The sequence below is a fragment of the Vigna unguiculata genome, chromosome 1 (assembly GCF_037176805.1).
Source record: "Vigna unguiculata cultivar grain cowpea cultivar isolate G323 ecotype 2 chromosome 1, ASM3717680v1, whole genome shotgun sequence".
NCBI classification, from domain to species: Eukaryota; Viridiplantae; Streptophyta; class Magnoliopsida; order Fabales; family Fabaceae; genus Vigna; species Vigna unguiculata.
In genome coordinates, this window is record NC_140792.1 from 31,186,127 (window position 1) to 31,258,215 (window position 72,089).

At 31.8% G+C, this 72,089-nt stretch overlaps 5 protein-coding genes and 1 long non-coding RNA gene across 9 annotated transcripts; 5 read left to right on the forward strand and 1 right to left on the reverse strand.

Moving 5' to 3' along the window:
• Positions 1–20,086: 20,086 nt before the first annotated feature.
• Positions 20,087–24,355, forward strand: LOC114190462 (alpha-L-arabinofuranosidase 1-like). The gene is made up of 17 exons (XM_028079359.2): positions 20,087–20,269; positions 20,603–20,657; positions 20,771–20,970; positions 21,158–21,282; positions 21,461–21,611; positions 21,686–21,755; positions 21,871–22,016; positions 22,280–22,325; positions 22,431–22,483; positions 22,577–22,721; positions 22,814–22,932; positions 23,027–23,098; positions 23,188–23,291; positions 23,380–23,436; positions 23,539–23,737; positions 23,831–23,971; positions 24,094–24,355. Exons 1-17 carry the CDS (start codon positions 20,087–20,089, stop codon positions 24,190–24,192), a joined length of 1,965 nt encoding a protein of 654 aa, XP_027935160.1. The 3' UTR covers positions 24,193–24,355.
• A 4,297-nt stretch (positions 24,356–28,652) lies between these two features.
• Positions 28,653–29,109, forward strand: LOC146888864 (uncharacterized). The gene is made up of 3 exons (XR_014993284.1): positions 28,653–28,779; positions 28,854–28,958; positions 29,034–29,109. It is a non-coding gene; the product is annotated as an uncharacterized LOC146888864 (long non-coding RNA).
• A 9,530-nt stretch (positions 29,110–38,639) lies between these two features.
• On the forward strand, positions 38,640–44,524 carry LOC114187996 (alpha-L-arabinofuranosidase 1-like). Of its 4 annotated transcripts, XM_028076577.2 has the most exons (18): positions 38,640–38,919; positions 39,512–39,668; positions 40,136–40,190; positions 40,265–40,470; positions 40,645–40,760; positions 40,873–41,023; positions 41,256–41,325; positions 41,703–41,848; positions 41,936–41,981; positions 42,093–42,145; positions 42,241–42,385; positions 42,563–42,681; positions 42,807–42,878; positions 42,987–43,090; positions 43,195–43,251; positions 43,384–43,582; positions 43,783–43,926; positions 44,031–44,524. In XM_028076577.2, exons 1-18 carry the CDS (start codon positions 38,909–38,911, stop codon positions 44,124–44,126), a joined length of 1,947 nt encoding a protein of 648 aa, XP_027932378.1. In that variant the 5' UTR covers positions 38,640–38,908; the 3' UTR covers positions 44,127–44,524. The 4 variants fall into 4 exon arrangements, with proteins under 4 accessions (XP_027932378.1, XP_027932455.1, XP_027932300.1 ...); XM_028076654.2 differs by lacking the exon at positions 39,512–39,668; XM_028076499.2 differs by lacking the exon at positions 38,640–38,919 and having other exon boundaries at positions 39,126–39,668.
• A 733-nt stretch (positions 44,525–45,257) lies between these two features.
• LOC114195067 (alpha-L-arabinofuranosidase 1-like) lies at positions 45,258–52,049 on the forward strand. Its single transcript, XM_028085464.2, has 17 exons — positions 45,258–45,502; positions 45,645–45,699; positions 45,857–46,047; positions 46,215–46,336; positions 46,437–46,590; positions 46,925–46,994; positions 47,146–47,291; positions 47,439–47,484; positions 47,583–47,635; positions 47,730–47,874; positions 49,651–49,769; positions 49,864–49,938; positions 50,034–50,137; positions 50,306–50,362; positions 50,462–50,660; positions 51,560–51,700; positions 51,792–52,049. The coding sequence occupies exons 1-17, from the start codon at positions 45,308–45,310 to the stop codon at positions 51,894–51,896; spliced, it is 1,977 nt and encodes a 658-aa protein (XP_027941265.2). The 5' UTR covers positions 45,258–45,307; the 3' UTR covers positions 51,897–52,049.
• Positions 52,050–58,507: 6,458 nt separating this feature from the next.
• On the forward strand, positions 58,508–62,960 carry LOC114195046 (E3 ubiquitin protein ligase RIE1-like). The gene is made up of 4 exons (XM_028085443.2): positions 58,508–59,102; positions 59,797–59,916; positions 61,495–61,786; positions 62,490–62,960. The coding sequence occupies exons 1-4, from the start codon at positions 58,711–58,713 to the stop codon at positions 62,649–62,651; spliced, it is 966 nt and encodes a 321-aa protein (XP_027941244.1). The 5' UTR covers positions 58,508–58,710; the 3' UTR covers positions 62,652–62,960.
• A 464-nt stretch (positions 62,961–63,424) lies between these two features.
• Positions 63,425–64,253, reverse strand: PSRP5 (plastid-specific 50S ribosomal protein 5). Its single transcript, XM_028085458.2, has 2 exons — positions 64,035–64,253; positions 63,425–63,921 (listed from the first exon to the last, which is right to left on the reverse strand). Exons 1-2 carry the CDS (start codon positions 64,126–64,128, stop codon positions 63,584–63,586), a joined length of 432 nt encoding a protein of 143 aa, XP_027941259.1. The 5' UTR covers positions 64,129–64,253; the 3' UTR covers positions 63,425–63,583.
• Positions 64,254–72,089: the final 7,836 nt, after the last annotated feature.

Below are 72,089 nucleotides of genomic sequence, written 5' to 3' on the forward strand. Positions count from 1 at the left end.
TTTTAAAAAGAGACTGATTTAAGTTTTTATTGAAAATTAAAAAAATTTAAATATATTTAATTCTTTAAATAATTATTAACTAGAAAACAAAAGTCCGTAAAAGTGTACGTTATATTTTTATATCTTTAATGAAAGTCAAATCTTTTTAAAATATAGAGTATTTCGAATTTGATTGGAACAATAATATTTTGACTCATTTTTAACCTTCTCACTCCAATTATCTTTAAATTATCACATCATATTACTAAACAAAGTTTAAAATAAATAATTAAAAAATGATTGAAGTAGTAAGTTAAAAATAGATAAAAGAAAAAGTGAGTTAAATAATTATTATCCATTTGATTATTGCATGTACTTGCAACAGTGAAAGAAACTCCCAAAATATAACGAGAGATTTTATTGTATTAAAAAGAGTTTCTATCTTGTAGGTAGATACACTTGCACCTAATAGAAATAGAAATTAAGGAAAAGAACAGCAATCCCTTATTCTGCAGCATATAACCTGAAATGACAGAAGCATGATTTAGAAAAGACAAAGTAGAAGAATTTTGGAAAAACCAGAAGAGAGAAGAGAGAATTTCAGAAGGAAATCACATATACCTCGCTCTAACCTCCTTCCAGTACAAAATCTTTGAATATAAAATTCTTTTTTCTTTGTCTAACACTTTTCCTACTGCCCTCATTATTCCTTTCACCTTCACCTTCCACGGCTTTTTTTGAGTCTTTTTATTATTACTGTTACATTCAAATAAATTAAAAATCTAAGTATGACTAGTTTAAATTAAAAATTATTATTTGTTCTCTGTTATAGACACTTTAATTTGGTGGGACTTGTGTTTATAATGTTTTATAGACACTTTAATCTTGTGTTTGGATTGAGATATGAATTTGAAAGAATGAATTTGTATTGATTTGAGTTGATCTATAGATAAAAATAAGATTGTTTAGATTAAGGAAAATATGGTATAAATTGAATGAATATCATTAGAAAAATTATCAAGATTTGTGTATAATGTGATTGATAAAATTTAATAAATTATAATTTTAAATAGAGAAAATTGTATAATTACCATTTTGCACTTCAATGTAAATAGAAAAAATGATATTAAAAATAATTAAAAATGTTATTTAAAATTGGAAAAATTATATTAATAACTTCAAATAAATTATTATTATTCTCAATTATAACTTAAAATAATTTATAATATAGATTATTTAATTTATATCTTCACATTTATTTAAATTTATTTTATTTTATATAATTACAAAAGATATTATATATATATATATAAATTATAATAATTATATATATATATATATATATATATATATAATAATTATTATGATATAATACTAGTTATTATAATAATAATTATTATTAAAATTTTTTAAAATAGTAATTAAATATATATGTATAATTATTATAATATATATATATATATATATATATATATATATATATATAAAAGAAAATAATAAATATAAGTAAATTAAATTGTTAAATATAAGGACAATAAAATAATTTTAATGTGATGAATTATCTTTTTCTTTATTTTAAAAAAGTACTAAAATCTATAACTGATGTACAAATCACTCCTCTTGAATAAACGCAAATTAGTATAAACAAAGACATTCATAACTCACTTATAAAAAAAATAAGATATTAGCTTTGTTTGAAAGCATACAAAATAAAATAGAAGTGATAGAATTATAATGTCTACGGCTGATCAAACAATGAACATATTGAACATTAATCCCAACGTGCAGGCAACAAAATAACAATAAGAAAATAATATTTTAACTCATTTTCTGATCCACTTTTAACCTACCACTCTCATCATTTTTAGATAATCTATTTTAATTTTTTGTAGTGATGTGATGTGATGATTTAAGGATAATGAGAATAATAAATTAAAAGTGGATAAAAAAAGTGAGATAAAGTATCATTATCCATAAGAATAATATAACTCTGCAACAAATTCTAAATGCTGGAGTAATCCAATTTTATTATTTCACAAACCCTGGGTGTCCCAATAACTTTTGAACTCTTCTCACTCACCTAGAGATGTCAAAATGAGTTTCAACCCGTGAGCCAATCCGGCTCACCACAGGTTCGAACCGGGTTAGGTTGAGAAAAATTCAACTTTTTCGAAAGTGGGTTGAACTCAATTCGGCTTATTTAACCCACGGGTTAAACGGGTTCAAACCGGGTTGAAGGTGGGTTGGCCCACTTAACCCACCAACATTTTTTTACAATTTTTTTTTTAATTTTTTAAAATTTTCTTTTACTTTTTATAATAATTATTTACTACTCCTATTATATTTGTTCACAATTTCATATTTTTAAATGCTACAATGTTGCTTAATTATATTTGAATAGTTTGAATGTTTAATTAATTTGATTGTCAAGTTATATATGTTGATATTTTAATCTTTAACTATAATCTTTATAGTAAATTACTCAAGTAACTGTCTTATAAACAAATTTTTCTAAATTAGCATGTAAAAACTGTATAGTTTTTTTATTTATATTTTGTTGAATAGCATGACAAAAAATTTGTAATATTAGGGATGCTTTCTTAGACTATATGGGACCAAATTGAGACTAAGGAAATGACACGTGGCGTAATACTGTCACTGCCACGTCACTCTGTCACTGCCATGTGGTATGATGACAGCTTGACATGTGGCAATTTTTTTATTTTTTTAAATAAAAATAAAAAATAAAAAATTTAAAAAAAAATAATAAAAAAATTTAAAAATCGAGGAACTGACACGTGGCACTCCCTCTAACGGCGTTATCCTTGACTTAACGGAAAGGGCAAACATGAGACGTTTTAACAAAAAAATGGACCAATTTGAGACTTTTAAAAATTTGGGTACCATTTTGAGATTTTGACTCCAAAATGGGGACCAAAGGCATAATTAAACCAATAAATAAATATTTTTTTTAGGTGAGTTGGTAAGCCAACCCACTTAACCCACCAACCCGTGGTGGGTTGAGCTTGGTTACAAAATTTATGGCTCATAAAGTGAGCTGGGTTGGGTTCACTCATATTCAACCCGATTCGTGGTGAGTCAACCCCAGGTTGGCTCACTTTGACATGTCTACACTCACCTTTAGATAATTGCCATGCCATGTGTCCATTTTGACACGCCAACAATGTATATTTATTTTATTTTATTTTATTTTATTTTGTTGTCCATATTGTATATTATAAATTATAAATTTTATAATTTTAAAGTAAAAAATATTGATGTTTAACGTTATAAATTATATAATTTAAAACATCTCGGGATAATACAATCCATAACTAAAATTAAAAAGTTATAAATTGAAAAATAAATTTAGAAATTTTAGATATATGCAGGCACAAGATGAATTATAGGGTGCAAAAAGAATTTGTCTCATAACAGGCCAAAGATCTCTTTTTAAGGCCCAAGGAAGCATGGAAGGCAGTACATAGCAAAGAAAGCAAGTTAATTTTAGTTGGGGGGACTTTTCCTGCACCCCTCGTATTTTCTAATATTTCAATTATACCCATGATGAAACTAATAGAAAATGATGATGTAAGATTTTTATCATGTTTTAATTATAGTAGATATTTTGAAAATATTTCAAAATATTAATTTTACACATTTTAGATCATATAAAATAGAAATTTTAATTTACATCTCAAATTATATAATTTATAATGTAAATTTATGTCTCAAATTATATTATCTGTAATATAAATTTACATGACAATCCAAAATATAAATTATATTTTGAATTGTACAATTTAAGTTCAAATTATATTATCTGTAATAAAAAATTTATAAATTAAATTATACAATTGGTAATATAAATTTAAAAGATGCAAATTATATTTCAGATTATACTATCATAATGTAAATGTACATTCCAGATTCTAAGTAAATTTTACGTTTCATTATGTATATTCGTAGAATCCACCATAGTGTTTTATTTTAATGCATCCTCCTCTTCTGACGTCTTCATCTCTTCTCTGTCTCTTCCAATCCCTATTTCCATGGCTCTCATGGAGGAGAGCCACACTCACATGGCGCAAAGGTAGAAGAAGAACTAAAATTGGTATTTACTTGGTATCTACTGTAGTGGTTATTTTTCTATTCTTTTGACATTGTCTGGATTCCTATTGAGAGACCTAGAAGAAGTGGCACGCGTGTCATGCACACGTGAGTGAAGGTTAGTGGCGACACCATGAATGGTTTTTTGCCGCGCATCTTGGAATAAGGAAAGTAAGTGAAGCATGGAGTATTGGGGTGAAGCTCGTACAAGAAGAAGATGAAAGGCTTTTTTCTTTTTTTATTTTTTTTTATTTCAAGGTTCCTTTGATCAGAAATTGGTAAAAAAGGATCTGTTAAGTTTTATTTTTTTTTTAAGTTGGTCGTCAAGTCTTTGTTGGGAAAGACGACTTTCATGCTGAGGTCGTCCTCTGTCCTCTCCCAGACTGTTTTGCTTTTTTTTTTTTTTTAAAGTAATGTTATTGGTTTTAAGAACGACCTATGTTTGATTGAAAAGTAAAGTTCTTGTAATATGATGACTTTATTTTTTATTTTTTTTTAACTTTTCGGTTTTAATCATTTTTAATTTTTTTTAAAAATTTTTATTTTTCATTATTATTTTTTAAATATTTCAGATTATTTTTTCCTTTTTTTTAAGTTAACCGTTTTGATTTTTTGTTTTGTTTTTTGTTTTGAACTTTTTTTTAATTTTTCAGTTTTCGTTATTTGTCTTTTTTTTAATTTATCGGTTATCAATGTGTTTTTGAATTTATAATTATTTTTTTTACAAATTTTTTAGTTATAAAAATTATATTGATTGTATTTGTAATTATTTTTATTCGTACAATAAATTAACTTAATAAAATAGATTAGATAATATAAAATTATATAATAAAATAAATTAAAATTGGATAAAGCAATAAATTACTGACGATAAGGACAATTTCCCTTATCATGTCCTTTATTTCTACAATATGAACATTTACTTCGTCTGTTGGAATTTGATTGATCCATTTCATTATGGATTCTATTAGTTGGTGGTCTTTCCCGTACCCTACGATGCATGTTTGGATCTGGAATGAAATTTGGTCCGATGTATGTGGACTAATATTCTTTATTCTTAACCGGATGAAATTGTACTTCATATGCTTTGTTGATGTTGTAGAGGCTATAAACTGGATGAATGTATGAGGTTAGATCTACATGGGAGAAAGAGCACACAACTATTACGTGATGACAAGGCAGTCGAAGAGCTTGAAAGTGACCACAATCACACCACCAATCATTTAATTTAACCGTAATAGACATTTGTAGGCAGTGATCATGTGGAGAAAACATCTCTTGAACTTCAAATTCATTATTTTCTCTTGAATATCGACGGGCTTGACACATTCCAACTTGTTGATTTTTTCTAATAATATCATTAATTTCCTCAGGATACTGGTGGCCTGCTCGTAACATGGAGTCTACCTTAACCCCTCTCTCAACAAACCATGTTGCGGTCCTTTCAAATGTTACTTTAATTAAAACACAAATTGGTAATGAACGAGCTTTTTTTAAAACAGAATTCATACATTCTGCTAGATTTGTTGTCATGTGTCCGAATCTACTACCCCCATCGTAGGCCTGAGTCCACTTTTGTAGTAATATTCTATCAATCTAAGCTGCCACTTCGGGTGAATGGGATTTCAATGCCGCCAATTTTGCATCCAATAAGGATTGTTTAACTTCGTAAGCTATCAGCAATTATATTAGTTAGTTTAATTTATGAATACCATTTTCGATAAAGAGATAATATGGTGAATGAAAAAAAAAATTATTACCCATATTCTTTAACCGGCTTTTCAACTCGTGATTCTTGAACTTTTTATTGAAGTTTGAAGCAATATGGTGTATGCAGTATACTGATTGCAGACCATTTGCTTTCCATTCCACTTCTTCAGATTATAGTGCTGCCAATATGCCTTTCCCCCTGTCCGTTATCAAATAGAGATTTGATTGTGGTGTCACGTACTCCCTTAAGAGTTGAAAAAACCAGATTAAGGCCTCCTTTGTTTCTCCTTCCACTATCGCGAAGGTCAAAGGGAATATATTACATGACCCATCTTGAGCGAGCGCTGTTAACAATGTTCCTTGATATCTACCTGTGAGAAATGTCCTATCTACTTGGAGAACAGGCTTGCAATAATTAAACCATTGGATGCATGGTCCAAAAGACCAAAATACTCGTTCCATAATATAGTAAGAACGATCAGGTTGACCATTGACAACTATAGGAGGTCCTGTGCATTGAATTATTGTGACGAGGTTACTTTCTTGTACAACTTGATACCATCGTGGAAGTTCATTGTAAGACTCTTCCCAATCTCCAAACTCCTTAGCAAGTGCCTTTTGCTTACCATTCCAAGCTTTGTCGTATGAAATTGAATATCCTAAATGATTTTTTATTTCGGTTATCAAACTTTTGATAGGTATGGAAGGGTTTTCCTTTACGGAGTTCATGACAATATAACCAATTTGGTTGGAATCAAGATAGACATGATCTGCAGGTTGCATGGTTGACAAACATGTGTGTGAAACGTCAATCTTCCTTATTTCCCATTTGAAACTACGCTTGCTATAAGAAGCTCGTAAACGCCATGGACAACCTTTTTTGTAGTTGATACATTGACATATATATATATATATATATATATATATATATATATATATATATATATATATATATATATATATATATATATATATATATATATATATATTTATCAGATTTGCTCTCAAGAACCACAAATCTAAAACCATTATCAATATGGTATTGCTTTATATATGACACTGTCGACTCCTTTGTGTCGAAACACATGTCGATACTTAGTTGTTGTTCACTCACTAGAATTGAAGTTTGAAAGGAAGTGTGACTTGAGGAGCCACTTTGACTTGATGACCCCAAGCCATTGTAGGGACTGTGTACTGGTTGGGTAGTTGGGCCCAAGAACTAGGTTGTGAATATTGCTGAGATTGATCCCACTGTGAGTATTGACAATTATTTGGAGCTGGTTCACCTATGGTATCCATCTCATCTTCACTAAACTTAGAAAGAATATCAAAATATTGACTAGAGGGATCAACCATTGTATTAAAGTTTCACCAAAGGAGAAAGAATAAAAATTATGGCTGAAAAAGTGTTGTGTACGAATGGATTTTCTCACATAAGTAGGTTATTTGGAATGGGTGTGCATCACAAATGTTTGGCACTTCAGCCATGACACCACCGTCTGCCTATTATCCAGGATCTTCATCATCAATGTCATTCTATCCTCCGCCAATTGTTAGGTTTATAAGGAGGGGGTATCACTGGGGAGATACAACACCAATGAGATCTGAGCCTAACCACATAACGTCTGCCTATTATCCAGGATCTTCATCATCAATGTCATTCTATCCTCCGCCAATTGTTAGGTTTATAAGGAGGGGGTATCACTGGGGAGATACAACACCAATGAGATCTGAGCCTAACCACATAAGACACTGACACCACTCTCAACCCAAAACCTTAAGGCAATGGGTTTATGGATCTTTATTCTTATATAGTGCTCTACTTTCTCATTTCTGGTCAATGTGGGACTTAGACTCACACTTGAATTTCTAACAATCTCCCCCTCAAGGGTGAGTCCCTTCAACCACATTGGTACACACGAGTACTCCTTTTCTGCCCTTTTCTGTACCGCCGTTATTCTTAACGGGACACGCTTTACCTAGAACCCTTACTTGGGACCTTTGCTAGGAAGACTTTCGATACTAGGACCATACTGCACTCGTCTGAGCCGGTTTTAACCATCGACTCTGATACCACTTGTCAGGTTTTATAGAGGGGGTATCACTGGGGAGATACAACACCAATGAGACCTGAGCCCAACCACATAAGACACTGACACCACTCTCAACCCAAAACCTTAAGGCAATAGGTTTATGGGTCTTTATTCTTATATAGTGCTCTACTTTCTCATTTCTGGTCAATGTGGGACTTAGACTCACACTTGGATTCCTAACACCAATGCCTTCTCAAACTCCCCAAACAACGGTTCACCATCCCTAATTTTCTCAAAGTCATCAACATGAAGATGATGATCATGATGAACCACACCAAGAACAACCACCAACACGACCAACCAGACCTAGAAGATGACCTCCATGTGGAACTAGAGGACACATATGATTTTCTACTAACTTAATTGTTATATTTTAATTATTAATCAATGTTAAAATATATTAATTTATGTTTATTTTTATTCTATTATTTTTTTACTCTTTATTCTTCCAATAAGTTTAAACTAAAAAATAATCAAAATTCATTTATTACGAAAAAAAAGTGAAGTCGTCATGTATGAGGACAACTTCACTTTTTCCTAATAGAGAAAACGTTCTTCCAGAGGACGACATCACCTTTTAAAAAATAAAAAAAAATAAAGAAACTGGTTGGGGGAAGGACGACTTCACCTTCAATGTCGTCCTCCTCCCTGACTTGACCCATTTTTGAAAAAAAAAAACAAATAACGAACCCATTTATACAAATTCGACTTCCCATGGACTCCAAAATACAAAAAAAGTCGATGAAAGGTGAAGCATGGAGCATTGGGGTAAGGATGGTGTAGGAGAAAGGAGATGAAGGGAAGGGGATAAATGCTCAAACGGTAATTTCAGGAAGCCTATGAAGGTGCATTAAGAAAACATGGGGTGCAGCAAGCAATCACTTTGAAGTTATGTTTACAAATCTTTTTATCTCCCAAAGATCACCGTAGAAGAACACTTTCCCTTGAACTTCTTATACAAGGAAACATCCTTAGGATTTGGAAGTCTAGCTTCTCTCATAAGCTTTGGAGAAATTGAAAACCTCTCCTTTATTATCTCCAACATAGTTCTTCTGTGTTCTTGAGTCATCATGTTTTTGTGTTGCTTTGATTACCTTGATTTTTGTCTTAGTGTCTTTTACACTCTTATGAGAAATTTTACATTTTGATTTTTGAATCTTCAAAGTTTGATTCCTTTTGTATGTTCAACATTCTTTTAGTTGTTATATTTTTTATTTTTAATTCAACGAAAATATCAAAACTGTGAGCTTTTCCTTTTGTTTCATGTGTTTTAGTTCATATTTTCTACTAGATCATTAACAAATTCTTAGTTAAGATGCTAATTGTTTGAATTTAATTGTTTTACAACAATGAAAAACACAATTGCTTATTGAACTTTAAAATTGAATTAGTAAAACAATTGAGTTGTTTTCTTGAACTACAAGCCAAAGACAAAGTCTATAAACAAAAGAAATCAAGCAAAAGAAAAGAAAAACAAATCAATTAATCAATGCTATTTTGCAAATATAAACATAAAACAATCATATGCTCTTTAATGAGAACTTTTTAGATTAAATTCGTGTTCAGTGACACATTTATTTAGTTTCAAATTAAATTTGTAATTTTATGTTGTGTTTGTGTTTCATTTTGTTTTGTTTTGTTACTCAATTCTAAAACCTTTCTTTGGGGATTTTCTTTTGAGTGTTGTCTTTCAAATCGCCTTTAATTTTAGTTTGTCATTTCTTTGAAAATCTTTGAAGCATTGTAATCTATATTTGCTCTGAGCTTACCAATTCTAATTGATCTATTGTTGACTTTATTTTTTCAAAAACTTTTATTGGAGTTGTTTTAGTTAACTATTATTTCTTTAATCACCTAAGTCAGAAAGTAACATATCGGGTGTTTGGAGCATCTCATTCAGTGACATGAGAATATATCAAAAGATAACATAAATTGTTGAGAAATTATAAAAAGAGTTGGTTGTTTGGATTTTTCTTGAAAATTGAAAAAACTAATTGGTTGTCGAAGTTCTAACAATTGTCGGAAAATAAATATGCACCAAATTTATTTTGTAATTTTTGTTTATAATTGTTTTCAATGGATTTGTTTCTATCACAACATTTTATTTTTCTAATATTTGTTCTAATTAGTTAGATGTTGAGAAATATTTGACATTACCCGATCTATCGAAGTGAATTTCCATAATAATCTATCACCTCGTATTGAGAGACATGCACATGCATAAATATGACAATAATAATCTTCTATCCATACAAAGTTCTCACACAACCCAATTAAAACATGTAGATTATAACCATAAGATAATATTCCATATATGCATATCAAAGAAAATTTTTTCACCAAATTTTGTTATATCTTCACAAATAAGATACAAAACATCTTTAAACAAGTTAAAAAATGTTGAAACCATTAAAACAGTTCAAACAACTAAAATAGTTAGGTCTCCTCATCCAGATACCATAGAGTTTAATCTAACTCCTTTTAATTTTCATCTGAACTCATGTCCCCCCCTTCAAATAACTCCTAAAGTTTCACTCTCTAACTCACTTGAAAATTATAGACTTGAATACCAAATTATTCAAATGCTTCAACTTACACCCAATTCGCTCTACTTATGAACAACGTTTAACCTAAAAAATCACTTTTATCTCCTATAAAATTTAAGATACAAAATAGTATGATAAATTGATTAAGATTTTAATAACAAATACCACCTCATATCTTACCCAAATAACTTATAAAAATATTAGTTATATATATATATATATATATATATATATATATATATATATATATTACACTTACATATAATATTTTATATTTTAAAATATACTATATATTGTATTGTGTATACATATCATTAAAATATTATTTTAACTATACATATTATTAAAATATGTCTTTATCTCTTATCATATTCTAATAAAATTAATCTTTTAAATTATTACTAACGAACATATTTTTTAGTTAAAATATTTAATTTTAGTCATATGTTTTTTTAATTGTTATAATTTTTAAAATCTCACGTTATAAAAGACTAAGATAAGGCAAAGGATTTGAGAAAAATATAAATAAGTACTTTAAGCAACACTTTTAAAAAGTACTCTTAGAATAGTTTATGATTATAAAAAACTAGTTTTATCTAAACTTTTCGGTTTTAAAAAATTAATAAACTTAATAGGGTGTTTTAACTATTGGTAAGATCATAACACTCCTTATAGAAAACATTGAACTCATTATTTTAAAAATAGTGAAACATTTTAACCTTCACCGATTTGTTGACATATTGTACACCATGAAGCTAAAGTTATCAATCATGAAATTATGGTAATTAAATCATGATAGTTTGATGAGAACCAATTTGTCCATCGTCTACTGAAATTATTTCAAATAATAGTACTTAGTTTTGAAAGTATTGAAACCCTAAAACCCCTTAGGGTTTCTCGTTTTCCCTTTCTATAGCTGATTACTGATTTAATCAGGCCACAAATCATGTGACCCATGACATAAGTCAATTTTCTAGTTTTTACAAAATTAAACCTATTACTGTAAAACTGCCTAACAATTCTACTGTTATTGCTGAATTTGCTGGAACTAAAATTTTTTCAGAATCTTTCATCATTTTCAATGTGCTATACATTCCTGAATTTTCTTTCAATATAATATCTATTCAAACTCTCATAAAGGACTCAAATTGTAAACTAATTTTCTCTTGTGAGCAATGTCAGATACAGGACAATCATTCATACAAGATGATTGGGCATGCTAGCATGATAAGGGGGCTGTACTACCTTGATGAAAACACCTCTACTTCACGAGATCATGTTTTTGTTAATACTACTATGAATTACTCTAAGAAAGACATAAATGTATGGCATTACAGACTTGGACACCCATGTAATAATGCTCTAAGACAAATTTGTAGAGCTTTTCCTTATGTTCATGATTCTTGTAAAAACATATGTGACATATGCCATTATTCAAAGCAACATAGATTGCCTTTTCCTCACAATACTACTACTTCTGATAATTGTTTTGACTTGATTCATGTTGATATATGGGGTCCTATCTCTATTCCTTCCATACATGGGCATAAATGTTTTCTTACTGTTGTAGATGACTTATCTAGACATACTTAGGTTTTTCTCATGCATTCTAAGGGAGAAACCAGAAACCTTCTGTTAAATTTTGTCATCTACATTAAAAACCAGTTTAAGAAGGATATTAAGACTATCAGATCTGACAATGGTCCTGAATTTGAGTATGATGATCTTTATAATAAATATGGTATTATTCACCAAAGGAGTTGTGTTCATACTCCTCAGCAGAACTCTGTTGTTGAAAGAAAATATCAACATATTTTAAATGTTACTAGAAGCTTGCTTTTCCAGTCTAATATACCTAAATGTTATTGGTCTTATGCTGTTAATCATGTTGTTCATATAATAAATAGAATACCATCTACTGTTTTGAAAAATAAATCCCCCTATGAAATGCTTTATTCAAAATCTCCTACTTATCTTGATTTGAAAACCTTTGGATGTTTAAGTTTTGCCTCTACCCCTGATATAAATAGAAATAAACTTGATCCTAGGGCAAGAAAATGTGTTTTATTGGGTTTAAAAATGGAATAAAGGGATACATCCTGCTTGACTTAAAATCTAGAGAGATTTTTATAAGTAGAAATGCTTTGTTCTAAGAAACCATTTTTCCCTGCAGCTCTACGGAAACCACCATTGTTGAGAAAAATAATCACATGAATCAGGATTTTAGTTTCTTGAATGACTCCTATATCAATATCAGGTAGGACCATATTGCTCTTGATAATTCTGCAGGAGAAATTCAAGAAAATGACAGCATTACTGATGATGAAGAAGACATGACAACTGACAACTCCAATCTACAGCAGACTGAACCTGAACAGATTATGAACCAACCTGCCCAAGCTCAGGACAACCAAGACAATGCGACATATGAACAGAGTGACACAGAAGACAGCATTCAGGATTTGAGAAGATCCAGAAGAGACAGAAAGCTTCCTCACTATCTAAAGGACTACCAGGTTAATGGTTCCTTAACTATCAATAACTCCTGTCAGCTTAAGCCTACTAATCAAATTAAGGGCAACTACAAAACTGCTTATCCTATTGATTCTGTTGTTTCTTATGATGGTTTATCAAAGGAGCATCTTCACTACACTTTCACCATCACTGCCAACCATGAACCACAATCATATACTGAAGCTAGCAAAACTAAGGAATGGAGGGATGCTATGAACAGGGAAATACAAGCTCTAGAAAACAACAAAACCTGGTATCTCACCAATCTCCCAAATGGAAAGAAGCCCATAGGTTGCAAATGGGTTTTCAAAACCAAGTATAATTCTGATGGGAGTATTGAGAGGCATAAACCTAGATTGGTTGCGAAGGGATATTCCCAACAAGAGGGAATAGACTACTTTGATACTTTCTCTCCTGTGGCTAAACTCACAACTGTAAGGATTATTCTAGCCTTAGCAGCTGCTAAGGACTGGTGCATATATCAACTTGATGTTGATAACGCCTTTTTACATGGAGATTTGAATGAAGAAGTCTACATGACACCTCCACGAGGGCTGAACTTCCCAAACAAGGACAAGTTTGTCGACTAACTAAGTCCCTATATGGCCTCAAACAGGCCAGCCGTCAGTGGTTTGCTAAACTCTCCTCTTTCCTCTTAAACCTTGGTTTTGCTCAATCTAATTCTGACTACACTCTTTTTATACATAAAACTTCTAGCACTTTCACTACTTTGCTTGTGTATGTAGATGACATTATTCTAACAGGGAATTCTATGGAGATTATCAATAAGACCAAAAGTACCCTGCATCAGACCTTCAGAATCAAGGACTTGGGGAAACTAAAATATTTTTTGGGTTTTGAAATTTCAAGGACCAAGAAAGGGATCCATATGTGCCAAAGAAAGTATGCCCTGGACATACTAAATGAAACTGGAATGACTAACAGCAAACCCTGCCAAACCCCCCTCATGAGTGACACTAAACCTCTTTTTGCCACCAATAATACATCCTACAATGTTGATTCCTACAGGCGATTGATAGGGAAACTACTCTATCTCACAAACTCTAGACCTGACATCAACTACTTTGTCCATCTTCTCAGTCAATTTGTGCAAGCACCTACTGCTTACCACCACCAAGCTGCCCAGCATATCCTAAGATACATCAAGGCCGATCTTGGTCGAGGGTTGTTTTTCCCTAGAGACACTAGTCTACAAATTAAAGGCTTCAGTGATCCTGATTGGGCCACATGCCCTGAAACGAGACGCAGTATCACTGGTTACTGTGTATTCCTTGGAGAGTCCCTCATCTCATGGAAGTCCAAGAAACAGAGCACTGTTTCTCGATCATCTTCTGAAGTTGAGTACAGGGCTCTCGCAACTACCTCTTGTGAGATTCAGTGGATTAGCTATATTCTTCATGACCTCTGCATTCAACTTGATCCGCCTCCAGTGCTCTACTGTGATAATCAGGCCGCCAGACATATTGCTCAGAATCCCTCATTCCACGAACGAACGAAACACATTGACATTGACTATCATGTGATTCGCGAGCGCCTTCAGAACAACCTCTTCCGCCTTCTTCCTATCAGCTCTAGTGACCAGCTCGCCGATATTTTTACGAAAGCATTTCACCGTACCAACTTCAAACTCAACGTTCACAAGCTTGCACTAATGCAGTAAGGGCTTTTTGCCCCGATTATTTTCCTCATTTTGCCTCGGGTTCCTCGGGTCTGGAACCGAGGCATATTGGGACGAGACCTAAAGGCACCCCTTTTGGCCTCGGTCGTTACCCGAAGCCATAAAGTTCCTTTTATATGCCTTGGTTCTAAATGAACCGGAGCCATAGTGTTCCGTAACGCGTCGCTGACGAAACGCAGCAGCCACCACCATCTTCCTCACCATGACGTAACCGCGCCACCTGCAACGAACCATAACCACGGCCAACCTCCATGGAAGCCACCGCATCACGCTCAGCAGCACCACCGTGACCGCGAGTTTCGGCACCGCAATAGCAGCCTGCGTTCTGCAACAGCAACAACACTGTCTGGACCTGCAACCACCAAGGCAACACCTACAACGTTCACCATCAACACAGATCCACTGCCTGCACGCGAGCCAGATTCGAACGATCCTCAATGCTGCGCAGATCTACAACTGCGACCAACACCTCCATTGCAGCAGCGAGAGCAAGATGCATTCTCCGCAACGCTCCAACACTGATTTGCACCATTAACGCTCACGCATAACTTCATTGCGTCGCGACACACAACCTGCAACAACAACGTCAACGAGCCATGGAACAACCATGCCAGAGGGAGAAGAGAAAGGGTACTGTTGCAGATAAGGGGCACGGGGAAGAAGAAGAGAAAGGGGGCTCACGAATTTGGTGCCCTAATTAAACCATATGGCCTTGGTTATTAATTGAACCGAGTCATATAGCCCTATTTGGCACTGATAAAGACCCACCCGAGGCCAAAGAGGTAACAGCTAGTGGATTTTTGGCTTCGGGTCTGCGTAACCGAAGCATATGAGGCTCCTTTGGCACCGATTTTTGGCGAACCGAAGCATATATCTCTCTTTTGCTTCGGGTTAGGCTGAACCGAGGCATAAAAGTTGTCTGAAATTGCAAAAAATGCCACCGCGCCATTATATGCTTCGGTTCCTAGACAACCGAGGCATATAAGGCGAGGTAAAAATCAATTTCTGCACTAGTGTTGGGATGTTGAGCATCCACCATCCAGCTTGAGGGGAGGATATTGAAACCCTAAAACCCCTTAGGGTTTCTCGTTTTCCCTTTCTATAGTTGATTACTGATTTAATCAGTAATCTAGGGTTTCCTTTGTAAAAAACCCCATTTTCCCCTTTTCTATAAAAATCCGCTTGGATTTTTCCCTTCAATGTAACAATAAACAAAAACAGTAATAGAAAGCTTTGCTTACCTTCTCTTGCTCCTCTCACGAGCACTAGATCTGCCCCTCGCTGCAGATCCACTTTCTCTTTCGTCATCCACCATCTTCTCTTCCATTCCTTCCCCTCTCGCGCTCTCAACCATGGCCACTATCTTCTCTCTCACGGATATAATAAAAGGAATGGTTGTGGTACTTCAATAGAAAGTATGTTGATAGAACTTTAATTTTATCTTTGGAATAACCGTTTTGGGTTCTGTTTGAAGGGGTATTTTAGTAATCACAAAATCTATGTAGTCATGGTGTTATAGAGTCACCAAAATGAGATAATAATTTTCTATTTCTAGAACAGATTAGGAAAAAAATTGAAATTATCCAAACCAATATTCCAAAATTAATGCTAAATAATAAATAAAACAACTGGTTCTTGTTGAGAGTTGAACATAAGATCTTTCATTTACCAAGTGCTTTAACAAATTAAATTATATAGTTATTTGTTTATTTTTCTATCTTTAACTCATTTTAACACTACAAGAATGCGCGGTTTTAGCGTCGAAATTATGGCGTCGGATCAGTGTAGGACGCAAAATACGACGGCCAGACCCACGCAAAATCGACGGTAACCAAAAAGTTATTTAGAAACAAAAATTATCTCTTCGTAGAAATGAAAAAAATATTAATTTTAGATTCTCGTCGGTTTGGCCGACGCAAATCAACCAATAAGTTGCGTCGGATGGCCCACGCATAACAAATTAAATTGTTTGCGTCGGCTGGCCCACGCATATACTACTGAGATAAAAAAAAATAAACTTTAAGTTAAAGTATAGGGGGAAAACATCAGATTTCACTTTTCCCCCTTCCGCTTTCCCCTTCCCTCGAGTCAGCCTCGACATTTCCCTTTTTCTCTCTGGCGTGCGTTTTCTTCCATGAGTGACGAAACTCCATCGAGGCAAGTGGGCGACAAGAACAATACTCCAATGAGGCTAGCTTCTTCAAAGACGCCACCTACTGCGAGGAGGCGAGGTTCTGTTACGATGCGAGCTGCTCTCACAAGACGAATGTTGTGACGAGCGTGGAGGTTTGGGCGAGAAAGGGTGCGCCGACGAGCTTCGTCGCAGATTTAGGGATTTTCGTAAGCACGGTTTACGGATTTTTGTTCGAACCCAACAGATTTTTGAAGCATCCAGGTTAGTTATTGTATTCTTGTTGATTGAACTTCACTACATTGTTGATTGAATCCCTATTGATTGAGTAATTTTTTGGTTATGAGATCCAAATTAGGTTTTTAGAATAAGCTTTTTAGGTGGACTTGTCTTCTGTGGATTTTAGACTTGTAGATTTTTGTGGGACTGTAATTTGATCTAATTAAAGTCACAATTTACTTAATTTTGTGTTTGCAATTTCGCTTCTAAATGATTCAAATGATACCCTGAATTATTGTTTGAAATGTGTCTGGATGCAGGTTTTGGTATTGTTGGATGCAGATTTTGCGATGTGCCTGGAAATAAACATTTGCGTGGGCTAAGCCCACGCCAACAATTATAAGGGAAATTGTTTGCGTCGGCTAAACCCACGCAAAGCCCTCTATTTTAGATATTTTATTTAAATCATTCGTGGGCTTGACCTACGCATAGGGAATCATTCGTGGGCTTAGCCCACGCAAAATTTTGAAAAATTTTCAGGTGTTCGTGGGCTTGACCCACGCATACGAACTTATTATTTTATTTTTTATATGTTTTCGTCGGTTGAGCCGACGATAAACAAGCAGCAAATGTTCGTCCCTATTTGGCCGACGCAAACGAGTTTTGCATCCAGGAGATGGGCGTGGTCCATGTTACCGTCGCTGGACCGACGAGATCATGCTCTTTTCGTCGGTTTTACACTAGTAAAGTCCGATTTTGGCCGACGAAAAAAACTTACATTCTTGAAGTGTAATTTATTCTACTAAAGTAAATTTCCTATAAAAAAAACTTGAGTAGATAACTAATAAACCAAAAAGGCAATGTATCTTTTTTTCCTAATGTTTGAAAGGAATATATGGGTGATTTTTCTTCATTTCCTATACTTACCATTAAAAACAAGTATTTTTTAATTCTATTCTTTTTTTTAGTGCCTTTGGAACCTCTATGTTTAGAGGGTTGTATATATTGTCCAACTTTTATATGACTGTTACTTATTTTGGTTCATTTGTTAAGTATTCTACTAAATGCCAATGAGACTTGGGATAAAATCTTGTTTTTTCTTTTTTTAATCAACAATATTATATTTATATATATTTATGCGAGACACTTGAGTTGAGATACCTCAACCTTAATGATCTTTAAAAATTAATAAAATGGCTAAAAAGAATGGTTGAGAGTGAGAATAATTTCTTTGACTTAGGGCTCATGTTCTTTATTTTTATGAGGTTTTATATTTCTCTTAAATTTCATTGTCTTTTTAGAATATAGCAACGAGAAACACTTAAATTATTTTTTGAATTAATTATTATTTTATTAGTTTAGTGTCACAATTTTATTTTTTAGATTCTAATGTATGAGCATTTTAGTTTGTGAATATGTTTCTGTCGGTAGTAGGTTTTAAAAGGTATTTTTTATTTAACATAAATTTTACAAGGAGTAGATGACCAGTCAAATAAATAAAAATAAATTTTTATTTTACGTGTATATTCATACTTAAGATTTTTAGAATATAACTAGTACAATATCAACAGTTTGTCCTACTTAATTAATGTTACATCAAATTTAACATTTTTATTTAAACATAAGATGACATATAAAATATTACAGGTGCAATATTTGAAATTTAATTTTTCCAGAGTTATTTATAAATTTTGACATTTTGTAGGTTTTTGTTACAGAATAAAATTTTCACTAACCTATAACAAAGGTGTTTAAATTTGTCTGGATATTTCTGAAAGAATTACAACTAAAATATTATTTTTATAGGAATTATGTTTATTACGAGTAAAAATATCATTTGAAAAAGCTTTTATATATATATATATATATATATCCAAAGGTTTTGTATATCTTTGGAATAAATATTATTTATTCATTTATAAAATAAAAGTAACTATTTCAAGTCTTGAAAAACAAAGAAAAAGTATTTTAAAGTATCAAAACAAAAATCAACAAATTTTATTAAGATAAAAACAAAAATGAATTTTTTTAAGAAGAAAAATATATTTTTTTATCGAGACTAAAATTATAAAAACTATTTTACAGATATAAAAAACATATCTGAACAAGAAATGGTATCCTTGTGTCATTAATAGGTTGGATGAAAAAAAAAAACTTTTTGAGAAAAAAAAAAGGAACTACACATACTTTAAAACAATATTATCTTTCATGATGATTTTCCTAATTATTTAGAACAGATCTTTAAAAGTTGTAAACATATTTGCTGAGTTCTAATTATCTGCCTTTTAAGATTTTATATACAAATAAGAAACGACAAACTTTCTTTATCCTAACTTGGTAAACAAACTGCACAAGTACAAATAAATAAATAAATAAATTAATTAATTAATAAAAAATAATGATATAATTAATTAAAGAATATTAATTATAGATTTTTTTTACAAACTTAATAATTAAAAAAATGAGGGATTAATTTATATTATTTATTAAAACTTAGTCAAAATAATAAAAGTTGTAGATATTAATACATAATTTAGTGGGTTTTAGTTATGATTTTATAATTTTCAGAAGATGTGTTAAAAGGAATGTTTCAAATAATGCACAAATCTGTAACCAGCTCTTCATACATTAATTAATTCCTTATTCTTGATAATAATACTTTATATTTTTTTATATATCAATATAAGACATTTTTATATTTTATACTATTCATTCTGTTGTCCATTCAAAATTGCCAACAACAGAATGTTTCTATATTATCAATAAATTAAACCTTTGTATATTGGGATTAAAGTTTACTTTGTAGTACTTATGCAATAAAGTTATTAGTTTGATATGTTACTTTGATGAGAAGGTGACAATAAATATATAATAATAAGAGATTTGTTACTGATAGTTGTATATTTTGTTAAAGTGTTATAAGTATTATAATTTTCTTAAACTATTTAAAGGATTTAAAGTTTTTCCTTCCTGGCATAATAGATAAGCATGATAATTTATTTTTCCTTTTATAGGTTTTTTTCTTGCTTATAAATATGGTCTATTTGTTAGACAATAATGTATCATCATATAATATTTGTTAAGAATGGCGTCTTGTTCTTCAAAAGCTTCATTACATGTCATGTTCTATTTCTTATTCGCCATTTATTTTCTTAGTTTTGAGCATTGCTGTGTTGATGCAAACTCAACCCTAATTGTTCATAATGCTACTACTGTTTCGTCAAAAACAATTCCAATTCCTGACACTTTCCTTGGAGTATTCGTTGAGGTACTTTTATATATATATAAAGATGGTCATGATTACACTTTCCTTGCATCTCTATGTTTTATTTTGTGAATTATGTCAACTACCTCTGTTTGATTTTTAGTTATATAATTACTTATGTAATCGCATACGAATTAAATTTTCTGTATAAGTTAATTATTATGTTTATTAACTTATATATAAACATATACAATTTTTAGTTTAAAACTGAATTTTTAACTATCAAGAAACTTTTAAATAAAAGATTAGTTATAACAAATCTAATACATACAAGAAAAAACCAATTGCATTTGAATTTCCTAAAAGTAACCAATTTCATTGAAATTATTTTTGCAGGAGATTAATCATGCTTGTGCCGGAGGACTGTGGGCAGAACTTGTTCGCAATAAAGGTTATTTCCTTAATTCTAAGTTTTCTTAATCTTGTTTTTTCATTCCATATCGAAGTAAATTAGATTTCAGTATATTTTAACCGATTTTTGAATTTTTCTGCTAATAATATTAGGATTTGAAGTTAGAGGCCCGAACAATACCTTGAATGTTTGGTCAATTATAGGAAATGAATCATTCATTTCTGTATCAATTAATGATAGCTCATGTTTTGAGCGTAATAAAGCTGCATTACAAATGGAGGTGCATTGTAATGATAAGAACCCTTGTCCAAGTGGTGGCGTTGGTATTTCTAACCCTGGTTACTGGGGCATGGTAAGCAAAATTATAATATATATTTCATATTCACACATGCACGTATTTTTCTTAAAAAATAAAAAATGATATATTAACAAACTCACATAACATTGTGCTTTTATTTCCATAAGAAATTGAGAAAATGTTAATAGTTTATTGTATGAATGAATTTTTGTCGTTCTAAAACTGCTCCTTTCGTGATCAGAATATCGAGCAAGGAAAAAGGTATAAGGTGGTGTATCATATTAAATCAGAAGGAGAGGAAGGAGACTTTAATTTTCAACTTTCATTCACAGGTGTTGGTGTTATAGAGGTCTCATCAAATATAACGTAAGTTGATATTTTCACATAATTAAAAGACATTGTTGAAATTATTGTCGGAGATCACACTTAAAATCAGTGGTACAAAAGATAATTCCAATCTTATTTTACAAAACTTATCGTATCATTCGTGATTGAATCGTTGAAAATAAAAGTGAAGTTAAAAATATTTGTTGTGATGGTTCAGGCAAGTTCCTGAAGATGGAAAATGGAGAAAGGTGGAGACAGAGGTGGAAGCAAAGGCTACGAATCACTATTCAAGTCTTCAAATAACGACAAGCAAGGGAGGGAGTTACCTGTTTGACCAAATCTCAGTCATGCCATTGGACACTTACATGGTTAGTAATTATTAATCTATTTTGTTTTATTCTTCTTTTTCTTCACATGAATTAAATATCTTCTCTTCAAACAGGGTCATGGCTTCCGAAAGGATCTTTTTCAAATGGTGGCAGATTTGAAACCAAAGTTTATGAGATTTCCTGGTATGTTCAGATTCTATGTGATTTAGATATATATCGAGGTAGCAATATATAAGATTCACTTAATAATTATAAAATGTAATTAACTCTGTTTATCCTTGTCCATTGCATTAATTAGGTGGCACCTACGTTGAAGGATATCATCTGCAAAACAAATATCAGTGGAAAGATACAATTGGAGCATGGGAAGAGAGACCAGGTCACAACAATGATATTTGGAACTATTGGAGTGACGATGGAATTGGTTATTTGGAATATCTCCAAGTGAGTATTTATTATTCTTGGAAAATAACATTTTGATAATTAAATTTTGAAAATTTTCTTCTACAACTTAATATCTTTTAAATAGTTTTGAAATATAAAAAAAAATAAAATAATGAAAAATTATTTAGAAAATGTTATTTGAGATTATAAGAGAATTGTCAAAATTTAGTTAAAAAATCAATTTTGATTGTTTTTTTAAAACTATGATTAAAATTTTCCTACTTTATTTAAATAAATATAATGATTTAATATTTGTTTTGCAGCTAGCAGAGGACCTTGGTGCATTGCCCATATGGGTGTTCAACGCTGGTATATTATATAGATGTTCTTCTTGCCATAGCTCAGATTCATTCCCAACAACATAAATTTTTTGATTTTATCTTTGTTTTCTAACTAATTGTGTTTCTGATTTAGGTTTCAGCCGTAATGAACAAATTAATCCATCAGATTTGGGACCTTACGTGCAAGTATAATTTTCTTCTGATACTCATTTCTTTTTGGTATTCTTGAAACTGTATATACAATTGAGTGCTCATGTTTTGAAATCTTTGTATTAAAAGGATGCCCTTGATGGCATTGAGTTCGCAAAAGGGTCTCCTGAATCAAAGTGGGGTTCTGTTAGAGCTGGATTGGGACATCCTAAACCATTTGATTTGAGATATGTTGCCATTGGAAATGAAGATTGTGAATTTTCCAATTATCAAGGTATCATTCTATGACCACATATATGTCACGATTCTAAATTTATTGATTTAACTACTAAAATTTTTTATACTTTTTTTTTTTCTTTTTTGCAGCAAATTACCTTAAGATACATGATGCTATAAGATCTGCCTACCCAGATATTAAACTCATCTCAAATTGTGATGCTTCTGTCACACCATTAAAGCATCCAGCTGATTTGTTTGATTTTCATGTAAATATTAATTCTTGAACTTTCATTTGTTGCTTCAAATATTTGTGTTTTTTCATTTGTCAACTTATACTTCTCAATGTTTTGTTTTTGTTAGACTTACACAACCTCCAAAGACTTATTTTCCATGTCTACTCAGTTCGATCGCACCGCACGATCTGGTCCAAAGGTTTGATCAATTTTTAGTTTTAATGAACTCTATATTCATTGTTGATTTATGCATAGTTTGATATACGTGAATATATATAATGAATATAGGCTTTTGTGAGTGAGTTTGCTGTATGGAGAAAAGACGCTGGAAATGGAAGTCTCCTGGCTGCTGTGGCTGAAGCTGCATTTCTTATTGGCCTTGAAAAGAACAGGTTTAGTTCTTTTTTTTTCTTTTAATGTTTTTTTTTTTTTTTTACATTAACCATATTCTAACATGTTTTTTTTATGTTTCTGATGCAGTGATATTGTCGACATGGTTGCTTATGCACCACTTTTCTCAAATATAAACGATAGGAAGTAATTTTCTACCATTTACCACATTTTTTATCTACCCAGAAGATTTTATTGGCTGGAATGTATAAGATGAGGTTGATGAAATTATTGTGTGTGATTTTTCAGATGGATTCCCGATGCAATTGTGTTCGACTCTTATCAGATGTATGGAACACCCAGCTATTGGGTGCAAAAGCTTTTTGTTGAGTCTAGTGGAGCAACATTTCTCCCCTCAACACTCAACACTACTTCATCTAATCAACTTATTGCATCTGCAATTAGTTGGAAAGATTCTACAGAGAATAAAAATTACATAAGAATAAAGGTAAGATTCTGAAACAATATAAAAACATGTCTTTAATTAGATTAGCTTTGATAAAGAAATGTATGTTTGAGTTGTTGAATTTGATCTGCACAGGTAGTAAACTTCGGAAGAGGCACAGAGACGATTGACATAAGCATAGATGGGTTCCCAGTGGGACAACAATTTGGTTGTACAAAGACAGTGCTTACATCAGACAACGTAATGGATGAGAATTCCTTCGCACAACCTACCAAGGTACCTTTGCTTTTTTCTCAAAACTCTGTTGAATACAAAAGCTAACATCAATTACTGACATTTGTTAATGATTTTTTTTTTAATGTGATTTATAATTTATGTTGTTTTCATTTTAAACGCAGGTGGTGCCACAAACGAGTTCGGCGGTGAATGTTGAAAGCAAGATACAAGCAATTCTCTCACCCTTTTCGGTCACATCATTCGATTTCTTAATTTTATGAAGATAATTACGACATAGATTAAGTCCGTTCCAGCGGAGAGAGATTTTATGCCCTTTTTATATTATCAATAAATTGTAATATATGGCCTATTCCTTTCGTTTCAAATATTTACGATGCCTCATTTTATTTCAATCCTCTTCCCTCCTTTTCTTTATCTATTGTCTCGGGCTTTTAAATAAGAAAAATATCAGTTATTAAAGCACAATTGCATTGGATTAAGTTAATTGTCGATCCATTATTTGAATTTTTTACTGATTTTTTTTTATTGCTCTTTTGTTGTACTTTCAAATCAAAATATATCGATGATCATTAAATTTAAAATTTTAAAATATATTAAAATTATCTTTAAAGTATTAAAATAATATGTTTTTAATATTCAGTAAAAAAACTCAACAGATATATTGGAATCTAATATACATTCAAACGAATGTTATTTTTTAATAGTTTCATCGGTTTAGAATTGTCAAAAAGTTAAGTGTCATAATTACTTAAAATATTATATCAGATTTTGTTTTATCTTTGTTTTCACAATTTTTATACAATGAACTATCTTAATTTATTTTTAATTATTATATTATGATAATCAAATTATTATTGTCATTGGTTTAATAAGTTATTACTTTTTTTTCATAATTTTGATTGAGAAATAGAAGTTTGAAGTTTCAAGAAGAAGGAAGTCAATTATGGGAGGTTTCGTTTAACAAGAACTTATGCATCTAAAGGTCTAATCCTTATTAACTTTTATAAAGAGTTTAAATAGTAACATACATCGAACAATCATGATAAGAAAATGTTTTATTAGCAACCAATTGTAATGATTAAAAATTATTAATCACTTTAGTGACCATTTTAGATACAAATTTATAAAGTATAAAATTATTAATTACTGAAATAGTAACTATTATGAATAAAAAATTATAATTGATCATTAAATTGGTCTTTAAAATTAGCTATCATTGTTTTGGCTATTAAAGAAGATTGGTCACTAAAAATTAGCTCCCTCGATTTTGGCTACCAAAATGAATTAGGTTCTAAATTGGTCTCTAATTAATTAATGACTAATTTAGTGACCAATTATAATTATTTATTTATAAAAGTAACTATTTTAGTAACCGATAATTTTTTATTTTTTAAACTAGTATCTAAATTTGTTACTATAGTGACCAACAACTTTTGATAACTAAAATTAGTTAATAATGAAGCATACATTTTCTTGTAGTGAAGCTAGTAAGATAGATATATGTATTATTACATGAAGTTTGTAATGCATGTCTTGTGTGAGCTATAGCTTATCATATCATTAGCTCAATGAACTTTTACACATTGAGATATCTTTTGTAACCAAAATCGTAATCATAAAGGTATTCTAGAGATAAAATCAATCTGATTGATAAATTTGTAATATCATATACGTTTTGAATGACTAATGAAAGGATTTTTTTATATAAAAAGTTTATATTTTACAATACTTATATCAGAACATAAAAAAAAAAACATAAGAAATTTGTTGTGATTTATAATATAATCATGCTTTTATTATTGTATGTTTTTGAATTGTTTTCTTATGAAGCGAAGATAGAGTTACAAAATATGTAAATTTTTCTTTAAAGATTCCATTCAAATAACACAACGCATGATCTACATGTTTGATATTGAATATTGAAGAAAATCCAAGAAAAATAAGATTAAGCATCGATTATCTTCGACAACCTAAATAAAGGATTCAAACTAAAAGTTGAAACACACATAAGCGCTTTATATTTTTCTAGTGTTCATAAGTTGCTAAGTATTATTTTGTGGTTGAGTTAAGTCTTTGCGTTTATTCAAAACGTGAAGTAACTTAATGACTTTAAATTATATTTTATATTAGCACTAGTGCAGAATGGGCTTTTTAACTCGCCTTATAGGCCTCGGTTACAGCGGGACCGAAGCCTATAAGGAGGCGGTGGCATTTTTGAAATTTTTCTCAGCATTTTGCCTCGGGTCCCAAATCAACCGAAGCATATAACCAGTTTTATGCTTCGGTTCTCAACCAACCGAAGCCTATAACCCATCTGTGGCCCCCAGATTTACAAAATTGCCACTGACAGCACACACTTTGGCCTCGGGTGTCAAAGGACCGAGGCCTATAACGGAAGATTTGGCTTCGGGTGGCGAAGAACCGAGGCCTATCGTTCTTTCTGCCTCGGGTGTTTACAGAACCGAGGCCATATCCTTTATTTATGTTCCCAAATCGCGCGAACCCTCACTGTTCATCATCTTCTCTCTCGCGAAGGGATCCCCCACCGTGCCCTCCGTCAGGCGACCTCTCCATCGCCGATTGCGCCTCCGTCCACGAAGTTTAGGTCGTCGGTCTTGCTCCGCCACCGAACAACAGGCGAAAAGGAGGCAGCCACCGTCGCGCCACCGTCGAAAAGGAAGCAACCACCGTCGCACCACAGTCCAGCCCTCGTTGCGGCCTCCGTCGCGCCACCGTCGCTCCTCTGTTGCGGCCTCCTGCGCGCCACCGCTGCCTCTGGTTGTGCGTACGTCGCGCCCTCCGTCGTGCATTCGTCGCCCCACTTCGCCACGGTTCCCCACAGCCACCACTTGGCGACAAACATTGCACTGCTGCTCCGTGTGACTGCTCCGGCGAGTATCTTGCGCCTCATTCGCCATTTCCAACCACCGTTGCACCGCCAATTCTGTCCGGGGTAAATTCAAAACGCGTTATTTTTTCTTTCGTTTTGTATATTTTTTTATGATTTAGGTAATTGTTTTGCATTTTGATGACATTTTTGGTTGATTTTTGCGTTTTTCTTTTGCTATTTTTACGGTCTCTTATTTATTTTATTACCTCTTATAGCTCTTGAAGACCTCAGTATCGTGGGTGTGCATCATCTTCCATTGTCATTCAATTTTCACACTCCCAGGTTCTTAATTCTATTATTTTGTAAGATTTTGTTGTTTATTATGTATTAGTAATATGTTATATATATATATATATATATGTGTGTGTGTGTGGTTTATTATTTACTTAAATATTTGTTTGATTTGTGAGTTAGCCTTAGTTTCCCGTTTGAGATTCAATACGAAAATTATGTATTGTTCCCGAGTTTTTATGTTGAAAAAACTACCTTTTTTTTTTAAAATTAGATATAAGGGGATACAATACTAATAATTTAAATGTATTGAATCTTGAATTGTCCGATTGGATAATTTAAGAAGATTAATCACTTTCTAGTAATTTATTAGTGCATATATATATATATATATTTTAAAATAAAGATCTTAAAATTCATGAATATTTGTCAATTGTGTTTTGTATTGATCTTCGGGTGCATATTTGATTGTGGTTTATAATCACTTTCATTTCGTGTATCCTGAAGGCCAATGCGAAATGCTGGCAAAATTTCGTGAAATTTAAGATTTGTATTTTAAAAGTAATATGTACCAATAAAATAAAGAAAGTGAATCTTCTTAAATGGGATAGGGTCACACCTTCATTACGACATGAGCATTGATTCAAAGATTACTGAAATTAATCACACAATTTCAGTATGGATCGAGATTGGATTAATTTACCACGTATTAGCACTGAGTATGAGAATGGAGTAGAGGAATTTATAAAATTTGCGCAACGTTATGAGGGGAGAAGTGATGATGAGGTGAAGTTCAGATGTCCTTGTGTCAATTGTTTGAATGGAAGAAAATTGAATGCAACTCAAGTTAGGGAACATCTTATTTGTGATGGTTTCCTTAGAAGTTATACAATATGGACATGGCACGGCGAATTAATACACATTCCAACTGTTTCTCGGACTGAATATCTTGCTAATTCTTCCATGAAAGAGCGACAGGAAGAGCGACGGGAAGAGCGATGGGAAGAGCAATTTGAAGAGCAAGTAGAAGTAGAAGAAGACAATATGGAGGACATGATACGGGATGTTGGTGCAGAAGCTTTTGCACAAGCGCATGTGTATGAGACGATGTCTGCTGATGCGGAAACTCCGTTGTATGTTGGTTCAACTAAGTTCACGCGAATATCAGCGGTTTTAAGACTTGTGAATTTGAAAGCGACCAACAGTTGGACAGATAAAAGCTTCACAAAATTGCTCGTGCTCTTGAATGAAATGCTTCCCGAAGGAAATACTCTACCCACTCGAAACTATGACGCCAAGAAAATTCTTTGTCCGATGGGTATGGAGTATAAAAGGATACACGCATGTCCTAATGATTGCATATTATACAGAAAAGAATTTGAAGATTTGAAAAAATGTCCAAAGTGTGGGTCATCACGGTACAAGCAGAAAAGAAACAGTGAAGATAATGGTCAAATAGAGAAGGAAGGATCTGCTTTGAAAGTAGTCTGGTACCTTCCAATCGTGCCCAGACTTAAGCGTTTGTTTGCAAATCCTAAAGACGCTAAAAACCTTAGATGGCATGCAACTGAGAGAAGATGTGACGGACTATGGGGCTGAATGATCTATATGGGTTTATAGACCCCCAACTCACCCATGAAGGCAACAAGTTTGATGACATCCAAGCATATGTGACCAAATGCTTTCAACGTGGAAAAGAAATTTATTTTGTCCCTTATGTTGCTGGGTAAGTCATTTTTGTTAACTTATGAATATAATCAGTCATTTTAATGCATACCAATGAATTTATTTTCTTATCAGGCGTCATTGGCAGTTACTTGTGGTTTCCCTAAGGGAGAACCTTGCTGTGTGGTTTTGCTCTTTGCATCGCCCTCCCCCCAACCATCTTAGACAAGTGATAGATTGGTAAGAACCTCAATATCAATCTTATGAATATGACATGTTATATAAAAATATCCTAACTTATTCCCTATATCATAGTTCAATTGCTGCACATAACATGTTGTTAGGGAGATCAACGGCTAAGGCAAAAGGTCTTGTATGGTGTTCTCTCCAGGTTTGATATTCCTATCCATATCTTCATGATTATTTACTTGATTTTCTTCCTTAATTAATTGTAACGTTGTTAATATAATGTAGTGTAATAGACAAACCGGCTCATATGAGTGCGGTTATTATATAATGCAATGGATGACAACCACTGTGCATGCTCGTATTACAACAAATTGGAAAACGGTAATATATATTTGAATTAAAATGAATACTTTGCAATATTTCCTTTTTATATACTAACTTAACTTAATCTATTATTTTGTAGACATTCAAGAGTCCTGCAGCAATTCCCGCAAAGTCCATCAAGTTTGGTAGGATAGCATGTGCCAAATATATAATTGAAATGTACAATACTATTGATTAGAACATGTATCTTGATTGTAAATGATTTGTAATTGTCTTTTAAATGAATTTGAATTGTGGATGTGTTTTAAAATATTTTGTTCTGGTCTATTCTGGTCTGTGCTGGGTGCTGAACAAAATTTGTAGGTTTAAATGTGGGAATAACACCAAAACAGAAACTGCATTTAAAAAAAAAACAGCATATAAGGCCTCGGTTCATACCAAAACCGAAGCAAAAAGCGTGCTTTTGGCCTCGGGTGCAACCAAAACCGAGGCCAAAAGGGTATCGAATTTAAAAAAAAAAAAAAAAGCCCATATGGCCTCGGGTGCAAGCAAAACCGAGGCCAAAAGGGTATTGAATTTAAAAAAAAAAAAGCCCATATGGCCTCGGGTGCAGTGAAAACCGAGGCAAAAGGCAGGGTCTATGGCCTCGGGTGCAGTGAAAACCGAGGCAGAAGGGGTCTCTGTGGCTTCGGTTCTTAACCGAGGCCAAAAGCTATGCTCTTTTGGCCTCGCCCCAATATGCTTCGATTCCCGAACCGGTGCAGAATATTAAAAACAACCGCTGCCAAAGGCCCTTCCTGCACTGGTGTAGAGTTCTTTGTTACTTGTTTTGAGGACGTAGTCATAGAAGGAGTTATTAGCCTAACCTTATTCTGGTTTGGTTATGTTCTGTTAGCTTAGTTGGTTTAGTTAGGTTTTCTGCTTCCTTTATATTCCCTTTTTGTAATTGTACCTTTTCTGATCAATCAATTAAAGAGTTTTCTTGTTTATGTAATATGGTATCAATAGAACAATAACTCTCTCTCTTTCTCTCTCTCTTCGTTTCCCTTTCTAGGTTTTCCTTTTCTCCGCTCTTTGTCCTTCTTTTTGTTCTTGTGCTTTTCTATGGGTTCCACTGTCTGTAACACCCCAATTTTATTGGATGTCAGATGAGTTATAAAAGAATATATACTTTTAGCAAAACGATTATTTTTGCACCGTACTAAAGAAAAACTTAGAATTTGGATTTATTAAATATCATAATTCAAAACTTCGATTGTCAAAACCTGTTCAAATACCAACGACAAATAAAATAAATTACACATCTTTAATATTTAATTTAAATAATTTAATAAAAACTAATGAAATCCCGAGTTCACCCCTTTCTCTCGTCAATCTACTCCATGCCCGAATCATCTGTATGGTCACCCGCTCCCATATCACACATACGTCATACGATCATCACACAAATAACAAACACATACACAACAAATAGGAGTAAGCTAACTATAAACAAGGATATATAAACAAAATTTAGGAAAATAAGACATTTCGAATAATATTAAACTTTGCAACCAAGTACTATACTTAAGCACCATAATCACAATCAACAAAATTTGCATTACCCCAAATATGACAACAACATTCAAAATTATGAATACCCCTGTTATCCCCACAAAATGAGTTAGATTTCAAGAACTTTTATAATTTATATATATATATATATATATATATATATATATATATATATATATATATAATAAAATGTACTTTAATTATTTATAATATCAAAACCATATTATTTATATTACATTTCAATCAACACCTTTAAATTTCCAATCTAATATAAATTGGAATTGTAATTATAAAATATAATTACGTAACCACTCACGTAAAAAAAAACAAATAGATACCATTATGAATTATGGAAGGATATAAGTAGCACGCATCCCAATGACACCATAATAATACTTTAATGCACCTTAAACCTCTAGTGGGACCCATACGTATAAAAAAAAACCTATTAAACAAAAACAACCTTCTGAATACCATGGAATCCTATACCCCTCACGTGAAATAATTAAAGTTGGTTGTACCACACATTTAAAAACACCCACCATGTACCATAATATAAACACTCCAGTGTTGCACCATTTCAAAACCAAAGGACTCATTATGCAACTGGCGTAACCTAATCGTGTGGACTTAAGCATTGGCATCACACTCACATTAATCAAAAACGACCAAAGAATTTTTGAAACCAAAATGATGAAGTTCTGAAACCATTTTACATGAATTATGTGATTGGGTAATGAAACAAAATGCATGAGTCACACACTGCACCATAAAATACAAAGAGTAACTCTCTATGCATGCTATGGGTTTTTAAATGCTCATGCAACAAAGCTTCAAAGAAGAGTTGAAAAGATGAAACCCCAAACAAAACCTGTTGCATCCCAAAGTCATAAGAGAGGAAAACTAAGTCTCATGCACTACAAACAAACCACTCATGGCCCTATCATTCACCAACATCATGCTCACACAACATAAAACACGAGCTTGGGTTGATCATGCAAGGAGAACCCACCTCTACGTAAATTAGAGTGGATAAACATCCACTTTCTTGTTGCATATCGTAGCCCACCAATCACCAAGATTAAAACACAATTAGAGAGCAAAGGAACAGAACCCACAACAGGTACAATATCCATCATTACACCCGTTACCCATTCAACACCCAGAAAACTCTTAACAATACCACGCGTAGCAAGGAAACATATAATATTCTAGAATCTATGACAAGCATAAAACACAACACAGATCAAGGTCAAGCTTCCCCTACCTCATGAAGTAGTTCTTCCAACACTTCTCTCTTGTTGACTCACTTCTCTTCTCTACAGCTTCCCACGATTCCTTCTCTTGCCACTCTCTTTTTCTCTCTTTCTACACACTCAAAAACCCTAAAAAATGTTTCCTCTGCCGTCGTCACTCCACTCTTTAAGATAACCTTAACCTTCAAAAGTGTTTTTTTTTCTTTATGCTTATGGTCTCCCCAATTAACTAAAGATTTAGGATTTAAAAGACCCAAAGGTTCGGTGTTCCCTATTTTCATGTGGTAGCAGTGAGAAAATAATAATAATAAAAAGGGTTAAATATGTTTTTGGTCCCTTAACTTTCAGTGAATTTTGGAATTAGTCCATTTTGAAACTTTGGACCAATTTAGTCCTCCATCTTTTGAAATGCGTGAATTTAGTCCTTTTAATCAAATTTTGTTAAGTTTATTTGACATTTCAAGTGCGTTTCATAATAGTATTTGATTTAACATTAAAGCAAAAATGTGTCAAACAGTATAAACAACTCAAATACAATTCTGAAATGCGTACGAAACATCCAATAAACCTACCAAAATTTGATTAAAAGGACTAAATCCACATATTTCGAAAGATCAATGACTAAATTGGTCCAAAGTTTCAAAATGGACTAATTCCAAAATTTACTAAAAGTTAAGGGACCAAAAACATATTTAACCCTAATAAAAATTAAAAACAGCCACATGACCCAAACCCAAAAATAATAATTTAATTAAATCCCTAAAAAAATACTAATTTGATTAAATTAAAACAATTAAATCTGAACTAATTATGTCTTTAATGGCTAATCAACTCCCATAAATCCCCTTGTCTATGTCCAGATTCATAGAACTTATCCCCAACTTTTCATCTACTCAAATTTGTCCCTAAGGCAAAAATATAATATTTTATAATTTTATTCTAGCCAAGGTTCAAACCTACAACCTTCACATTACAAAGTATAATGCACAACCATTCAACCAATTCATATTTCATGATAATTCCTATACTTCTAGGATTATATTATCACTGCATATGGTCCCGCATATTATTAAAATAATAAAACAATTAAATTCACACACTAATAGTATCCATAAAACTCGAACCCAAATCTTCTCATAATAGCCAAGTACTTTCAACCACTTGAGCAAATACTATTCCTTATTTTCTCTCTCCACATTAATTAACTTAGGTATTTCCGCCCTTGTATTTATTAAATAAATATTTATTTATTTATTTAATTTTCCCGGATCTTACATTGTCGACACCAACAATTCATTCACCACTGTTAAAGAACCCCATCAAGATCCTACCCATCCCCTTTTCTTACACCATTCGTAAAGACCTGACCTTCTTCTTACTTCTTAATCCTTAGATAACACAAATTACATCACTTGGAGTCATGTGATAAGGGTTGCTCTCTCAGTCAAGAACAAACTTTCACTCATCAATGGAACCCTACCCCCACCATCGGACAATGATCCTTCTTTCCCAGCTTGTTCTAGGGGAAATAGTGCCGCCATCTCGTAGTTATACAACTTAGTTTCGAAAGAGATTGTACAAGCATCCTCTTCACTTCCACCGCTCATGAGATATGGAAAGATCTTCAAACTCGATTCTCTCGCAAAAACGGCCCTCGCATTTTTCAACTCCGATGTCATGTCCTGTCCTTACAACAAGTTTCTGATAGCGTGAGTACCTATTATCCAATAAAGATAGGTTTGATTTAGTTAGGTTTTCTGCTTCCTTTATATTCCTTTTTTGTAACAATACCTTTTGCTATCAATGAAGTATAGAGTTTTCTTGTTTCTGTTATAGGAGATTAAGACAAGACAAAAAATGAGTGATTTGTGTATTCATTGTAACAAAAATTTTATTTGTGTAGTTAGTGTCATAATTCATTTAATTCTTGAATCTCTTAAGTTATATTAAGGGATAATGAGAAAGTATCTTATATGTTTAGATGAACTGGAATAAAATTATTCTTTGTTGTTTTTGCATTGTTTATTCACTAGATGATCTAGAACTGGCCATTGTTAATTGTTTGAATTTCCATGAGTAGTTTAGGGCTTTCCAACATATCATGGTTAAAAATAATCGATATTTCCAAGTTTTTCAAGATTTCTAGTGTGGTGTAGAATGATATATGTTGTTAGCTCAAACTAAGATTAATGATGATAATTCTGTTAGAAATATACCATTTGTGTGGGAGTATACGAATGTTATTTTTGGATGGTATTTATATAGTATAAGACGAGAAGAGGTCACCTATTCAAGACAATATAATCATAGAATAACTACTCAATGGAATGTCACGTTTAAGACAGTATAAAACACTAATCAATATTAAGACATCTTGTACCTACTAATCCAGACCCCTCTAGGTAATGGGCTATTAGAGTACCGTAAATAAGACATTATTTACAAGGTACACATTATTTATTGATTATATTATCTTATTTATGCTCTGACGTATTATTGATTTGAATGTTGAAGTATCTTTGTAAGTACCCTAACTCATCACTTATATATGTAAAGAAGAAGAATGAGACATTACAAGAAAATGTTAAATTATTGACAAGATTTATCAGCAGAAAAAAAAACATCAATAATTTTGATTTATCAATGAATTTTACTGATGAATCTTAGAATTTTAATTATCGATAAAATATTTTTTAATAATGAAAATCTATCAATAAAATTTGTCGATAATATTTTTCAATAAATTATAATTTTTATTACTAACAAAAATATATGTCAGTAACAATTTATAATATTTACTATCAACGAATATTTTTGTTGCTAAATTTTGTCGATAAAATGAGTACCAAAGTTTTCGCGTTGGACTTTGATCGTTTCATGGTAAAATTATTCGGTAAATCCATCGATAATGGATTGTTTTTAAAGTTTGTCGATAATTGAATTTCTAAAAAATATATTGTTAATTTACTTTTTATAAAATAGGTTGGTAAATTCATCGATAATCGTACTTTTTAAAATTTGTGAGTAAATCTATCAATAAACTGGACATCAATTATCCTACAAAATCTAACTATGTATTTGTTATAAATTAATTAGAAATGCTTAAAAGGAAAATGAGAAGAAGAAAGAGGAGGTGGATAAAAAAGAGAGGAAGTAGAGAAGAAGGAAGATGCGAAAAGAAGGTGATAATGACAATTGTGTAGGTGATACTGTGGAGGTGATATCGACAGACAACGACAATCATGAATGCAATGAAAGCAATTTTTGACGGAATTTCATTATTATAAAAGACTTTGTCTACTGATAGTTTTTTTTTTAGTGTACATCCAATTACAATTCTTTATTTTCATTTATGCTCAATGTTGCAATTTCTATCTGTTTAACTAAAAAAGTTGTGGTACCAATTACTTTAGAGGGTGAGAATAATGTATTTGTGATGTAAGGTTGGAATTGGTGCTTACTATATGTCAGATAATGTTATTATTTCTGCATGTTGCTTTGTATGCAAAGTTTTACTTTCAAATATATGTTTGTGCTTGCTGAGCTGGGATTTCTTGCATTTGTAACATGAGGCAAATTGATTTAGTTTCATGCTTCTCTGTCGCTTTTGTTGGACATTATATTTGTAGTAACAAATCAGAATATACTTTATATGACTTGGATAGAAGGTTTAATTAGTCAACAAAGCATTTTGCTAATTTTGGATTACGATTAGGACTACCATGGTGTTTTTGTTGTAGTTATGAGAACTTTATTTGTTATAGTTTGAAACATGTATTAGTTGGTTCATTAAGTTATTTAAAATTATTGTTTTATCTAAATCTGATGGAATTTTGAACACTTGCATAGTGAAAACAGACCTGGATTTGCTTGGATCCATGATGATAGGTAAAAAACAGTTTCTCTCTTTGCAATAATGAAATATACTTTCATTTGGTTATTTGCTAATCATAAGCTTTTTTTGTTTAACATGAATGTTATCGTTCTTATTTAAAATTTAAAGTGATCAAATTTCCACTGTCCTTGTTTAGAAGTTATGAATGAACTCCTATATGATTTTACTTAATTGTGTAAATTTTCTACGACTATATATATGTACTTGTTTGTTTACACGGTGAAAGGAGAATTCTTTATAATGCTTGATTTTTTGTTTTTTTTTTCTCCGAGAGCTACTACTACCTTGCTTCTAGTATTAGTTTCTTGACAAATTTTACCCATAAACAAAAAACATTTAAGTATTCAAAGCAATAATCATTACAATAAAACATAACTTAACCAACCAAATTATGATGGTTTAGTTGATTGTAACACGATACAAAAGATTAATTTTTTTTTTTTTAATTAAAAATAAAAAATTATTTGTAACTTAGCAAATAATTATGTTATTGTGAAATTAATATTGGTTCAGCCGACACTAATAAGAATTAGTATCAGTATAGTCTGACACTAATAAAATTTGCTTTTGGATGTTAATAAAATTGATTTAGTATATCTAAACCAATGCGGGTTATTTTGTTTTTAAAATATTTGTGTTAGGCTAATAGAGTATGTTTAACGTTAAACGTTAAAGTTCACCGTGATACTAACTATTTTTAAGTTTTTTAATAAGTAAAATTATTTTCATTAGTGTTAGACTAACATCGATTTAGTCAAAACTAAGTAAAATAAATATTAAAAATAAATAAGACTATTCTTCAAATAACTAAATATTGAAAATAAATATAATTATTTTTGACCAAGTTATCTTAATCTTATTTATTTCTAATATATTTATTTAAATTATGGTTCACTAATTAAGTGATAATTAATTTATATGTTATGAATGTTTACCAGTGATATATTTAAACCTTATATCTATTATTACAAAGTATATACTAGTACTAGAGGTAATTTTAGGTTTAGAATTTGTTGAGCTGAAAAAGGATGGTAGAGAAAAATGTAAAGGGTGCAGAAGGTATCATCATCATCCTATTTATTGTAAACCAGTAGATGCGTCCATCGTGATTGAGATTAAACCTTAGAAAGGAAAATACTCAAAATGTTGGACGAATGTGATGAACAAATGATGATGGAAAAACAATTTTGTAGTAAAAGAGTATAACAAAATTCCAAATCTTTTTTGTTCCTTTAAATGTGTCATTTTGTTTGGTAGATGTCCATTTTCAATTACATAAACCTTTAGCTTAATCGTGTATGTAAGGTGGGTTCTCCCAAATGGCCATGCCTACAGTGACTACTAGACCAACTCACATGCATACAAGACCACAATTTGTGAAAACGATGTCTGAGATTAGACAAAAACTGTTCTTGTTATCTTCTTCACGCTGTTTCAGACATGGAACCCTACACTGGTTGGCATGTATAAAATTGTTATTCATTCAGAATCATATATCATTGATGCTTAACTGGCAAGATGTACCATTTGTAAGTTTAGTCACAAGAATGAGTAGTCACAAGCATTTATCAAACACTTTGAAGTATATCAGCATCTTATTATTTTCCTGAGTTCATAGGAAAACACTCTGTTCACCTTTTTTAAACTACATCACAGTTTTAATCATGAATTTTAATCCAACTGTTAACCATTTTTAGGTATTGATCTCAAGTATTTAGATGCATCTCATGGTGCACTGTTGTACTGCTAAAGAAGAGGTTATTGAACTCAAAAATTTAACATTTTGAGCTTCATTTTGGAGTGAATAAGAAAAGGAATCATTTGAAAATAAATTTCAAGGTACTCGGCATAATGAGTACCTTGAAACTTTGTTCAAACAGATCTTCAAAAATTAAACAATTCACTTTTTTTTGACTGATTATGTACACCTTACACGACTTTGAAATTATATATATAAATATAAAAGGTAACATGTAGCATGTGACCTGTTTTTGTTTTATACACTTTTGAGATTACATACAATAGAAGTTACTCATAACAGTGACAAAAATTGAAAGGTGACCTGAAAAAATGAAGAAGAGGACAGAAGACAGAGCAAGAGATCAGAAAAATGGAAAATGTGACTATAAACTAAACAAAATTCTGTGTAACTATTTCTTTATGTTAAATAGACTAAACATTTAGTGTGTGTGTCACCATTTCGATGGATGTTCATTCTAATTTATGAATAACAAATATTTGAGGTTTGTCAGTGTTATACATACCCCTGAAATTTAAGCTTAATTCTAATTTGGTTGCAATATTTTATAAAATCCGTAATTGTGATTCTAAGTTTTTTTTAAACAGTTTAAATCTCTTATCTAATTATCTGTAACTTTGGATTTTAATTTTTTAACACAATTTTGATTATTTAAGTTTTAAATATTCACAACCATATGAAAAAATTCAGCTTCATCATCCATTGTTTTTGGGTCTATCAGAAAGAGAATGGAGAGAAACTTGACACCAGTAACTTCAAAAATGACAGTAATTGCAGTGGGAGGGACACCATCAGCTTACTCAATATAAGTAAAAACTCAAAAAAGTTAAATATCAAAATTACAATTAGTCTAAATTTGATTAGAAAACAATAGACATACCATTTAAACTTAACTTAAAATGTGTTGTTTTCATTCTTTTAGTTTTGGAAATGTATTTGGCTTTGTGTAAACGTCGGAATGATTTACATCAGAGATGAGAATAGATGCAATTTGGTGAGGAGATTCTTCAACCCAATACATTTCATCTAATGAAAAAGTAAGGGTTGGTAAGCTATGTGCTGCAGAATTGCAAATTAACTCTGTTTGAGAGTTTGCATGGATTGAGAGAAAGATGCCATTATCAGTGACAGCTCCTTTCTATCCAATTTTTATTTTATCAAGTCATATCAAATATGAAGTGGGTACTCCAACCAAATAACAAAAAGTTGGGAGATGTTGACCAGGTATTTGTATAAAGTCCTCATATTACCTACATGTACTTTGTGTAGATGCATGTTGATTTTTGGACAAAAATTTTAAATGTGGGTTGTTCATATTCGATCTATACAACCTACACTCTGAGCTGGTTTTACTTGTGGATTCTGCAGACTATGTAGTCACCAAATCTAATAATACAATTTTCATTATTTTCATTGGTTATATTTTATTTATGAATTGAGCAAATTATTGTTATGTAAGTAGATGTCAAAGATCATATAGCTGTATCCAGGCCAATTCGTATTACCCGCACTATATATACAGGTTTTTTATAGAAATGTTTTGCTTGTAAAACTCTGGTATAAGACAAACAATATGTCTCATGTGAAAATGTGATATAGATGAACTCAAAACAAAACCAATCAAGAACATAACTAAAAGAATGAATAAAAGTAGTATTTTCTATTACATTTCATACCTTTTCCTTTTAGGTAGTTTGGAGGAGCATATTTGTTAGGAATGTTCATTCCCTATATAATGTGACTTGTTAGACAAAAATCTTCACCACCACAAAATTTGTCACCAAACCTTTGCCAAAATGGTGTTTTTTTCTCTCAGGCCTTGGTTTGGTGTTATGCTCTATTCCCTCCTCATTCATTTTCTTTCGTTTCAACATTGCTGTGCTGATGCGAACTCAACACTGGTTGTAAATGCTTCCTTTGGTAAGGGGAATCCAAGGAGAATTCCTCAAAGTTTTCATGGAGTGTTCTTTGAGGTATGCAACCTTCCTTCTCCTCACAAGCCAATTATTCTTACTCCTAATAACATGGATGGTGGTGTTTCTTTCTTCTTAGTGTAGTTTAAGCTATTTTCCAAGCATAAACACATCATATTTCCCTTCCTACCAAGATCTGCCAATGACCCCCTTAAAATTTGACAGTTATCTGAAAGACTTGGTTTACGGCAAGACCTTTGATGCTAAACAGGTTTTTAGATAATGTACAATAAACTGTATGATATCAAGATATTGTATGATAAAGGCTACTCGTTTAACTTCATTGCAGACATGCATGACAATTTTTGGCTCTCATCATGAAAACCTGACTTTAAAATTGTTTGTGGATTGCAACAGACCAATCTCATTTATCATCCAAATAGAAAGAAAAAAAAGTAAAAAAAAAAAAAAACTAATCTCATTTCAATTTTTATAAATTCATCAGTTTCTTTGAATTTAATTTTCAGGAGATAAATCATGCTGGTGCTGGGGGACTGTGGGCAGAACTTGTAAGCAATAGAGGTTATTTCCAAATCTATAAACTTTTCTTTAGATTTCAGTATCTTTTTACGTATTTTTCTATTATTTTTCTTTAGGCTTTGAAGCTGGAGGACCAGACAACACCTTAAATATTTATCCTTGGTCAGTTATTGGAAATGAGTCATCCATTTCTGTATCAATAAACCATACCTCTTGCTTTGAGCGTAATAAAGCTGCATTACAAATGAAGGTGTATTGTGGGGGTCTCAAACCTTGCCCATATGGTGCCGTTGGTATCTCTAATCCTGGCTACTGGGGCATGGTAAGAAAAATCATATGTACTTCTCATTCACACACACATTATAACTTTTTTCATCATATTTTACTTCTGTTTGTGTTATGTAAGTTTAAATCTTTAACATATATAATAATGACAATGAAAAAGGCTCATATAAATCACACTGTGTTTACATGGAGTAGCTTTTTTTATGTTCAGAATTTGGAGCAAGGAAAGAGGTACAAGGTGGTCTACCATGTTAAATCAGAAACAAAGTTTGATTTTCAACTTTCATTCACGGGTGTTGATGTTAAGACAGTGGCATCAAATACCAGGTAAATTCCTTTTTGTTTAGAAGACATTGTAGAGATTCTATAGCCTATGCTCAATAAGCCATAAATCCACATTTCGTATTGATTAAAATGACTCATACATGGTCCTTGACAGGCATGTTTTTGGAGATAAAAAATGGAAAAAGGTGGAGACAATAGTGGAAGCAAAACATACTAATCACTATTCATGTCTTCAAATAACCACAACCAGTGAAGGGACTTTCTTGTTAGACCAGGTGTCAGCTATGCCATTGGACACTATTATGGTTAGTAGAATAAACAATCACAACTTATAAATCAATAAATGAAGCTATTCATTACTTTAAGTTCATAGATTTAATGTTTATGTCATCATTTTAGTGCTTATTATTCTATAAAATTTCACCCTAAATTCTGGTATTTCGTCTAGTAATGTATGAGTAACTAAGCTTGGTACCTGACCATTTTGTTGTTACTGTATTATTGTTTTTCCTTTAAATCCTTTTTCTCTCGAAACAGGGCCATGGCTTCAGAAAGGACCTTTTTCAAATGGTGGCAGATTTGAAACCTAAATTTCTCAGATTTCCTGGTATGTCCAAACTGTATGATTAAGGTTTGCTATACAACTTCATATTGTTGTTGGGTACCTAAAGCTGAATTCTTACCTAAGTAACTCAATTGAGTATATTGATAAATCAACTTATGGATAATTATAAGTAATATAAAAAAGTTGTATCATGGTGAAAGATCTATACAAGGTGAAGTTATTCCCTCTCTATATTATTTCATATTCAAAGTGATATCATTAGGATTCATATCTTGAACCAACTAGTTCAAAGACACATGTGTCAACAAATATTGGTTTCTTCTCAACTCTTAGAACGGAATAATATTTCATTTTTCTAAACTTTGTGTAAAATAAAATCTATTAAGACCTAACACTATTTGTCAATATTACTGCATTAGGTGGTACGTATGTTGAAGGTGTTCATCTGCAAAACAGATATCAGTGGAAAGATACAATAGGACCATGGGAAGAGAGACCTGGACATTTCGATGATATTTGGAACTATTGGAGCGATGATGGAATTGGTTATTTTGAATATCTTCAAGTGAGTATATATCATTCTCTAACAACTATGATTAAATTTTCCCTACTTTAGTTGAATAAATATAATGACTCAATATTTCTTGAACAGCTAGCAGAGGACCTTGGTGCATTTCCCATATGGGTGTTCAACGCTGGTATATTATATAGATGTTCTTCTTGCATTAGTTCAAATTCAATCCCAACAACCACCACTATTTGAATTAATTTGTCTTTGTTTTCTATTTATTTGAATGTCTTATTCATAGGTATCAGCGTTCGTGAAGAAATTAATGCATCAGCCCTAGCTCCTTATGTGCAAGTACAGCTTTTTTTGTCTGCCCTTTTCTTCTTAGCATTTATGAATTTATATACACACACATATTTATTATTATTATGGAATTTTTGAATCAAAAGGATGCCCTGGATGGCATTGAATTTGCAAGAGGCTCTCCTGAATCAAAATGGGGTTCTGTTAGAGCTGCAATGGGACATCCTAAACCATTTGACTTGAGATATGTTGCTGTTGGAAATGAAGATTGTTGGCATTTTAATTATCAAGGTATGCAGTTTAATTGCTTTTCATTCTCTTTTGAGCACACACTTGTAAGCCATTCATGAAACTTCCTGTATGTTAATTGTAAAAACTTGTTTTCTATGACTCAACGCCTTTGATATTTGCAGAAATATAAAGATTGATGTATTAAACTATTAACACTTTTTTCTTATTTTATTCTAGGAAACTACCTTAAGTTTTATGAGGCTATAAGATCTGCCAACCCAGATATTCAAATTATCTCAAATTGTGATGCTTCTACTGCACCATTAAAGCATCCAGCTGATTTATTTGAGTTTCATGTAAAGATAACATTCTCACATTGTTTCTTGAACTTTTATTTTGTTGATTTTACTTTAGCAAGTGTATTGATGTTCTTTTATTTGGTTTTCAAATTATCATCCTTCTTACGTTTTACTTTTATTAGATTTATACAGACTCCAATGACATGTTTTCTAAGTCCACTCAGTTCGATCACACATCACGAGCTGGTCCAAAGGTTTGATTAATCTTGATTTTTAATGAACACCCTTCTAATTCATTACTTATGGATTGTTAAGTTATGCATTGTCTGTTATGTGAGTACTCAATATATATGGTTTTACAGGCTTTTGTGAGTGAGTATGCTGTGTGGAAAGAAGATGCTGCAAATGGAAGTCTTTTGGCTGCTATAGCTGAAGCTGCATTTCTTATTGGACTGGAGAAGAACAGGTACTCTATAGCCTTTTTTTTCATTGTATATTGGTTCCGTTTTATGAAGGTTTTTTAACATTAACCATACAAAGTTTTTCATTTATATTATTTTTCTGATGCAGTGATATTGTCCAGATGGTTTCTTATGCGCCACTTTTCTCGAACATAAATGACAGGAGGTGATTTTCTCGTACTTTTTTTCTGTGAAATCTTCTAAACTTAAGGCACTTCGAAAATTTCTTGTGATAAACTATTTGTAGACTCCAACATGATTCTCAGTAACATGAGACTGTGTAAATGTGTCATTACAGATGGATTCCCGATGCAATTGTGTTTGACTCTTATCAGCTCTATGGAACTCCTAGCTATTGGGTTCAGAAACTTTTTATTGAGTCCACTGGAGCAACATTTCTTGACTCAACACTCTTTACATCTTCATCTAATAAACTTATTGCATCTGCAATTATTTGGGAAAATTCTGCAGAGAAGAAAAACTACCTAAGAATAAAGGTAAGAGGTGCCCTTTTCGACTAAATTGAAACTGATATTGCTATATCCAAAATGTCCTTGAACGTGAAAGACTACAAGCATATCTTTGATTAGATTAACACCAACTGATTTTCTTATCTTTGATCAGCATTTCTATTTGCTGAAGCTGCTTTTCACTAGCACTATATTCACTAGGAGTTATTGATTTTTATTTTGTACAGGTAGTAAACTTTGGAAGCGCCTCAGAGAGCCTTGGCATTTATATAAATGGGTTGAATTCAAATGTGCAACAATTTGGTTCTACAAAAACAGTTCTTACATCAACCAACTTAATGGATGAAAATTCCTTCTTGGACCCCAAGAAGGTACTATTTGGCTTATTAGTACTTGCTATATTCATTACATAGTTATCAGGCCATGTAAACTAATTCATGTCATTTATCATTTGTTACCTTCATCTTAAACACAGGTGGTGCCACTAACAAGTTCACTAGAGAATGCTGACAAGTACATGAATGTTACACTCTCTTCCTATTCAGTGACATCACTAGATTTGCTAATATGATCAGAAGCTAGTCACAGCATAGGAATAGTTTCACTAAAACAAAATGAAGACAATATTTTTTATAATATTATCAAGATATGTGATATATTGTCAAAGAGTGGCAAATGTTATGTGGCCTTTCCTTTCTCCCAAGTTGTGCTGCATTGGACCTGATATTCATGGAAGAGTTGAACTAGTGGAAATTTATCTGGAATGTTAGACATAAATTAAACCTGGAAACCTAAACTTGTTGGTATGAACAAAAAATATATACAGATAGCGATTGAAAGTAGAACTTCATCCATATGTCAATGATGCTTAACTGCCAAATGATGTACCATATATAGTTGAAATCAATGTTCTGAGGTATTTGTTTAGACATGAGAATTTATCAAATCTATGATATTGTTTATTGGCTACTTGTTAGTATCTGCAACTTTCTTTTTTTTTTTTTGTGATAAAAAAAAATACTTCGTTCACCATCTTTAAACTACCTGATAACCCTATGGCATATTGGTGAATATTTTTCTTTTTCTTTTTTTTTTTTAATTTACATGTTCACCATAGTTTGACGAAAACTTATTTGAACAAAAAGAAAAGGAAATCCTTAAAAAGATGTTGGGCATGAGGATTTTTGCATAAATACTTTTAAGATAGAGAAATAGAAAAACATAATATGAACTTTATAATAAAGTAAAATTATATATATATATATATATATATATATATATATATATATATGTTTGTGAGACTTTTAAATGATTACGTAATCACTAATGTTTAATTTTCGTTGTTTTTGAAATATATATATAAATATATGTTATATATTATTCTGTCATTCTAAAAATAAAATAAAATAATTCTGATAACGCATCAGCATAAAAGAATATTAAGCTCTTTAATAAGCAAATGGATACTTAGATTCGTCACTACTATAAAGAAAAAAATAGACCGAGTATAAAGTCCAATATCTGAATGAGTGTGCACAAAATAACTAATAAAAGTAACATCTTCCACAACTTGTCCTACAATAACTCAATTTCATTCAAATACTCATGAGATTCGGATCTTTAGTGTGTTGATCAGAATAATATATTAGAATGTTCTTTATTTGATTTTTTTTCTGATAAATTCAAGGCAAAAAGAGAAAATCAAGGCAACAGATTCTGTTGGCCTATATATTTGTGTTACTGTGACACTGAATGTGTAACAAACCAAAAAAAGAAGCTATGATTTTTCCAAAGGCTTGCTGCAGTTTTCTTTGGATATACCTTCTTACAGGGGCATGTTTTTCTGTTCTGACATGTTATGCTAACCAGGCTTCAACTCTGGTTGTAGATGCTTCTGATTCATCTGAAAGGCCAATTCCTGACACTCTTTTCGGAATATTTTTTGAGGTGGGGGTGCTAATGTCACAAACTAGAGGGTTATTCAAATTTCTAAATAGAGTTTCCTTTCACAGTTGCTGTTATATAATATTGAAATTGGTATCTTTTTATGGTGAAATAGTTCCAAAGTATCTAAATTTTGATTCTGCAGGAGATCAATCATGCTGGTGCTGGTGGATTGTGGGCAGAGCTTGTGAACAACAGAGGTCAATACTTTCAATATCCTCCAAAATATTTTTTCATATGATTTCTCCAAAAATTCTAATGAAAAGTAAATAGTTGTGTAACAAAATTACTAAGTACTGCAGTTTTTTTAGTTGTGGTGATTGAGTTTATACATTCACATATTAATTTGTGATTCAGGTTTTGAAGCTGGGGGAACTAAAAGTTCATCAAATATTGCACCCTGGACTAGAGTTGGGAAAGAACAAAACATTGTCCTACAAACTGAACTTAACTCTTGCTTTGAACAAAACAAGGTTGCATTGAAAATGGATGTGCAGTGTGACAATTCTGATGGTGTTGGTGTCTCTAACCCGGGTTTTTGGGGCATGGTGAGAATAATAAATGATGTGTCTCATATGAACTTCTACTTCCATGTTCCTTTATATGACGGTGACTTCTGTTTCCAAGAAACAAACATTTTTGTTATGAAGTTAACTTGTCTTTTTAGCCAGAATTGAAAAAGATTTGCATGTTTAACCATGTAGTCTTGTTTCAGAATATTGTGAAAGGGAAGAAATACAAAGTTGTGTTCTTTGTTAAATCAAATGGACCACTACAGATGACAGTATCATTCAGAGAAACTAAAGGTGGAAGGATATTGGCTTCTAGCAATATCATGTGAGAACTTTGTTTCATTATTGTAGGGAGATTCAATGCTCAAAGTCCCATTAGAAGTAGCTTTTGTCTATGAACATGATACTAACACATTAAACTTTAGTGCTTCTGCATCAGAAGTTTCAAAATGGAAAAGAATCGAGACTATGCTAGAAGCTGGTGCATCAAGTTCCTACTCAAGTTTGTATTTAACAACAACCAAAAAAGGGGTTATATGGTTGGATCAAGTGTCTGCTATGCCTGTGGACACGTATAAGGTCTGTTTTCCTTCATGTCTCTACTCCTTCAACAAAAAATGAATTCAGATTTTCTATTTGTTTTTTTTTTTATTCTTCTCTTCTGAACATTAAAAATACACTGATATTTTAAAAATCTTTTCAATATATTTTAAAACATCAAAACCAGTATTGATATATTTGGAAGTTATAACAAAGAAACAATAAAGACAAACACAACCGAGAATCCAAATTCATCGCAGTTACTTTATTATTAAGTTCTTAACTTTAAGGCCAAACTTTCATTGCTGGCAATACTAAATTTCATTGCTTTTATATTTTAAAATGGTAAATGTTCAAACTTGTGTTGGCACAGGGACATGGTTTCCGAAGTGACTTGATTAACATGATAATAGACTTGAAACCAGCTTTTTTAAGATTTCCAGGTATGCAGAAACTGAAGTTAAAGACTCTCAAACATTTTATCATTTTTTTTTTACATGATGTGTGTCTTTTTTCCAAATTCCCCCTCTGATTTGTCTTCAAACATTCTTCACACAAATTCCAAAATTAATGCAAATTTTTGTCTTGCAAGAGGTGGCTGTTTTGTTGAAGGAGAAACATTAAAAAATGCATTTCGGTGGAAAACTAGTGTCGGACCCTGGGAACAGAGACCTGGGCATTTTAACGATGTTTGGAATTATTGGACAGATGATGCATTGGGCTATTTTGAGGGCCTTCAAGTAAGTCAATTTATTGTACAAACAAGAGAGGAAATTTTTTAAAATAGTTTTTTTTTTTTTTCATAAGAGTGTCTTTTGAATTATTTCACTTTGTATAATTTGAAAGTCACTTAAAAAAAAAAAAAACTGATTTTTTTTTTTGTGTAGCTAGCAGAGGACATTGGTGCAAGCCCATTGTGGGTATTTAACAATGGTATTTTCACATTATAACTATATACTATGTTTGATTTATGGTTTCTATGTAGCATTTCTAAATATGTATTTTTGTGTATGTTCAATTTAATAATACAGGCATCAGCCATAGCGATGAAATTGATACAAAGGACATTGCACCTTTTGTGCAAGTACATTTTCTTCTTCTTGTTACCTTTTTTTTTTTTTTTCCTTTTTGATACAATGGATTAAAAAAACTTTTTTTGTTTAACCCTTAAATTGTAGGAAGCCCTAGATGGTATTGAGTTTGCAGTAGGTGCAGCTACTTCAAAATGGGGTTCCCTTAGGGCATCTATGGGGCACCCTAAACCATTTGACCTAAAATATGTTGGTGTTGGAAATGAAGACTGTGACAAGAAAAACTACCAAGGCATGCTCTCACTTTCTTTTTTATTTTTGTTTAGCCTTTTCAGTAAACTTTCAATCTCTATGTGTTTCGTATTTTTTGTTTTAAATATTATTAAATATTTTCATTCATTTTCTTTGTCAATATCATACGTTTATAAGTATAAATATAAATGTTATTTTGTGATATATTTTAATTTTCTTTTTTCAATTATGATTTTTAATTTATTTATAATAAGTACAAAACTATTAGTCTTTAATTTTTTATTGGTTATATTTACATTAAAATCTTGTTTTTATAAAATATTCAAATTGAAATTAAAAAATTACAAAAGACTTTTTAGATTTATTTTTTTTAATTTATGTGAACTAGCCCACGAAGTCATAAGCTCAAATATTCTATAAAACGAAATATGCGAAGTTTCTAGATATTGATTATAATGTAACATGAATATGGATTAAGTTAGTAAACCTTTTAAGAATTATTTTTGGTGATTTCTAATTAATTAATGCTCTTTAAAATTTATGTTAATTTAGTACAAAAATAACAAATCTTTACTTACATCTTTTAATAACTGATTGAAATAGATTACAAATAGTAAATTTTGATTGGTTTTAATTACGGATGAGAAATTAACTTCTCATGCAGGTGGGTGGTGAAATAAAAACAGTTTGGAGTGTTTCAACCCATTACAACCACAAAAACACACACACACACACACATATATATATATATATATATATATATATATATATATATATATATATATATATATATATATATATAATATGACCAGTGAAAACTTTAACCCTTCTAAATGTTAACGTGGTCAACGATATTTCTCCAAAAAAAGAATATTTTACTCCCATCTTTCATTGTACTTATATTTAGCGAAAATTTATATGTCAAATTTCGATCAAGGTCTATATTTGATGGAGCTCTCAAACTAAATTGAAACCTGTGAGTTAACATGGTTTACTTAGAATTCAATTCACTTAGATTGAATTCGTAATGAGTCCCGTTAGTGAGTCAACTCGTAGATAAAGTGTTACACAAGTATTTTTTTAATATGTTGGACTTTGTATTTGGGTTCGGTTGGATTGTTTTTTTTTTTTAGTCAATACGTTGGTAAGTTTTATTTTTGTGATTTTGATTTGTATTTTGAGTTTAATATCCTTTTGAATGTATTTGGATTGTATTAAAGTTTATTTAGATTTTAACATAATTATACTTTTTTTTGGGACTGAAGATAAAAAGTTATATATTTGTTTAATTAAGTGAGTTAATTCATTTAACCCACCAACTTGTGGTATGTCAGGTCGAGTTCCAAGTTTTTCGACTCACTAATAAGTAAGTCAAATTGGGTTGACTCACTAAATGGTCAATCCGTGATGAGTTGGGTCAGACTGAACCAAGTCATCCGTTTTGACAGGTCTAATATTTGATTAGTACTCCATCTTAAAATTTACATAATTATAATTATTTTTATATTATTTAAAATCGGAAAAGAAGAAAAATGATATCTTTCTAACATTAAATTTTGTATCATATCTTATTTTTCATTTGCAAAAGAAATATATATAATAAACATGTAGATGTTTATGAGTGAGGATAGGAGTTTTACATTAGGACTAGAATAGACATCATGAATGTCGCACCCCTCTGAAGTTGTCATCTCCATTCTAATTTTCATTTAAAAATGTTAAGAGTTTGTCTAATTGTTTTCTATTTTGAATATTTCAATGACTGAAAATTAAAATGTTAAAGGGTTTATGTGATTTTTTATTTTATTTTTGTTAGGAAACTACCTAGCTTTCTACAAGGCAATAAAAGCTGCTTATCCAAAGATGCAAATAATTTCAAATTGTGATGCTTCATCCAAACCGTTAAATCACCCAGCCGATATGTATGATTATCACGTAATATTCTATCTCTTGCAAATAACATTCATAGTTCTATAAAACAATAATATCACTATTTATCCTTTCTCATATACTCTAACTCTCATTCCAGACTTATCCTAATCAATCTCAAAGCATGTTTAACAACGCAGGTGTGTTTGATAAGACACCACGAAATGGTCCAAAGGTTTTAATAATTCTCACTTATAACTCTTCTTTTCTATCGTATTAGGCTTAATTAATATCTCTTTTAATTCATCTTATCGTATTTATACCATTCAGGCTTTTGTGAGTGAGTATGCTCTAATTGGAGAACAAGCTAAGTATGGAACCCTTTTGGGAGCTGTGTCTGAAGCTGGATTCCTTATTGGATTAGAAAGAAACAGGTTAATCAACTCTACCTTAATTTATACTTAAGAAATTTTTATTATTTTTATAAAAAAAAAAACAAATTTCTGCCTAAGTTTTTCTAAAACATATATATTTTTTATGATTCAATTACTTGGTTGTTTCATAAGTGTCACTAATTTCATTCATACCCATATTTTATGCAGTGATCATGTGAAGATGGCCAGCTATGCACCACTTTTTGTGAATGCAAATGACAGAAAGTATATCCATAACCTTTTTTTTTCCTCTTTTCTCATAAATTTCCAATGGAAAATATATAAATTAAGTGAAATGTGGATTTTTTTTTTTTTTATATTTAGGTGGAACCCCGATGCAATTGTTTTTAATTCCCATGAGGTTTATGGAACTCCTAGCTATTGGGTGCAGTTTATGTTTAGAGAGTCAAATGGAGCAAAACTTCTCAAATCACAACTTCAAACACCTTACCCTAATTCACTTGCTGCATCTGCGATTCTTTGGAAAAATTCTCAAGACCAAAAAACTTACTTCAAAATAAAGGTACTCTATATGCTTCTTGCCTTTTAATCATTTATTTGTTTTCTCATACACCGTGAAAATTTATCATAATTTCTTCAACTAATTATTACAAAGGTTAAACTATAAAAAAAAAAAGTACACAAGTTGTGATCTAGAAGTGTTATATTTGGTATTGAAAAAGTTATGTTCCATAAATATAAAGAAAATAATATGATCACTTTCATTTTTTGGCTCTAATTTTTTTTTTGTTTTTTGACGTGACTTAGTATGAATCATTGATTAACGTATTACAGTAGTTTCTTTTGAAAGAAGATAATGCACATTAAACCACAGAGTAAAGAATGGTTTGTCAAAGAATGTGAGTCATAATATAATTTTTCTAAATATAATTATAATATTTTATACTGAAATGGTGTTTAGTATAAATAACTTCATTTAATATTAAAGAGTGGACTTTAAACATAATTTAATCTTATAAAATCAGCTTGTAAAGTAAAATTTGCATCTATTTATATACTATTTTTTTTAATAAAGTTGTCCTTAGAACAACTTTAATTCAAAAGAAAAACAGAATCCATGTTTAGTGAGAAAAAAATAGAAATTGTGTTTGGTAAACACTAACTTAACTAAAAAAACCAAGTAATTGTCTATTCTGATTATACCAAATTGGTAATTTTTTTATAAATTTTTTTTATTGGAACATCTTGGACAAATTTTATGTGAGATATGTCACCTTATAGTAAATTTATTGGAAATGTTTTATTAATTAATAGGTTGTTATACAATCATCCACAATTTTTTTTTCACTTTTTAAGTATGAGTTGTCTAAAATGTATTGATTTACAATAGAATATAAATGTTGAAATTTTATCTTATAAAATAATTTTCATCATCACCTTAATGCAATTGGCTTGTTTTAGGTTGCAAACCTGGGAAAGAGCTCAATAAATCTCAAGATTTCTTTCAAAGGAATTAAGAGTTCAAAGGCAGCAAAGGCAACAAAGACAGTGCTCACATCTGCAAATGCATTTGATGAGAACAGCTTTGCACACCCGAAAAAGGTAAATTTTTTTTTTTATTATCTTATATACCCACCAATTAGGGTTGTATAAGGATCTAATATCTATTATTTTATGTTTGTTTTATACACAGATAGTGCCAAAAAGAAATCCACTTAAGAGTGCTAGCACAGAGATAAATGACACACTTCCTCCATTTTCATTGACAGTATTTGATTTATTGAAAAGCAATGTTTAGAAGACAATATTAATGAGGAATGACACAACTATAGCTCTTAATTTTAGTGTACACGTCCAATTATAGCTTGCTACCACTAAATTTTACTATGTATATTCCTTTCTCTTAAACTAGTCATTATTAGTATACCGACCCAATCATCAAATTATAATAAAAAAATAACGTATATTTTCAAATAAATCTTATATTAGGTAACGAACAAATTTTATTAAAAAAAAACTTATTCATTTTTAAAGAGTGAAGTTATACTTTCTAAAGATTTTATCCTCAATTATTTATTGATACATTAAACGTTTTCTATGACATTTAGAATAGATTTTTTTATGACGATTCAAAACCTGTAATAGATATAGTCGATATACAAAGTGAAAATTTTCTATGTCGATTATGGACCTGACATAGAAAATTCACTTTTTATGCTAATTCTATACTCACCCACAATAGAAAGTTCACTTTTTGTATCATATGGAAAATAACCAACATAGAAAATTAGAAAAATCTATCATGTTTAACATATAGTCACTTTTTATGATGGATGTGCACTCAACAGTCATAAAAAGTGTCATTTTTGTATGACTGTTATAGTCACAACCAACATAGAAAATGTCATTTTTTAAACTATAATGACAATAAATGTCATAAAAAGTGTTTTTTTTTATTTACATTATTTGTATCCTTACTCATGTAACAAAACTTGCATAATTATAATTAAAAAAAAATTCAAATACTATCTTAATAATGTAATTCAATTCATAATCATTTAATAATTACATATAAACTTATTAAAATTAAGATGTTGATAATTTCAACATCATTTACAATAAATATTCAAAAAATAAATAAATAATAAATTAAATAACATTAGTATACACCAATTTAATTAATTATAACACGTAAAAAAGACAAATGCGTAATTAAAATAAGTAAGATCAATGCATAAGGAACAAATACAATCATTAAAAAGCTCCAGCTCTTTGTAGAATGAATAAGTCAGAGATCTTACAAATTTTGTCACTTATCATGCATTTAAATGAAAACTCATTCCAAAATTTCAAAACATAAATTAATGTAATAAATTAGAATTTAACCAATATCCTAGCCTAACTTTAATAATAAATCTTAGATGAACTCTAAATATTATAACAATTTAACAAAATCAGGTAAATTACTTACCCTTGTCTATCTGAAAATTATGTCAAAAAGTGTTGCAACGAATAACCTGCGCAAGAAACAAATCAATAGAGGAAACAAAGAAACCTAGGTGACTCATGTTTATTTGTAATTTTTTAAATAAGGTCTTTAACTATTTATGGTCTAACAATCTCTATTTTTATGATGACATAAAACATACAATTATTTGAAAGGTAAACATATCAAAAATTTTCTCAAAAAGCATACCAATTATACAAACAAAAAAATATATATAAGATAATCAAAGAAAATAATAAAATTACTATTGGATGAGACTTCTATACACCTCATTTTATTAAAAGCATATTGTACACCTAGATGATGTGTTTTTACAATAAAATTGTAATTTTGAAGAAAAGAATAAGGTAAATTAAATGAATTAATGAAAATCATATAATCATTAAAATCATAGTTAAGCAGATAGAAGAAGACGAAGTCTCATAGAGGAAGACTTTGTATTTAAAAGAGTGGAATAAAGAATTTTCTTCCTTCCTCTTAATCTTGTATAAGAGAAATTTTCTAATGTTAAAAAAGATGTAGATGCATGTGTAACTATATATTTCCTTTTGTAAAAATGATGGAAGCATGAGTAGGCTAGCAATCGGGCCTCATCTAGTTTTGGGTGGTCAAGACCGAAAATCACATGGTCAACCTCAGCTAAGGCACATTAAGATACAACCAAGAATACCTTCATTGAGAAGATGATTCCATCATGAATTCTCCCATTTAAATGAACACTTGCCTTTTTTTTACTTGGCTTGCTCATCATCTTCATCTTTTTATTTTTCCTTTTCCTTCATCTCCTTTAAAGGACTAAATTCTTATTACTTTTAGTCATCCTTATACTTCACCTCCCTCCCTTTAAATGTTAGAAACAAAACAATTAGTTAACAAGAATGAGTTTTGTTTAGTCATCATGAGCTTATGTTTCAACTTGACAACCTCCTAAGTTAGCTCAACCTTGTTTGGTTTAAGGTGAATAACAATTGTTACTATACAAGAACCATAATGGGATTAGAAGAAAGTTGAGGGACACTTTGGTCAAGCCAAAATGGAACAACTTAAGATTAAAAGATGGAATTATAGGATCTTTGATAAACTTGAACACCTTAAAATGGGGATGATGAATATAAAAGGTAAAGCTCAAAGGGGTGATCACGAAATGCTTATGAGGTGGGACGAAACTAGAGTGTTTACAAGGATGAGTTTAGTGATGGTGGAGCAAAACCCTTCATCTTACTTTTCAAAACAAAAAGATGTCTCTAGTCATCTTGTGTTTGAGATCATCTAACACTTATGTTTTGTCCTATTTCTCATAGTAGGTAATTTTACATTCAATGCTCCATACAATTGTTCCATGACATCAAACTCAATTCAAATCAAGTTAAAATTTGCTTTCAATTGTTGAACCCTTATGCATATTAAAGGATTTATTTTTCATGCTTAAGTAGTAAGATGATGATGTATGTTAAATGTCATTAATTATATATATATATATATATATATATATATATATATATATATATATATATATATATATGTTGGGAATAGTTCAAGTGTGAGTCAAAAAGTCCCACATTGGATAGAATAGACAAAGTTAAACACTATATAAGAATAAAGACCCATAACAACATTGCCTTGAGGTTTTGGTGTAAAAGTGGTGTCTGAGGTCTTATATGTGTAAGACTAATATCATATAACTATATAGAACCACAATCTCTCAATGTCTATAACCATAACCCTTATATATATATATATATATATATATATATCCAACAGTGAGGAATGTTGAGAATATTACTTAATATCTTTTTTTATTTAAATTAGTTTTTAGAAAATATTTCAGGTTTAGAGATATATTTCAGTTTTAGGAAATTAGTTATTATTTTATATTAAGAGTGAGATATTGTAATTATTTTATACTTGATATTTGTTATATTTTGCTCTATATATAGGGTATATCAATAAAATACAAAAACATGTTCCTCCGTATAACATATCATATATATCTCTCATATATTTCATATCTCTCATATTTTCAAAAGCTCTAAAAATCTCAACAATATATATATATATATATATATATATATATATATATATATATATATATATATATATATATATATATATGTGTGTGTGTGTGTGTGTGTGTGTGTGTGTGTGTGTGTGTGTGTGTGTAGGATGTCATTCATTCATGTGTGTGGCTCGGTGTGTTATTTTTTATGAGTATGTTGTGAGGGATATGAGATTGATTGGATCCATTGACTGAGATATTAAGCATGAAAGTTAAAGAAATGAGATATTTTATCAATTGTGTGTTATAATAGGTTAGGTGTTAGTTTTCCATAGGACATGATTACTAGAAGTCTTTGAAAAGGCGTAGAGTGATAAATTACACTTTTTATTACAATTGTGATTGAGGAATATAATACTTTGATGACAATGCTTCAATTTACATTATGTATTATGGATGTTGTTAAGGATTTAGATATCTTAATGACAATGTTTAGTATAACTTGTTGAGAATTCAATAAGATTAATGTGTGTATATGTGTATGATATGATTTTTAAATTTAAATTAATTTGTCTATATATTTTTTGTTATAAATTACTATAGTTATAACTTAAACCTTACAAATAATATTAATCAAATTATTACTACTACAGTTTTGACTTTTTAACTCGTCCTTTATGCCTCGGTTGTATAGCAAACGAGGCGAATAAACACGCGGTGGCAATTTTGAAATTTTTACAACCTTTAATGCCTCGGTTATTTCAATACCCGAGACAAAAACTTACATTATGCCTCGGTTCACTCAAACCCGAGGCCTAATGTCTGCCAAAATTTTTAATTCTCCCGTCATTTTTAATTTTTCAATTAAACGAAAAGGGTTTTGTCTCGATTGTTTAAGACCCGAGGCATAAACTTCACACTGGTTCAATTTTATTTGCACTGCAGGAAGGTGGAAAGTTTAGGTTAAATAAACCAAAATCAACAACAATCCTCGTCTTCCTCTCTGCACCACATTCTTCCTCATTTTCTCTAACACTTCAAACTTTCTTTCTCTCCATCTCCAAAATCAAACCCAATCATTTCCAAAGTTTCAAACTTTCTTTCTCTCCAACATCTCAGATCCAACATCCAATCTCAAAGGTAAGATCATTCAATGAGGGACGCTACGGAAGCGTCGCTGGCCATCTGAGGCGCCACCACCATCGCGCACACCGACGCCGTGGAGACATGGCGGAAGCAAAGGGACTCTGGTTCACTGGTGTTGCTCGTCGCTGCACCACAGACGACAAACGCACGCCGCCACACCCAGTGAGGGACTCTGGTTCGCCGGTGCTGCTCGTCGCCTCTGGTTCGCCTTCATTGTCGTCTCTGTTCGAAGTTCCGACACTATCATCCTCCGTTCGAAGTTCCGACTCGCCCGCGACGATTATTTCTCCTTTGTTTCTTTAGCCGTCGAACCTTTTTCTTTCTCTTTTTCTTTGTGATTTAATACAATAGAGTATGTGTGAATGAACTGAGGTGCGAGTTGGAGTGAGTACGGTGTTTGGGTGTATTTTCTGTGTGCAGGTTGAAGTGTAAAGGAGCAATGGGTTTGGGGATTCTGTGTTGGTTATGCATGACTGGTGTTAGAGATTGAATGATTATGAATGATTGTAAAAGGGAGACGATGGTGGTCGGGAAGATGAAGATGAGATAATGGTGAAAAAAGGGTTCTAAAATGGCCACTATTTTTGTGCTTTAGGTGCGTGAGTGTTTATGTGTAATAGACATTGAATCTGATAATGGAACTCAGGCAGAAAGGCTGGGTTGTTTTAATTTTTTTTTTAATTTTTAATGTCTATATTAGGCCTCGATTATTTTAGAACCGAGGCAGTAATGATTGAATATGCCTCAGGTGTAAACCGAGGCAGAAAGGTAACATTTTTTACCTCGACAATATATGTCTTGGGTCTTAAACTGAGGCCAAAAGACTAAAATAACCGTGACAGAAAGGTAACATTTTTTACCTCGACAATATATGTCTCGGGTCTTAAACCGAGACCAAAAGACTAAAATAACCGCGGCAGAAACTCTCTCCTGCACCCGTATATATTTAATGTTATATATACACAATAATTAGAAACTTAATATTTTATTTATATGTATATTATTATATATCCACTAACTAGAATATATGATTAATATTTATGGGATTGTTGTTTTATTCAATTGAGTATTATAAAATGAATAAAGAAGTCAAAATAAAATATTTATTTTTCACACTTGATTAAACATTTTGTTTTCTTTTCCTTGTTTTATGTGTATTAAATATTTTATTTTCATTGCCATAAAAAACTATGTTAATAATTCAAAATTATTGTTTGTTTGTAATGTTTTTACTATTTTGTTCCTTTTAATTTATTTCATCTCTAAGTTATGTTTAAAATTATTAATAGTTAAAAATAAGATTAGATTGTAATTGAACTTGTTAATTATAAATCTGAAGTAGATTTATATATTTAAATATATTTATTAGATATAAATTTTAATTATATAAAAAATATTTATATGGTGCTAATTATCATGAGATTAATATTTAATTTAATAAAAAATAATAATTAAAGTTGGTTATCTGTCAATTGTTAATTTCTTTTTTACTAATATTTCGATATAAGATAGAATTAGTGTCATTTCGATAATTTAACTTTCATTATATGGATTGTCAAATAAAATTGAAATTTATTTAATTGGAAGTATGAGATATTCATAAGTTATATTTAGCTTATCAATCTATCATGGTTAGAAATAAAGCCACTAAAAAATGTCTTTTAACAGAAAAAAAAAATCAATCATAAAGTTGTGGTGAATTAAATTAACATCGTACTATCAAATTTAATTTTAAATCTTAAATTCATATTTTTAGTGAATACATTAGACATAAACAAAACTTATTTCAGTGTGTTTTACACAAAACATTGTGCGTGAACATAGTTAGACTAAATATTTTAAAAGAGAAACAAATATTTGATGTGATAGAATCCATAAAATAAGAGTAAATAGTGGTAATTAAAATATGGTTTTTAATTTCAAGGACAAAAAAGAATGAATTTTAAATGTAGGATATTAAAAATTAGAAGTAAAAGTGAATGGGTTTATTATTAAGATATGGAAAATACATTCTTCTACAAATATTTAATAGATTGGTCCTTTGTTTTAATTATTTAACTAACATTCTTAATTAAAAATAAAAATAAAAGTTGAATGATGATGGAAAGAGTTGTTAAGGTAAAAGTCAACAAGAGTGGCTAAGTTGCTGGTAATGGTAATGCAGCACCACCACCACTCTCTAACATTCAATTCTCTAACCCAATTATTAACATTAACTAGCCACGTTCCACTTTAAACAAAACAAACGCACCCCGTCCAAGTCCTCTTCTCGATGTGACGTCGTTTCACCTTCCCCAGAACCACCACCACCACTACCACCCCCACTCACTCGCCCACACTATTTTCAATCCCATTTCCTTTCCCAATCCCTATTCCTATTCCTATTCCATTCATTCCAAATCCAAAACTACTTTTAATTCAAACCGGACCCAAAACCTCACTTTCTCTCTTTTTCTCTCTAACATGGACCAAGGCCAGCGCCACGTCAGCGCCACCAGCGCAACTGACAATCCCGTGCTCCGCTGCACCACCGTGTGCACTCTGCCCTTCGCGCGCCTCGTCGCCGCCTCCCGCCGCCGCCTCTTCCTCTCTGACTGTGCAGACGGTCGATCCGACGACGACGACGGCGCTGAGTGCGGGTACTCGCGCGCGGTGTTGGTCCTCGACATGGTCTGGAACCTCGCCTTCGTCGTCGTGGCCGCCAGCGTCCTCCTCTCCACGCTTCGCGAGCGGCCGTCCACGCCGCTCAGACTCTGGCTCTGCGGCTACGCGTTCGAGTGCGTTCTTCATATGGCTTTCGTCTTCTTTGAGTTCCGCCTCGGAGTTCGCGATTCCTTTGGTCACACTACCTATAGGTAAATACTCTCTTCACTTCACTGCCACTAGTTTTTCCTTCAATTCCTGCCTCGACAATTGATTATTTTTATTTTTATTTATTTATTTTTTAAATTATGTGAATTTTAATCCTTTTAATTGACATTGTTCGTGCGTGTGTGAGAGGGAGAAGGAGAGATAGGGGGGAGGGACAGGGAGAGAGCTATGACTAGTAGCTAACTGATGTTAGAAATTAGACATGTGATGATATTGATTTGGTGTGCTGCTTCGATGATGATTCTGAATGAAATCGAAGTTAGGGAGAGTTTTTCTGAGGGTATAATTGCACTAATAACGTATTTCTTACGGTTATAAATTATTTGTAATTGGGAAATTATAGTGCATTGGAGGAGCTGACTGGCGATGGAGCTTACTTGCTTTTCAATTATTGTTGAGAAATTTTGATGAATGCGTGGAAGGGGAAGTGCTTGTTTTTAGTCGAGGCTGTTTTTGTTTCAGATATTGAGACTTGATACCTAGTAGTGATGAACTAAATGTCGTAAGGAGAAGAATTGTGGATAGCTATTGCAGAGTGTCTGTTATTAGAATATTCTCCCTCCTTCACTATGTCTTTAGAAGAATAATGGTCCTTAGTTGTTTTGTGTGTTTTCCTTTCAATTCATATGCATTGGAAGATAGTTGAACTCATTTCACTCTATTCTTTTTTGTTTTTAGCATTGTGAAGAAGCTAGAGCCCATAAACACTCTGGCATCTTCTGTTTGGTGGGTGTTTGGATTTTATTGGATTGTTGTGGGTGGCCAAGCACTTTTGGAAGATTCTCCAAGGCTCTACTGGTAAGTAAGAACCTTAATTTGGATTTTGTTTTGCCTTTCTTGTTTTTATTGGGGGGACCAAGGGGTATTAGATAACCAAAGTTATAATGTATACCAATAAAGAATAAAAGAAGGTGATTACAGTTTGTACAGCTGGGTAAGCTTTTTATTTACTTTTCTTTGATGTAAAACAAAAGTTTAAAAAAAATCATGAATTCTACTTCTCAAAAGTTCTTCCTAATTGAGTCCTGGGGAGAGTTAGATGGAATCAAAGTTTATACTTAGAAATTTTGTTAAAGGGATTATTGTAGAACGTTCAACCTTGAATTGAATGTCATATAATTATATAAGCAAGGAGAATAAAATGAAGAGAATATTAATTGTTACATGTCTACCCACAATTAATTTGTCTTGATGTCTTATTTTAAGTAGGATAAACTTGTAATTCAATATTTGATGGGCCTATGACTCATATATTGGAGAAGAAAGGGAGGGACAGATGAAATGTGGGTCTAATAATGGTGATGCCCTGCAGGCATATGGCAGGTTGAGAAAAGATTGTGCAGGGGCAATGGAGATAGGAAAGTGATTAGTGAAAGGAGCAATGGAGTGGAGGAATTAATAGGAATATATAGGGAAGAAAATAATAGCATGAATTGGTGGCTATGATAAATGCGGCAGTAGACTTGGCAACCACGGGGAAAAGAGAGCGAATTGTATATGTTTGTGGTGCAGAGAAGAGGGGGGATATCATAGAATTTGGCATAGGCTTGTGGGAGACTGGGTAGCTTTTGAAGCTCTGGTCAACTCAGCTTCTTAGTGCTCTGCTCTTTTCTATAGTTCTTGTTTGTTGTTTCTACCCTATAAAGGATTTTCTTCCGATGTAAGGATCCTGAGCATTGTCTTTGTTTAGTTAAATAATACTCTGAATTTCTGTTTCTAGTATAATGTATGATTTTGTTCTAAATTTCTTAGTTTCTTTCAAATATTGGGAGAATTGGAATAAAGTCAAGCACGATCCTTCTTCACTCTTCCAGAAATCATTATTATTTCTCAATTCTATTGGCCAGATAATTTACATTTATCATGCTTTTCCAATATTTAATAACTGTGAAATGATATGACCCATAGTTAGGACTGGGGACCATCAAGCTTCATTATCTTGATATTTTACATATAATCCTTACACTGAATTGGAGTTACCTTTTCCATGACACGATGATATTGGTGCATAAGGAAGTCTTTTTGATAAAGGTTCCCAATTTCTTGTTTATGATCATTTACAAAATATATGCTCTTGAGGAGTTGTAGTTACTGACTATTTCAAACTAGAACCGTATGTGTCGAGCATGTATGCTTGACTCTGTTTTATTGGGAATAGGAATTTCGATGAGCTTATTATTTCAGACTGTAAAAAAGCTCATCCCGCGGGAAAAGTAATATAGTTAATATATGTATGTATATGTAACTATTTTTTTAGCATATATAACTACTTCACCAACTGTTTACTTCATCTTCTTATATAGTTTAGTGTTATGTTTTCCGGTGGTGTATTGGGTGTTTGGGATGCTCAATAATATATTTATCACATTTGTGCAGGTTAACAGTGGTCTTTCTAGCCTTTGACATATTTTTTATTATCTTTTGCATTGGGATGACATGTGTAGTTTTCTTTGCTCTCTTCTGCATCATCCCAATAATAGCACTAGCTTATGCTATGAAAATCAGAGAAGGCGCATCAGAAGAAGATATCAGGTCACTTCCTATGTATATGTTTAGTCAGTCAAATTCATTGGTGATGGTTGATGACAAGAAACAACTTGTTAACGCGAGGGTAGATTTATGCAATGGAAGCCATATGAGTGAGCTTTCTCTCAATCTAGATGATTCGGTGAGTGTTGACTGTGTTTTTGTATCTTTCATCCAGTGATTATTTGGTGCTAATCTAATTTTGTTGTTTGTAGTTTGTAACGGGTGCCTTTCTTCCATGTTAAATTTTATTCCCTTAAACTGCCTTGTCATTTTTTGATACCATTCTGATATTTTATCTGATTTATCCTTCTTTAATTACTTAATTGCATTACTTTTTTATTTACTTCTGATGTATTCATGTCTAAGCTTTTAGTGGAAACTGGAATTTTGCTTCTTTAGTATACATTTTATATATAAATCAATAGCGCTGACAGATTTTTCAAATTACGGGACTTTCTAACCCCATTCTCCTGATGTTTGATTTGGAGCCACACTCAAGCAATTGCAATATATTTTTTCAGTGAGAGAACAGGCATTCGGGTTGTAACTGACCTGTGACCTCTTTCCGTTGTCTCCACTAAAAAACACCCAAGTTGCAAACAAAGGCTCTGAATTGTGTAAAATGGATGTAGAAATTAAAGTTTCCTTTTTTGGGTGGTGAATATTGAGATAAACTTTTTAAAACCTGAAATTGATTTGTAATGCATCTTGAAACTACTGTATAGTGGATGTGGACATTTAAGTTTCTTTTTTTGGTAGTGACTAATTGATTTGTATACAGTTGAAATGCATCTTGAAACTACTGAACGATAATTAAACTGGTGCTGCTGATTATATTGTAGGAATGCTGTATCTGCCTATGTCCATATGCTGATGGAGCAGAACTGTACCGCCTTCCTTGTACCCACCATTTTCACTGTGAATGCATTGGCCGTTGGCTTCGAACAAAAGCAACCTGCCCGCTCTGCAAATTTAATATCCTTAGAGGTGATACGTTGGTTTGACCTTTCAGAGACAAAGATTGGACAATCATCCCTCAAAACCAACCTGCCACTGGAGAGCCAAAACACGAGAGACATTCTGCTGACTACTACTGTTGGTAAATAAAAAGTAGAAAAAGGAAATGACCCTCTCAGCTTTTACTGGTTTCTAGTCTTAGGATTAGTTTCCATAAAGCTCTTGCATCTTTAAGTGCAAAATGTTCTTAATTTTATGACGGAGTATGTAAATATTGTCCGACCGTGGAGATGCTCTCCTCATAAGTTGTACTTTCGTTACAAGGGGTCTTATAAAAACAATTTTTCTGTACAGAATTCCTTTTTTGTTTGAGCACTTTATCCACCTCCTCCATCAATTAAATTAGAGACATATGCAATTAAACCTATAAAATAGTAGGATGGAAATGGAAAAAAAGAGGCTGGATAAGAACGGTACTAAATACTCCATACAGGCGTTAGAACTTCTTCCATTCCTCAACTTCCGAATGTATGAACAGTTATGAAGAGTTTTTACACTCGTATTTTCATCACAAATCATACTTCGAAAATCATATATACCATTCTTTTTAGTTAGTTTGCATTGTAAATTAAACTGTTTTGAATGCTAATATAGTAGAGAACAAATTCCCAAACAATCTAAACTGCAAAATGGAATTCATAAGCAGCATATGTTCATAAAGTATACCAAATAGAAGAAAGACTCATTTAAGATTCATCCATCTTAATGTTATGACAATTATGTTAACATGGATTCCAAATCAAAACCCTAATTCACCAAATTGTGGAAAGCTAAACAGACAAAGCATGCTTCATTGAAAATTAATAAATTTGTCAAAATACACGGTGGATAGCAAAACAATTACAGTGAAAATAAAATGAGAATGAACTGAAACCTGCATAAAGCAAATTGAAACTAAAGTACTGGTTTTCATAGGTTATCATACATTCTTCAATTTCTTCATCTTAGAAGGTGGCCAGCTACCCTTCTTCCTCAATTTGCGCTTCCGAAGAAGCCTTTTCCTTCGCAACCTTATCTTCTTCGCCAGTTTCATCCTCAGCTTCTGCTCCTCTCTCTCCTTCACCTTTGATTCCAAAGGAAGCTTCTCCACACTCACGCCACTCTCTTTCTCGCTCTCCGCCGGAGGAAGTGCTTCCGCCGGCGAACTAGAGCCGTCTGCGGCGGCAGAGACAATCAGCGCGCCTTTCTTCGCTCTGGATGTCGTGATTCGAACTCCGTTCGAGGGCTTCGAAGGCAGAGCCACGTGTACTCTTAAAGCTGCACAGTCGGAGAAAATTAAGAATGGAAAAACATGAAAATGAAAATGTATTTGGGAGAAATTAAGGTACGGAAGAGAGAGAGAGGCAGAATTGGGAGTGAGGAGCAGTTACCAGTGGTAATGGGAAGTGCGAAAATGGAGGAAGAAGAGGGGAAGGAAGAGTGGAGAGGGGAGAGTGTGAGGGAATTGAAAGAGAGGAGTGCCATTGTTTTTTATTTTCTGTTTGCAGAGTTGTTTTGGGGAAAGGAAGAAAAGGAGAATTGAAAATGGGATTTTAGGATAAGCTACGCCATGGTGTGAGTTCTCTGCACCCACCAACGTTGTTTCTCTCTCTATATATATATATCAGCAAATCTCCTGTAATAATAAATAAACAGATTAAGTTTTACTGTAGACTGATTTTTTTTTTAAATAATAAAAAATTTAAAATAAAACTTTTAAATTGAAGCTAGTTTTTGCTGAGAAGGAAGGGCTATTTGATATTCGTGGTTATCTGAACTAGGAAAATAATTACATATTTCATATGATATGGCCTAAACAATGTTTACGAGTATAAAAAAATTCGGGATTAAATTTTTTTTGTTGTATATTCAAACTTCTTATAAATTAAAAATTTTAGTAATATATCCCAGGAAAAGTGTTGAGAATAATGGATGCGAAAGTATTAGATATTATGAAATAATTTTTTGTTACTGAATGTAAATAGTGGGCAAATAATGAAAAAGGATAAATTCTCACGAATGGTATATAACTTTATTAGCTAAAATTAATTCATAACATTATAATGCTATTGTCATTATTCTTCATTATTGAATGAAAAAAAAAAGGTTTTTCTATTATGGTGTAGTGCCAAGTTCTCATGTTATGAAAGGAAAAAGAAAAGTCACAAATTCTCATGTTATTTATTAAAACTATTCGATCAATATTTATAATTTTCATTTCCAACATACACTAAAGCTGTTCAGGGATGAAAGTAATCGGTTTTCAGTTTTCAAAACCAGAACCAACAAATAAGCATAGGTGGAGTTGGATGGTAATAACTATGTATCAAAATTTGTAGATAACGGTGTGTTTGGTTTAGCGTGGGAGAATTGATTTTAACTAAATCAATTCTCTAACACATAAATAACAATTAGTTATTTTCGTGAATTTTTTATCCTTTAATTGATTTTGGAAACTAAACATGTATTGATTTTGTGTTAAAAAATCAATTCTAATCAATTATGTATCATTTTTACACAACACCAAACACACACTAACTATACTCAGACCCAAAATCATATGATGAATAAAAACCCAATCTATTATGAATAATTTTTATAGATGTTAGAATCTAATTACCATCCCTATAATTTGAAGGTAAAACAAGTCAAGTAATCCAAAAAATTGAATTAATGACATTAACTTCCAGAAATCCTCGTCGTGGAAGCATATGGGAACGAAACAAGAGGGGGTAGGGCTTCTTCTGGCATAAAATTAGGTTTGATTTAAGGCTTCTTTTCAGTGTTCCAGTGATGGTTTATTGAAGGGAGTCACTATTACTTCTAATTTGTGGAGTTAGAAAAAAACAGTGCAAAATAAGTCATCATAGAGCACCAAAACATGAATGCAAATTTCATACCTTCACAAAACCACTTGTTTATCCAACCAAATTGAGTCTATCCTCATTGACAACATTGATCAACTGGTAAGATCAAATTACATCAAAAGAAAATTTAAGTTCACCCAAGAAAATTAAATTTAAGAGTCAAAAAAGGTGTATTTCCCCATATTTATTAGCATAAACAACCTTGGTTTATGGTCCATTAGATTCTATCATACGTATGTTCATCAGGTGCTAAACATATGCAATTTAGGGTACTTTTAATATCCCCTCTAAATTGAGGGAGAACAACTCAAGCAGAAAAAGAAAAAACAAAAGTAAAGTGTAAACACTTAAGGATGCAAAGATCTTCATCATACCTTGAGCAAAATCCCACATTGTGAATGAGGAGCTTTCATATGAACCAGATGTTAAGTATGTAAAAATAGGTTAAGAAAAGTATGGTTGAGTACATACATTGTGTTGTAGTATAATAGTATGAGATGTCATTAACATTTGTCATTTGTCATTATATGTCTTATTATTAGCATCATCCTGCAATCCAGGATCAACTACCTTATCACCTTCATCCGGTTGTTCATAGTGAACTTCTTTGTCATTATTAGCATCATCCAACAATTCAGCCTCCACATTATTGCCACCTACACAAGCACTATCACAATTCATCTACCCCTGCACCTCAACATTTCCATTACCAGTTTCTATATTGTCATCACCTAAGGGGTAATATTCCAAGAAATAATCAACTACTTCAGCCTCAGAAATTGTGTGTACTACAAGAAAGTGCACATTCTCATTTCTTCTACTCTTTGACCAGAAATGATATGTCTGAGATACTCCATACTTGCCTTCCCAAACAAGTATTTCTTCTTGTTCATCACCAACATGCGGCTTCTTAGAGCAATCAACACAATTTTCACATGCTCACAATGATCCTTAATAGTCTTACTAAATATGAGGATATCATCAAAGAAAACTAAGGCAAACCTTCTAAAATAGGGCTTTAATACATGATTCATGAGGGCTTGAAATGTGGACGCGACATTTGTCAACTTAAAAGGCATTACAAGAAGCTCGTAGTGGCTTTCATGAGTCCTAAAAGCAATTTTAGGGACATCTTCTTTCATGCGAATTTGGTGATACCCCGACTTAAGGTATAGTTTTGAAAAACTTGAGCTCCTCCCGATTCTTCCAAAAGCTCATTTATGACTAGTATAGGAAACTTGTCTGTTATGGTAATTTTATTTAAATCCACAAAAACTCCATCCTCCGTCCTTCTTTCTTATAAGAATAACAGGGCTACTATATGGGCTGTTGCTAGGTCTTATAATTCCCGCCGTCATCATTTCCTCACTAATTTCTCAATTTCATTATTTTGATAATATGGATACCTGTAAGGCCTTATATTTGGGGGATCAACTCCTTCCATGAGAGTAATGGCATGATCACATGTTCTCTGGGGAGGTAATTTAGTGGGTGATCTAAATATATCCTCAAATTTTGCCAACACAACCATTAATTCTTCATTGGGAATAGGTTCCCTCTCTATTGCATGAGCCCAAGGTCCTTGATATGACAACATATATCCCTCACCTACATTGTTGAGGACTTTCACCATTGCCTTCCAAGAAGCCTGAGATTTGCAAAGGGTATGATCACTCTTCATGATCTTCTTGCCGCCTCGTATACCCCAACTCAGCACAAAATTTCTGAAATTAGCCTTCACATTTCTCAAACTTGCTAACCACTCCATTCCTAACACCAAATTAGTCCCTCCTTACTCCATGAGAAAAAATTGTTGCACAATTGGAATACCTTGAATCACCACTTCCAATTGTTTGCATATGCCTCTATTCCACACCTTGTCCTCTATGCCCACTTCAACCTCAAACTCCCTAGTGTCAATTACCTCCAATTTGGAATGTTGGACTAATTTTTTTGAAATGAAATTAGTCGAAGCTCCACAATCCACTAATACTAGCACCTTCATCCCTCTACCCATAATCTTGGAGTATTGGTTAGAAGTCAATCCTTCATCGTTCTTCAATGAACTTTGCAACGTTTTAATGGTAATAGGGTCTACCTTCTCCTCCTCTTCTTCACTCAATTTTGTCTCTTCAACTTGGGAATCCTCCCTTAATAAAAATTGATAATGTTTCAATTTGCACACATGATCTTTTCCCCATGTTTCTCCATATTTAAAACACAACCCCTTTCTACTTCTTTCTCTCAATTCTACATGAGACAATTTTCCTCCCCTTACGACCTTTTTCTCAACATACTCACTCTCATTAACTTTACTACTTGCCCCCTTTTTACTTCCTCCCATCTTCCATCTAGTGAAACCTTTCGTATGTTTAATAAAAGGTTTCTCACCCATTTTCCTTTCTATTCTCATCAAGCCCGCCTTACGTAAGGCCTTATTTTTCTCTTCTAGTAATAATGCCTTATCCATCAATTCCTCCAATGTGCTTATGGCATATAATTTTAGTTCCACGTGTATTTCTTTCTTCAGCCAATTAACAAAGATTCCCTTAAGCATATTTCATTCCTCCTTCTTTAATGGGGCAAATTCTCTTTCAAACTTTTCTCTGTATTTCATTATTGAGCTGGTTTGTCTAATACTCGACAATGGGCCAAACTAATTATGTACCAAACTTGACTTCCTCCCATTTAAGTTCTTGACTTTGTTCTTCCCACCATTGATACCAATTCAACGCCTTATCCTCTAGGGTTATAACCATGGTGTCCAACTTCTCTTCCTCGTGCACCGTATTCAATTTGGAATAGCTTTCCTCTATCACAATCCACTTGTACGCATCAACTCCCCTAAAAATGGGAATCTTCAATTTGCGACCCCCGAAATCTCTTAACAACTCGTGACTATTGCTTTGAATGGTGGAGCGTGAGCTCTCTTCACTTTTGACTTCCTCGTCCATATCGTCGTTCACGTTCCTCCTCCTATGCGACCTCCTCTTATATAATTGATCGCAACGAGAGGTGCTTCTCGAAATGATTAAATGCTATAAATCTTCTAGCTATTGTTCGAGGCCCTCAATGCACTTCTCCATCATATTTCGCGTAAGGACCATACACTCCCAGAACCGAGTGCTCTGAATATCAATTGATAGTATCCAATTAAACAGTAATGCAAAGGCAAAGATAAGTATTATTTCAATGACCTAAAATAGAGAGGTTTAAGAACCTCTCTTCCTTACAAAACCAGTCCAAAATGTGCCCCCCTTCCTCGAAACCCCTAGCCCCTCACATCTACTCCTCTAGTCTCTTTCTCTCTCCTCCATAGTCACGTAGGCAATTCTGTTAAAACAAAATCATTGTGCGTGTGTAGATGGACCCCATGCAATGGGTTTCCACTTTGTCCTCTCATACACCTTTTGGACTTTCCTAATTTGTCCTTTAGTTTCTTTAACTCTAATTTGTGCTTGTGTGTGATAATTTAATTTTGAATGTTATGAAATATTTTCACAGTTCTTATTTTCTCCCATATTCATCGGAGTTTCCTATTAGTATTATGGTGCTTGATTTAGTCTCACATCGCTTAGAATTGTGAGATGTGGTTCTCTATTTTACTATATAAGAGACCATATGTAAAGCTTGAGGTACACTAGAAATAAAAATACTTCCTAGTGTAGTCGTGGACGTAGACATACACATTGTACGCCGAACCACGTTAAATTCTTGTGTCGTTTATTTTTCTCTCCTTATTATTTCCTTTATTGCCTTGTTCCTAACAATTGGTATCAGAGCCAAGGTCACGAGTTTATTTCTAGTGGACAATTGTTAAGGGGGAGATTGTTGCGGGTTGCACAATAGTCCTGTGGTGGAGGGCAAGTGGACCAAGTCACAATCTAAGTGGGATTCCTAGTAGGACAATTGTTGAGGGGGAAATTGTTGCAAGTGACATCAATTGTCCCATGGCAGAGGCTAAGTGGGCCGGGTCGCAATCGATTATTCGTGACGCTTGGACTTATGTTACATTCTTAAGTAAAAAAAGTTGCGCTCTAACTAATAGCTATAATTTTTGACCTAGTGATAAATGCATGATCCTAACATCCATCACATGTTGTACCCAAGCTAAAACAGGTGTGTGTTTAACTTACTCGCTTTTGTTAAAACGTATTCAAAGAGTGGTTATCAATGTTGTCATGTTTATTAGTGTGTATTCATTTACAAATTTCAATTTGTAGGAGTGGTTCTCTACCGTTCAAGCAAACTGGAAACTATGGATACCTTTTCAATTTCTCAACTTCAGATTTGTTCCACAACAATTTCAGGTTAGACTCTGATACATGTTGGCATTTTAATATTAAAGATCGATGTTTAATTTGACTTCACCAATGCTTAATTTTCTTTCTTGAAATTCATTTAAGGAACCGGGATTTTATTTAGTCGATTGCTCCTCATGGAAATTCATAGTTCTTGAAAAAAGAATTTTCTATTGATCTTTCAATAGATACTATGTCATACTACCTTGTAATCCTTTTTTAGCCGAACAATAGCGGAAAAATGAACATAATGAAGGAACTTTTTATTAACATTTTTGGATCTCTGAGATGCATCTTTTTGTTCTCTTGTTTTCAAGTATTTTATCATATGAAAATAGGATGCCATTTAGCTTTCTTAACTATGTTTTGGTCATACAAGAGTAATATTGATCGCTTGTGTTTTTAAGTTTTTTCTAATTTTATATTTGACCATTCCATTATTTATTTTTATAAAAAATATTCAAATTTTTAATCTTTTATCCAAATATTTGTAGGGTTTATGATGAATTTAGAATATAAAATCATTGTAAAAGATTAGAAGCATTACATTTAGTAGAAATTGTAATTTTTTGAAGTGTTTCATCTGCATTACGTTTACGGTTCAAATAGGAAATAGTATAATTGGTTCTTTATTTGTGCACCGTTATGATGATCATTGGACTGTTTTTTCCTGGACCTCATTTCTTTTCTCCCGCACTCCCATAAAATTCAAACTTGAAATTACTTTTCATCAAAATTATAATAAGAGTTACATCTGCACTCCTATTTTTTAATGTATTTCACAATATATTATCGTATCCAGAAATGTTTTGGAATATATTTTAGAATACAGTAAAAAATATATTTTGAATTGCAGAAGACAAGAAGAAGAAACAGAAAATGTGTACACTTCTCAAATTAGAGTTTTTAATACATTTGAATAAAGAGTAAATTTGGAATTTTAGAATTTATGAGGATGAGAAAGAAAAAAGGAAGTGCAAGAAGAAACTTTCTGATTATTAAATTCACCTCATGCTCATAGGAAAAGATTAAAATGCCTTTCATATTTCGTGACGCAATGTTTGTCACCATTGCTGTCATTGCCATCCTTATTGTCACGGCATTTTCATCTTAACAATGGTTTTTAAGAAACTAAGATTTTAGAACAATAATATTTTGACTACTAAATTTTGATAACTTTTTCTTATAATATGATGTGTCATTTTCTAATTGATTTTAAAATATTGAGAATGAGAAAATGAAAAAATGGAAAACCATTTAAAAAATATCACGTAAAATTGTAAGAGAAAATTATCGAAATTTAGTAATTAAAAAATATTTTTCAATATTTTAATGGAATCGGATTTCACTAATATGAAAAATTCAGTTTCCTTTTAGGTGAGATGTACATAAATTGTATAATGTTCAAAATAATTAATATAAATAAATATGTACTTGGGTTGTAGGATTATCTTGGGATATTTGGGTTGACCTACGATTTCTATATTATTATTATTATTATTATTATTATTATTATTATTATTATGTTAAATTAGTCTTTGTATTTATTACATAGTGTTAAATTGATTTTTCAGTTTTTGAACATTATAATAATTTATGTACATCTCATTCAATTTACGTGTTAATTTATGATTTTTTTTTTATTTTTTTTGTTTTTGCTTTTTATTTTACACATCTCATTCATAGTTGTGTCTAGAGATGACAAATAAACATGTCCCTGTGAGTATTATCCGAATCTGTCACCATTTTGATGAGAAATAACTGCATTGACTGGCTATGGGTATAGGTATGAGTACGAGAAATCCCTGACTTTTCAATTGGGTATGGGGATGAGTATGAAGATGTACATACATATCTGTCCCATCCCCATCCCTATACCCACCATAATACACGTCCGCGTTTAAATTATTAAAATATTTATAGTCAATTTAATAACATTATATATATATATATATATATATATATATTACTACGCACTTTTTATTTTTTAATTCTTCTAATTGTTTATTTTTTATAAGATTATTTCGCATCTCCAATATATTTTTCATCTTATTATAACATTTATCCAATTATGTTCAATTGATGTATGTTAATTAAATATTTTTTGTCTCACATTTGAATATTTCTATTCTTTTTTAATATTTTTATTTATTGTATATTTTTCTTTCACATAAAAATGTTAAACACTCTCAATTCAAATGTTTAGTAACATAAATTTTTCATTTACTAGGTAATATAAAAAATTTATCTTCTTTACTCTATTATTATTAATTTTTGT

Excerpts from the sequence above, each read along its gene's own strand:
- LOC114187996 (XM_028076499.2), top strand. The coding sequence starts at position 39,492 with ATGGTGTTTTTTTCTCTCAGGCCTTGGTTTGGTGTTATGCTCTATTCC. Across the intron at positions 40,471-40,644 it reads ATCCTGGCTACTGGGGCATG|AATTTGGAGCAAGGAAAGAG; the intron begins GTAAGAAAAATC and ends TTTTATGTTCAG. Across the intron at positions 42,146-42,240 it reads CCCTAGCTCCTTATGTGCAA|GATGCCCTGGATGGCATTGA; the intron begins GTACAGCTTTTT and ends TTGAATCAAAAG.
- PSRP5 (XM_028085458.2), bottom strand. The coding sequence starts at position 64,128 with ATGGCACTCCTCTCTTTCAATTCCCTCACACTCTCCCCTCTCCACTCT. Across the intron at positions 63,922-64,034 it reads CGCACTTCCCATTACCACTG|CTTTAAGAGTACACGTGGCT; the intron begins GTAACTGCTCCT and ends CCGACTGTGCAG.
- LOC114190462 (XM_028079359.2), top strand. The coding sequence starts at position 20,087 with ATGGCGTCTTGTTCTTCAAAAGCTTCATTACATGTCATGTTCTATTTC. Across the intron at positions 20,658-20,770 it reads AGAACTTGTTCGCAATAAAG|GATTTGAAGTTAGAGGCCCG; the intron begins GTTATTTCCTTA and ends TAATAATATTAG. Across the intron at positions 23,292-23,379 it reads ATTGGCCTTGAAAAGAACAG|TGATATTGTCGACATGGTTG; the intron begins GTTTAGTTCTTT and ends TTTCTGATGCAG.
- LOC114195067 (XM_028085464.2), top strand. The coding sequence starts at position 45,308 with ATGTGTAACAAACCAAAAAAAGAAGCTATGATTTTTCCAAAGGCTTGC. Across the intron at positions 47,292-47,438 it reads GCTATTTTGAGGGCCTTCAA|CTAGCAGAGGACATTGGTGC; the intron begins GTAAGTCAATTT and ends TTTTTTGTGTAG. Across the intron at positions 50,138-50,305 it reads ATTGGATTAGAAAGAAACAG|TGATCATGTGAAGATGGCCA; the intron begins GTTAATCAACTC and ends TATTTTATGCAG.
- LOC114195046 (XM_028085443.2), top strand. The coding sequence starts at position 58,711 with ATGGACCAAGGCCAGCGCCACGTCAGCGCCACCAGCGCAACTGACAAT. Across the intron at positions 59,917-61,494 it reads GATTCTCCAAGGCTCTACTG|GTTAACAGTGGTCTTTCTAG; the intron begins GTAAGTAAGAAC and ends ACATTTGTGCAG. Across the intron at positions 61,787-62,489 it reads CTCTCAATCTAGATGATTCG|GAATGCTGTATCTGCCTATG; the intron begins GTGAGTGTTGAC and ends ATTATATTGTAG.